General features: G+C 47.8%; 1 protein-coding gene across 1 annotated transcript; it reads right to left on the bottom strand.

Moving 5' to 3' along the window:
- Positions 1-1,506: 1,506 nt before the first annotated feature.
- Positions 1,507-17,387, bottom strand: LOC125506617 (cell number regulator 2-like). The gene is made up of 6 exons (XM_048671407.1): positions 17,198-17,387; positions 16,997-17,097; positions 5,276-5,372; positions 5,087-5,158; positions 4,748-4,960; positions 1,507-1,842 (listed from the first exon to the last, which is right to left on the bottom strand). The coding sequence occupies exons 1-6, from the start codon at positions 17,385-17,387 to the stop codon at positions 1,781-1,783; spliced, it is 735 nt and encodes a 244-aa protein (XP_048527364.1). The 3' UTR covers positions 1,507-1,780.
- Positions 17,388-52,914: the final 35,527 nt, after the last annotated feature.

Here is a 52,914-nt window from a genome sequence, read left to right as displayed (position 1 = left end):
CGCTTTCGAAGGCAGGTGGCCTCACTGCCAAAGTTAGATAGACCCACCTGGTCGCATGGTCCACTCCAGAATCCTAGATGAGGCACGGTGTTGGCTGCACGCTGGGCTAAAGCCAATGTCCAAGTTTTTTGATCCGCCTTGAGTGTGTCAAAGCTGGTCTGTATAAGTTGGTCGCCGGTGCCTAACCCTGTCTATGTAACCACCAGCTACTCTATGTTTCTTCTTCATCAATGAAAATCAGCTCTAGCTGCTTTTTTGTCAAAAAAATGCGAAAAAAATACAACAGCGGCAGAAACAAAATGTGTTTTTACCTCGAACAGCATTCTGAAGGGTATACCTAGGCAATCTTGTAAGTGCAAAATCACGGCGCAATTTGCAAAGATATGAGAATTGAAAAGCTCGTATAACCATGGAAGGAAAATGCAAAATCACCGACAACGAGGGAAAATAGATCCTGGAAGGCCGCCGCCGCCTGGGTCCCACAAAGGACACCGTCGTCGTGTCGTGGGTGCGCACAACCGGTGCCTTGCCCGCTTTATAGCCACCGTCGTCCCCCGACCCAAAAAGCAACCCTAATACGTGCTTCATGGAAGTGGAGGCCACGCTTCCCCTCCGGCTAAAGCATATCCCTTCGGTGACACTCCGATGAGCGGCTTAGCGGATATAGGTGAGATATGGGGGGAGCTAAGGCTACTCTTGCCCTTTCCACTAAAGCATATCCGTCTGGGGCTCATGGTAGCTCGATGAGCGGGTTGCTGGACATAGGAAAGACATGTCGTGGAAGTGAAGATCCACCACGGCCAGCTATAGACTAATTTTACCCTAATCTAGTATAGTTTTTTATTTTAGAATATGTCCAAAACGTAAATTTGTATGAATATCATCCAGTTTGCTTGAATTTCGTCCGGTTTGTTGAAACAGTGTTCGTTGGATGGCCGGCTCTCACATACGGGTCCGCGGACTGCCCCTCCGCCCCCTCCCTCGGGTCCGCAGACGGATGTGGTGTCCATTTTGTGGGTCAATGTTGGAGATGCTCCAAATATTTTCCCTCATATTTCATTTGGAGCTTGTGAGTGTTTTGTGAAACAGTATATTCAAGGGGTTTCGCATTGAGGCTTACACTAGTTTGTGTATCCGTACCTTTATGTATCTTTTTTCATACTATCTTCTCTTGTATACTTCTTCATGATTTCCATATCATCTTCCATAAAGAACAAGGATCTGGAAAGAAATTTGATACAGTTTTGCTAAAGCACATCTAAATGTGCTTTAAGTATTGCATATCTAAGTCCTACGTTATTGATTTTACGCTAAGATTCGTGCAAGCATATTTTTTTTGTAGTTTGATCGAATCACTTAAATGTTTATTAACAAGGACATATCTAGATGTGCACTAGACAGACCTAGTTTGATACTAGTTCAGTTGGTTTCACTCCATTTTCCACCACTAAGAATGTGTAAACATTGCAGGTAAAAGTGAAAGGCGCATGCACTCGCAGAAAGCTCGAAGCAGAAGTTGAAAGTTACATTGATCATGGATATAAACGTCTATACAGTCCACACGCTCAATAACACGCATATAGCACATAAAGAAGGCATTGATACAATTATACCGATTCGAATATCTATGGAAACAACTCATATGGTGGAAGGCGGACACACATACACTCGATCATAAACATAATCTGATGACAGGACCGGCGTAGAAGCTGGCATGCACTGCGTGCAGTAGTCGACTAATATGCATGCAGTAGTCGACTGATCGGAAGATGCGGACGCACTAACGAGTCATCCCTGGGTTCATCTGGGGCGCGGCGGTCGCAGCGCCGTTCTCCTGCCATCCTGTAGAGCCGACACGAAAGTTGATTAAAACAGGCAGTGCCGGTGATACGTACTCCCTCCATTACATTAGAGAGGCACTGTATTTTATAATACTTTGTATTATCCTGAAACTGCTGGCACGTTGCTACTTTCTATAGTTAGTTACGGGCAACTCCGAAAATTGCCTTGGGAGCTCGGTCTCCAAGGAGGCCATTAAATTCAAATTTCATCAAAATTCTTATTTTTTACATTTCAAAAAAGTCTGAAAAAAACACATATGTGTTTAAATTTTCAGGGCAAAATACGTTGAAATGAGGGCTGTGTAAAAAAGACAAATCTGGGGCTTTTTAACAAATGATACTATTCCTCCTCCCAGACCATGTATTTCATCCTGAAATTTTACACACATACACATAACATCCTTATTTACATGCACAAATGTTTTCAGATTTTTTTGAAACCGAAAAGTTTGAATTTTAAATTTTTCAAAAAAACCCTCCATAGAGGCCGAGAGCCAAACGTCCATTCTTCAGGAATCTCCAACTATGACCCTTAAATAGACCATCATATCCGTCCAAGAACCGGTGGGTATCAGTCCGCGGACAATGATGTGGGAGAACGTCATCCAATGCTTATTCACTAATGATCCAATGCTTATATATTTATTTATTTGATATTCTAGATAGTAATATGTTTTATACTCCCTCCAGTCCTTTTTTCTCTGAGTTCTTCGTCCAGCCCGCATACCAAGGAGAGAAGAGGGCAGCAAAATTTGGACGGTTTTATCCCTGGATTGCTAGGGAAGGGACATTGGGAAGTTGGCCCAGAGCAACGCATTATTCCCACGCCCATGTTCTCCTCTCTCCATTTCCCTGCATGCATACGGCTTCTCTCTCTGCATTAATGTGGCTCCTCTCTCTCTGTGCAAAAGAGAGCTAGCAGATTGGTTCGTGGAACGGTGGATAGGAATTAATGCGCGCATGTGGTACGGTCGGATAAGAAAAGGCAGGGGCACAGTCAGAAAGACCAGCCAAAAAAAAGCTACGCGCAGACCATTGCGGGAAAACTAAAATTTTCTAAGACGCAAAGAAAAAAGGACTGGAGGGAGTATATTTTTGGTCAAACATAAATAACATCTTATTAAGGGAAACTGAAACTAGAACTTCCAATATTTTGGAGCGAAGGTACGTAGTATATGTAGTACTAAAAAATAATATCACTATAGAAACTCTCTTGCGAATACGAATTCAAAAATATAATTTTTATGTCATATAATTATAATTTTCTGCTAGTGAAATCCTACTGTCAAAGTTTGGTCGAAAATACAAGGGAGATTTTAAAACCCGGACGGAGAAAGTACTGTTTAGTGCATAATCAACCGTTTTATCAAAGAAAATAATTCGAGGATTGGCGTCTTCAAAGAATTCATGAAGTATTTGTCACTTTCATGTTGTGTCTCGTATAGTGACAGGAGGGAGTCACTGCTAAACCACCTCAATATTCCTGTATTAGTATGTTTTTTGTGTGACATAAATTGTTCGTACTTACATCATATTAATTATAATATTTTTAGCAGTGACTCCCTCCTGTCACTATACGAGACACAGCATGAAAGTGACAAATACTTCATGAATTCTTTGAAGACGCCAATCCTCCATTACATTAGAGAGGCACTGTATTTTATAATACTTTGTATTATCCTAAAACTGCTGGCACGTTGCTAGTTTCTATAGTTAGTTACGGGCAACTCCGAAAATTGCCTTTGGAGCTCGATCTCCAAGGAGGCCTTTAAATTCAAATTTCAAATTTCATCAAATTCTTATTTTTTACATTTGAAAAAAGTCTGAAAAAATACAGATATACATGAAGGGATAACACACATGTGTTTAAATTTTCAGGGCAAAATACGTTGAAATGAGGGTTGTGCAAAAAAGACAAATCTGGGGCTTTTTAACACATGATACTATTCATCCTCCCAGGCCATGAATTTGCCATTTTCGTAAAGGTCGTATATATTCAATGTATTTCATCCTGAAATTTTACACACATACACATAACATCCTTATTTACATGCACAAATGTTTTCAGATCTTTTTGAAACCGAAAAGTTTAAATTTTGAATTTTTTGGAAAAAAGCCTCCATAGAGGCCGAGAGCCATACGTCCATTCTTCAGGAATCTCCAACTATGACCCTTAAATAGACCATCATATCCTTCTGAGAACCGGTGGGTATCAGTCCACGGACAATGATGTGGGAGGACGTCATCCAATGCTTATTCACTAATAATCCAATGCTTATATATTTATTTATTTGATATTCTAGATAGTAATATGTTTTATATATTTTTGGTCAAACATAAATAACATCTTATTAAGGGAAACTGAAACTAGAACTTCCAATATTTTGGAGCGAAGGTACGTAGTATATGTAGTACTAAAAAAAATAATATCACTATAGAAACTCTCTTGCGAATACGAATTCAAAAATATAATTTTTGTGTCATATAATTATAATTTTCTGCTAGTGAAATCCTACTGTCAAAGTTTGGTCGAAAATACAAAGGAGATTTTAAAACCCGGACGGAGAAAGTACTATTTAGTGCATAATCAAGCGTTTTATCAAATAAATAATTAGAGGATTGGTGTCTTCAAAAAAATCATGAAGTATTTGTCACATTCATGTTGTGTCTCGTATAGTGACAGGAGGGAGTCACTGCTAAACCACCTCAATATTCCTGTATTAGTATGTTTCTTGTGTGACATAAATTGTTCGTACTTACATCATATTAATTATAATATATTGTATGACTTACTCCGGCGATATAGTATAACGCAAATCTTATACGTTATGATATTGTAATTGTTTGTCAAAGTCTGGTCCGGCTAAGTGAAATACGTAAAGAGAGAGCAGGATGGATTGCTTCACCGGCGCTCATGTCGAAGCCGCGGCTCTTGAGCTCGCGGTACTCCTGGCAGAGGGCGCAGGCCTCGCAGAACATGTGGACGCAGCAGTCGGGGCAGGGCTTCTCCTGGAGGCCATACTGTTCCCGCAGCTTGGAGCGGTAGTAGCAGGAGTAGAGGCAGCCCAACCCTGCAAACCAGTTGAGCAGCAGATACCCGGTCCCGCTCAGGCAGCAAGCTGAGATCGTTCGTTGCCGGATCAATACCAAGACCATGTCATTCAGCAATTAACAAAGGCATACCGAAACATAAAATACTGCTAATCATCAGATCGTGGGGGTTTAATTAAGACAAATGGACTGACATGTGTCTCCCTTGTCGACGATCGCGGCGATCCTCCCGAAGGTGACGCAGGGGCAGAAGAAGGTCAGGCAACCTGCAGCACAGCACAGGTGGTAATGAGCCCGGCCGTCGATCACAGTTGAGAAACCACAACGAGGCACGCATGGGAACCGAAAGCATGACCAGTAGAACGGGAGGAGAGAGCTCTTACAGCCGCCAACGTCGTCGAAGCAGCCGCACAGGCCACTGGACCAGGAAGTGTTGGCCATGGGGGGCGCCGGTGCTGCTTGCCTGCTGTGTGAGCGGCCCTGTACGCGGGGTGTGCCTCGTATTTAAGGGCGGAGTCGCGTTATTCCGGACGACGACTGACTGGCCATTTTCCACGCGACAAAAATGCAGTCTCTCGCGTGCGCCATGCGCTCTGAAGATTCATAACCGTGAGAAGCGGGAAATGGGTACTACGAGCGTGGACTACACGCTCGGTCCACGCTCGGATGAGAAAGGTATCATACTAGACTCTATAGCCGGACTGCAAATCTGACCTCTCAAACGCCGGTCGCACCGATCAAGCCTCAAATACCTATTCAACAATGAATACCTCCAATCCACACTATTACATGCAACGTAAACCTAATATTAAGCGGAGCTCGTCCGGCTCCGTCGTGCCCATGTCCGGCGGCCGGCAACGCTCCCGAGAGTGTTGGTCCCATCGCCGGTAAGGTAGAGTAGGACATGAGACACGACATGGCTCATGGGAGTCGAGGCCACGCCGTCTTCCATGCCTTACTCTTTCTCGTCCAAGCCCGCAAGTGTCGATTGACATGAGATCGATGATGGATCCGTTCTAGGAGGAGCCGATAACGTCCACCAGGACACGGTTGCGCAAGCATTAGTGTGCACCACACGGGGTGACGGAGTGCTCGCGCTGGTTTATTGCGGACTCTGCCTGTCGTATGAGTGTGCGAGCGCATCATGGGCGCGTCCACAGCGGGCTGGACCATGCGCAGGAATGGGTGTTGGCGTGGGGGTCGTGGCCCAACGCTGGCCCGGGTATAAGATCACGGTGATCCTTGTAATGGCGTGGGGTGTGGAGTTTGAGCTTCGGAAAAGCTGTTCGAGCAGCGGGCGTTTGTGCGCCGGAAAAACCATTGTGTCCACCGTGCCATCTCTTCCTTCTTCTTCCTTTGGTTTGAACCGGCGAGAGACAGTGAGAGTGACGGGAGGGTGAGCTAGGGCAAGGTTTCGGCGCCAACACAGCTATCCTCAGAGCGATGGTACGCAAAGCTCTGCACACCGACATTATCCATCAACTCGTCATCACACGGTTAAGATGCTCAACGACATTGGACCGTGCACTCTTGTAGCCCGTAAAGTCAATTGAGAGCTACTCCCTCCGTCCTTGATATAAGAGCATTTTGACACTAAACTAGTATAAAAAACGCTGTTATATTATGGGACAGAGGGAGTACAAGAAAAGGCAACTAGCAAGGGGAGTGCTAGTGTGGCACTCCTTATCTGACTTGGTAAGAGCATCTTTAGCCACGTATCCCTAATTCGATTCCCTCAAACGTTTACGGAAGTGGCCGGGCGTGTCTATTTTGAGCCCCTGTTTGTCCATCCGCGCAGCCACAATTTTTACTTTCTTCCTCATATGTCCGATCAGTTGCATGTGATAGGTGGAGATGAAGAGAGAGAAAGAAAAAATAAAGAAAGAAAGAGAAAAGGTGGTCCGGGATGGGGCCGCGTCCTACGTGGCGGATTGACCGGGCGCGCCCAAGCATGTTCGGGAGCCCTCTTTTTTTTTAAAAAGAGGATGACCCCCGGCCTCTGCATCAATTGATGCATGCAGCCATATTATTAAATAAAAATATAACAAAGTCTTAAGGTTCAAAAAAGCTCATAAACGGAGCAGTAGCCGAAAGAAAAGAAAAAAATCTGAAAAGCGTCACCTCCAGCGATATAGAACTGAAAAGTGCCACATCCGGCAATAAAAAACAAGCTATGATGCCTACACACCTAGCCTATTATTAGCTCGCCACCTAAATCGGGTAAAGATAGCCCGTGTGACCGTCTCCCAGCGGTTGCACCTAATAACCAAAGGCTCCCTAAAGTTCGCATGTGTGAGTAAGAACCACATACGGATGCAAGTTGTAACTCTGTAGATAACCTACACAAAATTAGTGAATTTTGTCCCATTAAAAATCATATCATTCCTAGTGTTCTATATAGCCTAGAATAGTGCACATATTCCTATCCGAATATGTTTAGCTATGTATGTTCATTTCATTAAGCCACGTCCTAAATAACGTGTTTATGATCCGTGGGGTGTGAACGTTAAAAGCTATATGAATTGACCGCCATAAAAATTTTGCAAGAGGACATTCAAGAAAGAGGTCTTTAATCATTTCATTTTGATCACAAAAACTGCACCTGGAGTTACCAATCTAATAACTTTTCACCAAGTTATCTTTATATTCCAAATGTGCAAAGACCTCGACAATGGCCCGGAATCAATTAGGTCCGAATACATGAATTTCACTGAGAAGATTCCGTTCGTGGTTAACTTCCAGCGAATTGTATATGCCTGATCGGATATAGGTGAACATTCATCAACCTACAGACTACGTGCAGCCAAGCATTCCAACGTTCCCCAACTAAGGATCTCCTAAATTGGATATTAAGCGGTATCGAGTTTAATACTGTGGCAACATAATCCTCCTTACGTTGCACAATATTATATAAGAAGGGATATTGCAAAGCCAAAGGCGTCTCCCCTTGCCATGTATCCTCCCAGAGTCTAGTAGTGGTCCCATTACCAACTAGGAACTTCATCTATTGGAAGAAAGTTACTTTCATCCTCATTAATCCCTTCCAGAAGGGTGGGTGCCTTGGCCTAGCGGTGACCTGGGCCAAAGTCTTAGAGTGTAGATTCTTATTCCGCAAGATTTGTACCCACATACCATCAGTCTCAATAGATAGTCTGTATAGCAGTTTGCTAAGAAGACATCTATTCTTTACTTCTAAATTTTTTATCCCTAACCCACCCTGATCTTTTGGTCTACAAATGATATCCCATCTAGCCAATATGTACTTCTTCTTGGCCTCATCACTTTGCGAAGAGAATCGGGATCTATAGAAGTCAAGTCTTTTCCATACCCCTACCGGCACCTCAAAGAAAGATAGAAGGAACATCGGCAGACTCGTCAAAACTGAATTTATCAGAACCAACCGACCTCCGTAAGACATTATCTTGCCCTTCCACCAGCTCAGTTTCTTTTCAAATCGATCTTCTATACATTTCCAATCATTGTTTGCTAAACGTCTATGATGAATTGGGATCCCTAGATAACTAAAAGGTAAGGGTCCCATTTTAGAATCGAACAAATTTCTATAGTCATCTTGTTCCTCTTTGGCTCGCCCAAAGAAAAACAATTCACTTTTATTGAAGTTAATTTTGAGCCCATGTAGTTGCTCAAAAAGGCATAATACAAGCTTCATATTCCTAGCTTTTGCAAGATCATGTTCCATGAATATAATAGTATCATCCGCGTATTGTAGAACGAAGACACCCCCCTCTACAAGGTGGGGGACGAGTCCTCCTACTTGGCCACTCTCTTTGGCCCGACCAATAAGTATTGCCAACATATCCGCTACAATGTTAAACAACACATGAGACATGGAGTCTCCCTGTCGTAACCCCTTATGTGTCTGAAAATAATGTCATGTATCACCATTGACTTTTATTCCAACACTACCTTTCTGTATGAATGAATCCACCTGAGATCTCCAAGATTCGCTGAGCCCCTTCATACATAAAGCTTGCTATAAGAAGGGCCATTTGACCTTATCATAGTCTTTTTCAAAATCCACTTTGAAGATCACACCATCTAGTTCCTTCATATGGATTTCATGCAACGTTTCATGTAGGATCACAACCCCTTCAAGGATGTGTCGTCCTGGCATGAAAGCAGTTTGAGTTGGTTGCACAACCGAATGGGCAATCCGTGTCAACCTGTTCGTGGCATCCTTTGTAAAAATCTTAAAGCTTACATTGAAAAGACAGATCAGTCTGGATTGCTCAATACGAATAGCCTAAACCTTCTTTCGTAATAGCATTAATTTTCCAAAATTGAGGTGAAACAAGTTTAAGTGACCATCGAACAAATCATGGAACATAGGCATAAGATCTCCCTTTATGATATGCCAGCATTTCTGATAAAATTCCGCCGGAAACCCATCCGGCCTAGGGGTTTTATTATGCTTCATTTGCGTTATTGCATCAAACATCTATTTCTCAGTGAACAGGGCAGACAACACCTCATTCTCTTCTAAGTTAAGTTGAGGTATGTCCGTGATTGCACTCTCATCTAGAGCTACGAAACTTTCTTCGGGTGCTCCAAAAAGCTTCTTATAATACTCAGAGATGTACAATTTTAGGTTCTCATGTCCTACAATTGTACACTCATCTTGTTCGAGCTGAATTATCTTCTTCTTTCTATGCTTCCCATTGGCTACCATGTCGAAGAACTATCTATTATGATCTCCTTGGACGATCTTAGAAACCTTTGCTCTAAGCACCCATTTCATCTCCTCGTCTCTCACAAGGGTTTGTAACTTCTTCTCAGCCTCATTCTTAATATCTCGCTCAGACATATTAGGAAGGGTGTGGACTCCTCTTTCAAATCAAGTTCATTAATAATTTGTGTCAGTCTCTCCTTTTCAACTTTATAAATACCACTTTGGTTTTTGGCCCATCCCCTCAAGAATTGGCGCAAATGTCTAATTTTGTTTTGCCATCTTTCCACATGAGAAGTACCACCAGACTCCCTAGCCCATTCTGTCGCAATGAGCTCCATGAAGCCCTTCCTCTCAAACCATCCTAGTTGGAAAGAGAAAGTATTTATGTTGCCCACATGGGTCAATTCCCTGGAATCAACCAGTAGTGGGGCATGGTCAGAAATGGCCCTCTGTAGAGCACGAACCGTTACCCGTGGAAATTTATGTTCCCACTCAACACTAATGAGAACCCTGTCCAATTTCTCGTAAGTAGGAATTGGCGAGGAATTAGCCCACATGAATTGTCTACCAGTGAGGTCAATCTCCCTCAAGTTGAGACTTTCAATGATGGTATTAAACATGAATGACCACCTTCCATCGAAATTTTCATTATTTTTCATCTTGTCTTCTAATGATATTGAAATCTCCTCCAACCATAATGGGCAACCTTTCATCCCCACAAATTGTCACTAAATCTATGAGGAAGTCAGGCTTAAGCTCTGGTAGCGCCGCACCATATACGGCCACCAAAGCCCATCTGAAGCCATCAATTTTTGATCTTACACAAAATTTGACAGCAAATTCACCGTGAACCACATTTAGCACCTCTAAAGTTTCGCACTTCACCCCAAGTAGGATCCCTCCAGATCGCCCTCTTGGAGGTAGACAGTGGCACTCAAAATCAACCCCACCTGAAATGGTGTTGAGAAACTAGGGAGTGAAATTATCTCCACCCGTCTCTAATAAAGCCATGAAATCCAATTTTTTCTATATCGATGTATCACTAAGGAATCTTCTTTTAACCAAGTCCGCTAGACCTCTGCTATTTCAGAATATTCCTTTCATATTTCATCATGGATTTTTTTTCTTTTGTTTAACTCTCGCACTCCTACGCACAGTCGATGCAGGATAAACCTTCCTCTTCTAGGTTCTTTTTAGTTTATACTTCATCCACTGGTGCACGTCGGTCCTAAACAAACGGTTTTTAACCCCTTTCCGCGACGCCATATGGAACCGTCTCCAAGTGAGTGTGGGGATAGGGGGTCCTTCCCACACGACCCAGAAACCGTCGGGGATAGGGAGCCTTGATGCATACAATTGTCCTTGTATAACCGTTTCCGATATCTCGAATATCTCAAATGCTTCATCCTTGCCACTCGTTTGTGCTTTCATTGCCATCGCAGTCGGAGTTTTGTGGTTCTGCCTAAAACCAGGCAGATTCCAGGCATGGCAGTTTTCTAGGTAGATTCTAGGAATGGGAGATTTACGATGCCTGATATATCCCAAACAGTTCATGATTATAAACCGTGTACTATAGGTAGACAATCACGTACATTTAGTTTTCCCGCACCGTATGTGATAGTGTCTGACATCACACACGCTTTGCAAATGGCAACTGTGTGCATGCTTGCACACGTTTCCTCTCTGTGAACCGTCTCGGATTATGGTGTATATTGCAAATGTTTGTGTTTTACCAACCGTGTGTGCCGTAATGACCTACACAACGTAATTTCGCCCTAATGTAATTACTGCTATTTAAAATTGTACCCAATTTAAACTTGAAAGTAGGCTATAGCTTTATTCATATCCATCAGGTTCAAACAATCAATGCATTATTCGATTCATAGGTACATATGTTTAAGAATTACAGAAGCACCAAATAAAGAATGATGTATCAAGGTTCTATACTTGTACTATTACAGATGGTAAAGAAAGAGGCGATAGACATTCCATTTGCTGAACAAGGTGAAGCGGAATGGCCCTATTGTGCTCTCCTGGATGCAGAAGGCATGCAAGACTCTAGTCCAACCCCCTGTGATGGCCGGCCGCCAATCATGTAGTTTGAGAGGTACTCTTGAGTAAACTGCTTCAGAATCCACTGCAAAAGAAAAAAGATTCAGATATTGTCATCTAACACAACTCATTACGGGCAGTAAAAAGAAGGCTATAGGGTTCTTACTTACCATCCTGCAGTTCACTGTTGTCTTGCATAAAGCGTAAACAAATAGTTCGATTGACATCTTTGGACCCATTTTAATAACAATCTTTATCAGTTTCCTCACTTGATGTTGGTTCATGAATATCTCATTGTCCCATACGCAGAAAGGGTCGAAGTGTGGATCTTTGGCAATGATATATGTACCTAAAAGCACCAACTTAATATTAGAAGCTAAACAACAATTGAAAATGATGTAGTACAACACTCCATTCATCCCATTATATAAGATTTTATTACCTATATATCTAGACATCATCAGAACATTAAGATAACACTCTTTCTTGTTGTTATGTAGCCTGGGATTGCATATTTAGTCATTCAGTACAATGCATGTCGCTAAAAAACAATTGAAAAACGAAAAAGCATATTAACTGCAATATCCTTAACAGCAACCAAATATCGTAATTCATAGTAGTATTGTTGAAACTGTTATTGACGAAATTGAACTGCACAGCAAATAGTTGCACATATAGAGCATCACATTGTGAAGAACTGAAACAAACAAGTCATAAGGACATCTCTAGGCGATCCTTAAAAAGTTAAAGGACTAAAACCCTTAGTGGATATATATATATATATATATATATATATATATATATACTCCAGCAATTTTTGGCCTTTTTTAGTCGATCCCTTAAACTTAAGGTTGTAAACTTCAATTTGATCAAGTTCAAAGCAGGTTCAATCGAAAGTAGCATGCATTCAAATATAAATATAGATAGTTTTGCATAACCGACAATAAAACATAAATTTAAACTAAGCTAAACTACTTTCGGTCGAAGTAGAGGTCGAGCCAATCCTTCCTCATCATGTACGGTGTGCCGTGAGCCGGGTCCGAGCCAGTACCGTCGTCGGGGTCGTTGGGGAAGGCACTCCTCCACTCGTCGACGTCAATCTCCTCATCCTCGGGGCCCACCTCGACGCCCTTCGCGCCGCCGTCGCCGCCGCCCTCCGCGCCGCCGTCCTCGCCACCTTCGACCTCGTCGTCAGAGGAGAGCGCGATAATCTCGCCGCCTTCCGCATCGCCGTCCTCGCCGCCTTCGACCTTGTCATCGAAGGAGAGCGTGATAACCTCGCCGCCATCCGCGCCGACAAAGATCACCCGCTCCGCCTCCACGAGCTCCGGGTGCTGCCGGCGGAGCTCTTGCATGTTTTTTTGGAACGTAGACGCATGATGCGTCCGGCTTTAAATTAATAAAGCCACTAGGCAGCATCCAACCGATTCAAACTCCACAACCACAAAACACTCTAGTTCAGCGGGCTCGCAGTCCCGGCAAAGAAAGATATTAAAGTTCAAGAGGATGCTAAAAGCACATAACCATAAAGATAATAAATGCAAAAGCTCAGTCTGGCGGATCTTGAGGTCTTGCTCTTGCCGTGCATGCTTTGATCTGCTCCATGATCTCGTTCATGCGCCCCTCGTCACGCTGCTTCCCCAATGGCGCCCAAGCCTGTAGGAAAATATGGCATTTGAAAAGAATCTCAGCTGGGTGAGCAGGGAATTTATGTTCGATGGTAATTTTGTTCCTCACAGTCCAAATGGACCAAAACAGCGCCCCAACGCAACGCCACACCACACGCGCGTTCGCACCCCTCTGTGCGGTTAATAAAGAAAGAAGGTCCGAGCTATTTTGCGGGTTCCAATTCTGCTTAAATGTGTCCCTAACAGCGCTCCACGCAAATCTAGCAAGGCAGCACTTGAAGAAGACATGGTTAGCATCCTCCCCAAGCCCGCAGATGGCACATGTCCCGTTTGCCGGCCCGTTGCGTTTGGCCACATTGTCCGAGGTTGGGAGACGATTGCGGAACATTTGCCCTAAAAAGATCTTGATTTTGAGTGGAATGCCAGCCTTCCACAACCCCCTGGCCATGTCAATCCCATTCCCCTCCGAAAGCTTCTTGTATAAGGATTTTACCGAGAATTTACGAGAAGCCGAAAGCTTCCAATCAATCTGATCTTGATCGTGGCTGAGACTCCATCCCTCGAGCTCAGCTACCAATGCCTCCCAAGCCGTCGCCTCTCCCGCTTCCAGAGGTCTGAAGAAGGAGATCGTCGGGGGGTGCACTCTAAGAGCATCAGCGACCGTAATGTGTGTGTCCGTGGCAAGCTGGTACAGCTGTGGATAGGACTGCCACAACGGCGTTTGACCCTTCCAGGAATCCAACCAAAACCGCGTGGACTTGCCATTGTTAACTATAAACTGGGCCCCAACCACAAACGCTGGCCTAACCGCTTGAATGCCATTCCAGAAGGGCGATCCTTTGGTTTTGGCCTTAAAGAGGTTGCCATCCGGGAAATACTTGGCCCGGAGAATATCAGCCCAGAGACCCTTCTCGTTTTGGGCAAGGCGCCACCACCATTTGGTAAGGAGAGCAACGTTCACCAGCTTCGAATTCGTGATCCCCAGACCACCGAACTTCTTAGGGCGACAGACCGCAGCCCATTTAACCAGATGGTATTTGCGCTTTGTCCCAGTTCCTTCCCAAAAGAACCGGGCGCGAGGCGTGTCAAGCTTGGCATGCACTCCATCTGCTAGGAGGAACATACCCATCGTAAAGATAGGCAAGGAGGATAAGCTAGAATTGGTCAAAATCAACCTGGCAGCAGAGGACATAAACCTACCTCTCCACGGACTAACCCGGTTCACCACTTTGCCGTAAAGTGGCGCCCAGTCGGCAATCGTCAAGTTTTTGTGGTTTATCGGTAGTCCCAAGTATTTGATCGGAAACTTCCCAATCTTACAATTGAGCAAGTTTGCGATTCTCCGACCTTTGTGACCAGCCATCCCTATGGTGATCACTTCGCTTTTGAGAAAATTAATCTTTAGACCCGAAAGAATTTCAAAAGTAATCAAAAGCAACTTAATAGTTGCAATGCTATGGTCGTCTGGCTCGAAAAGCAACATCGTGTCATCCGCGTATTGCAGATGGGTCACGCCACCGGGGATGAGGTGGGAAATCAACCCTTTGATGTGCCCCGCAGCCCTGGCTTTACTGATCAAAGCCGCCAAAGCGTCCGCAACGAAATTGAAGATCAAAGGAGAGCTAGGATCTCCCTGCCTAAGGCCGCGTTTGTTGCGAAAGAATTTGCCCATTACACCATTGATGGTCACAGCCGTGTGACCACTACTCACAAGGTGCATGATACGGTGGACAAAGCCCACATCAAAACCCTTTTTGATGAGGACCTATCGCACGAACTCCCACTTCACGCGATCGTACGCTTTTTCGAAATCTAACTTAAGGAGAACACCTATAGACTTGGTACGTTTGAGCTCATGCATGATTTCGAGAAGCGCTAACGGCCCTTCAAGAATATTACGCTGCTTGAGGAAACCCGATTGGCTAGGACTAATCACTCATTGTGCGACAGGCACCAAGCGGGAGGCGTAAGCTTTTGCACAAATCTTGAAAGGGACATTAATCAGAGTGATAGGCCGAAACTGCTTAATGTCGTCGGCCCCTTTAACCTTAGGTATCAGACTTATAGCCCCGTAGTTGAGATGAGATAGGTCAACGGTACCTAGCGCAAAGCCATTCACTAAGTCGTAGAAAAGAAATTTGAGCTTAGACCAGAACTTCTTGAAGAATTCCACCGGCCACCCATCCGGTCCGGGTGCCGTGCCCGTTTTCATATCGTGCACAGCACGATCTATTTCCTTCGGAAGGAAAGAGAGGACGAGCCCATCGTTCTCCTCCTGAGAGACCCGATCAGCAGGGTCCCAAAGGTCGTCCCGGAGGCATAGAGTTTTCTCCTCGGCCGTTCCCAACAGCCCGATGAAGAAATCATAGATGTGAGCTACGATGAGCTCATTGGAGAGTAAGAGCCCTTGATCGGATTGTAATCTAAGGATCGTACTTTTACGTTTTCTACCGTTAGCGTAAGCATGGAAATAGCCGGTATTAGCGTCTCCTTTGGTGACCCACTTGATCCCGCCCCTGCGGCGCCAGTACTCCTCTTCGGCCCGGAGTATGGCAAGAACTTGGCGTTCCAAGTCGTAGCGAGCGGCCCATTCACTCTCCGAGAAGGGCCGCCGGTCAGCCTCCAAGTCTAACGCGGCAATTGCCTCAAAAATTTGGGCCTGCTCTCGCTTGGATTCGCTGCCATGGTTAGCCCCCCAACCACGCAGGAAAGCCCTGAGTTTGCTTGCCGCTAAGTTCCAGCGCTCTGCCGGTCCCCGTTGCGGCCCAAGCTGGTGGCAGATCGTGTCCCAACGATCCAACACCATCTGAGCAAACCCCTCGGACTCAAACCACGCCGTTTCGAAATAGAATCGGGGGCTACGCCTAATATATTCCTCCCCCGAAGAAAATATCAACGGAACATGGTCCGAGCCGATTCTAGTTTCAGCCACCAGATTGCATAGGGGAAATAGAACCTCCCATTCGGGGGTAAAAAATACCCTATCCAACATGCTCCGGACCGGGCACAACTGCTTGTTTGTCCAAGTATACCTCGCACCGGTCCGAGCGGCCTCACGCAACGCCGATGCCGCTATGGCCGCATTGAACATGGACACCCGAGTCCAGTCAATGTTGGCGTTGTTCTTGTCCGCACCCGAGCGAATAAGATTGAAGTCTCCACCAACAACCAGGGGCAAATTGCTAGCTCGCTTGGTCCCTACCAAGTTAGTCAGTTCCTGAAGGAAAATAGCCGAGCGCGAGTGATCTGCAGGCCCATAAACGCACACCACTACCCACGAAAGGCCCGAGACGCGGTGTCTAATAGTAGCAGAAAGAAAGAATACACCAACCTCCCATTGCAAAACATCACAAATATCATTATTAAAGCCCATTAAGATACCACCCGAGTGGCCCGTGGAGGGCAACCAGTGCCAAGAGAAACGATGTAAGGGATCGAAAGCCAGAAGATCACGAAACGAGAAGTCAGCTTTGATCGTTTCCTGAAGGGCTACGACGTCAATCCTCTCTCTGGCAATGTACTCCTTGAGTTGTGTACGCCCCCCCCCCGTGGCCACAACATGAATGTTCCAAAAAAGATAACGCATTTAAATGATACGGTTGCGCAGGCGCACCCCCTGGATGCCACCGCTTTCGCCACGCGCTTCCTAGCCGGCATCCGACTGGAAGAAGGGATAACAGAGGCCTCCCTAGCCTCTGTCTCCTCCTCGGGCACTATCTCGCTGCCATCCGCACCCGGAACGCTGGTGCGCTGGATCTGTTCGTCCCCATGAGCAGCCGCAGCCGCCAGCATGGCCTGCGCTTCTTCCCGAGCACGAACCATAGAAATAATCTCACTACAAGGGTCACTAATCGCCATGCCACTATCATCCAGAATGCTAGCAAGCTAATCATCCGTAAAAGCATTCAAGATACGGTAAGATGGTAGGGGATTACCCGTAACCTCCAGGTTCTTGTCAGCGAGCCGCAGTTTTGCACTTTCCATCGACGTCAATTCTCCCAGCTTGGCCTTGGCGCGGGCGTTGGGGACCCGCGGTGTCACCGGAGTAGCCTTGGAGCGTCTTGCCTTGCTGCCCACGTCTGCCTTGCCCAACGCCTCCCCCAGCTCGCCACCCAGCGTCGTCATCGCCACCGTCGACACTGTCTTGGGGGCCGGCTTCCGCCCAGCCGTCTTCTTAGCCTGACGTCCCGCTGAGGGAGTCCTGGATTAGGGGGTGTCCGGATGGCCGGACTATACCTTCAGTCGGACTCCTGGACTATGAAGATACAAGATTGAAGACTCCGTCCCGTGTCCGGAAGGGACTTTCCTTGGCGTGAAAGGCAAGCTTGGAGATACGGATATGTAGATCTCCTACCATTGTAACCGACTCTATGTAACCCTAACCCTACCCGGTGTCTATATAAACCGGAGGGTTTTAGTCCGTAGGACAACATACACATCAACAATCATACCATAGGCTAGCTTCTAGGGTTTAGCCTCCTCGATCTCGTGGTAGATCTACTCTTGTACTACCCATATCATCAATATTAATCAAGCAGGACGTAGGGTTTTACCTCCATCGAGAGGGCCCGAACCTGGATAAAACTTCGTGTCCGTTGCCTCCTGTTACCATTCGGCCTAGACGCACAGTTCGGGACCCCTACCCGAGATCCGCCGGTTTTGACACCGACATTGGTGCTTTCATTGAGAGTCTGTAACGCCCCGAGACCGATGTGCCAGGTGTCCTCCAGTTACTCGTTGTTGTTGTCTTGTCTTTTGCTTGCGTGTTGCATCTTGCCATGTCATCATACGCATTGCATCATCATGTTTTAAAAACTTGCATCCGTCAGGGTTCTCCGAGTTCTCTCCATTGTCCGTTCTGAGCCCAACCTCACTTGCACGCGCCCGCGGCACGTCTGAAATATTATTTTATAAGTGGCCGGAAAATGTTCTCGGAATGGGTTGAAAGTTGGCGTGTGGTCTTGTTTTAGTGTAGATAGACCGCCTGTCAAGTTTCATTGCATTCGGTGTTCATTTGATAGTCCAACCGTTATATATAGCGGCAATAGTAGCCGGTCTAACGTCAGACGTTTTCGGTCTCTGGAAATAGTTGCCGGGCTGCACTCCTCTCCTCTCATCTCAGCCCAATCTCTCTTCACAGCCCACTACCTAACCGCCAGGACCTACCTAACCTCTTTCGTCAGTCCGCGGGCCTCCTCGCACGCGCGTCCGAAAGTTGTTCTGGACACGACCCGGGCAATCGTCACCATTGTGTCTGGATCATCCCCTAACATCTACAAAATATCTCCGTTTTCTCTGTTTGGTCTCCCTAGCCTATTTATCTAGGGCCGTCCGATTTAATCGGAGGGACCAAATACCCCTACCCAAAATTCACTTGTTATTTAAAGACCAAACCCTGAAACCTAGGGGAGCTGTCCCATCCATCAATCCCCATGCCACCGCCACCTTCCTCGTTTTCCCCATCTATCCAATCCATCGATCCCTCCCGATCTCTCCACCCAACCAGTGAGCCTCCTCCCGATCCCTTCCAAATCAATTGCAGTAGCCTCGCTCCGTTCAAGAGGAGCTCGACCCCAAGACTCCAGCCTCTCCCGCTCGAGGGCTCCCGAGCTGCACCAGGCCCCAAGCCGCCTCGAGCTCCCCTCGCCTCCACCTCGTCACTGCCTCGCCTCACCGGAGCTGCCTCCCCCGCCGGCGAGCACCTTCACCAGGTCGCCTCCGTCCAGGTCGCGCCACCCCTGCCATCTCCTTCTCCCTCGTGTTCTCTCCCTCGCCTCACCTCTCTCCCTATCTGTCTCCAGGGACACGAACCAGCAAGCCGCCATGGGCTCCCGAAGCATGGACTCCCGCTGCCTCGGCCCCGATCTGGACCGGATCCCCTCTCCTCCGCCGCCCTTGACCGCTCCTGCCGGATCCCGCCGGCTGGGCCCCGTCCCCGGCCACCGGTGCCCTCGCCGGAGACCACCTGCATCGCCAGCCGCTGCCCCTGCTTCCTCTCGTTGGAGACAGACGAGCGCCATGACCGCTTCAGCCGCTGCTCTGCTTCCGTTGACCACAACCACCCAAGGCCCAGCTCGCGCGCCTCCTCACCCCGACGGCCTCCTCCCCACCGAACCGGGCCATAGCCCATGGGTGAGCTGCCCCCAGCGCCTGCTCCTGTTGGCCCGTTTGCACCAGATTCGGCCCGATGCGTGTTTATTTCCTCTGTTGCGATTTTAGCTATTATCCGCAGGATTGCTGTTTTACAGAAAAGTCCCTGCTGTTCATGCATATAGTAACTTAATAACCGTGCATCGGATTAAAATGAATTATACATGAAACTTGCTTAGAATTTTGTCTAGTTTCATAATATCCAACTTTCATCCATGTTTAAAATGTTTAAAATGTTGTTTGATTAATTTTGCCCCTATGTCATGTTAAAATGCTTTAATTCATAACTAAATAACAGTAACTCAGAATTTAATAAATTTTATATGTAAATGGGGTAGAAAAATGCCTAGTTTAACATGATGCACTCACCTAGTATGTTTAACAACTCTAAAATTGTGTTTAGGGCAGAACAGTACCAAATCTATAATATGCTCATGAGGGGGTTTTCGGAATTGTTGTTCGTTGCTTCTGGCCTCATTTAACCTTGACTAGATAGGTAGTTTTCTTTTGCTTCACCTCTTTCCATGCTAACAACATTTAATCTTGTTGGTTACATAAACGAGAGAGAACTAAATAAGTCATGTGGTGTTTCGTCAATATGCAACGGAGTTGCATATTGAGCTCCACTTAATCTGTAGGATTGTTTGTGCACTTTGCCATGCCATGCCATGTATCATTAAACCGGACATGCATCATACTTGTTTGCGCATCGTGCCATGCTTATGTGGTGGTTGTTTACTATGTTGTTTGCTTCTTTCCGGTGTTGCTTCTTCGGGTTGGTTCCGATAACGTCGTGTTTGTGAGGACCCGTTCGACTACGCCTGTTTGTCTTCTTCATGGACTCGTTCTTCTTCCTTGCGGGATCTCAGGCAAGATGACCATACCCTCGAAATCACTTCTATCTTTGCTTGCTTGTTGCTCGCTCTTTTGCTATGCCTGTGTTGCGATACCTACCACTTGCTTGTCATGCCTCCCATATTGTTGAACCAAGCCTCTAACCCACCTTGTCCTAGCAAACCGTTGATTGGCTATGTTACCGCTTTGCTCAGCCCCTATTATAGCGTTGTTAGTTGCAGGTGAAGATTGAAGTTTGTTCCTTGTTGGAACATGGAGATGTTGTTCCTTGTTGGAACATGTTTACTTGTTGGGATATCACAATATATCTTATTTAATTAATGCATCTATATACTTGGTAAAGGGTGGAAGGCTCGGCCTTATGCCTGGTGTTTTGTTCCACTCTTGCCGCCCTAGTTTCCGTCATATCGGTGTTATGCTCCTGGATTTTTGCGTTCCTTACGCGGTTGAGCTATAATGGGAACCCCTTGACAGTTCGCCTTGAGTAAAACTCCTCCAGCAATGCCCAACATTGGTTTTACCATTCGCCACCTAGCCTCTTTTTCCCTTGGGTTTCACGGACTCAAGGGTCATCATTATTTTACCCCCCCGGGCCAGTGCTCCTCTGAGTGTTGGTCCAACCTGTCAGCTGCCGGTGGCCACCAGGGGCAACTCTGGGCTGGCTTACCCGTACCTAGGACAATCTGAGTGTGCCCTGAGAAAGAGATATGTGCAGCTCCTATCGGGATTTGTTGGCACATTCGGGCGGTGTTGCTGGTTTAGTTTTACCCTATCGAAATGTCTTGTTGTACCGGGATACCGAGTCTGATCGGAATGTCTCGGGAGGAGGTCTATTCCTTCGTTGATCGTGAGAGCTTGTGATGGGCTAAGTTGGGACACCCCTGCAGGGATTTGAACTTTCGAAAGTCGTGCCCGCGGTTATGGGCAGATGGGAATTTGTTAATGTCCGGTTGTAGATAACTTGAACCTTAACTTAATTAAAATACATCAACCGCGTGTGTTACCGTGATGGTCTCTTCTCGGCGGAGTCCGGGAAGTGAACACGGTGTTGGAGTTATGCTTGACGTAGGTTGCTCTAGGATCACTTCTTGATCATAGATTTTCGACCGTGCTTTTGCCTTCTCTTCTCGCTCTCATTTGCGTATGTTAGCCACCCTATATGCTACTCGCTTGCTGCAGCTCCACCTCATACCTTTACCTTTCCCATAAGCTTAAATAGTCTTGATCGCGAGGGTGCGAGATTGCTGAGTCCCCGTGGCTCACAGATACTTCCAAAACCAGCTTGCAGGTGCCGATGAGTCCGTGCAGATGACGCAACCAAGCTCAGGAGGAGCTCGATGAAGATCTTATCCTTTGTGTTGTTTCGTTCTAGTTGATCAGTAGTGGAGCCCAGTTGGGGTCGATCGGGGACCTTTTGTCGCATTTGGGGTTCTTCTTTTATTTTGGCTTCGTAGTCGGGCCTTGTTTGTATCTGATTGATGTAATGCTTTATTCATGTAATTGGGTGAAGTGGCGATTGTAAGCCAACTATGTATCTCTTTCCCTTATTATATTACATGGGTTGTGTGAAGATTACCTCACTTGCGACATATGCCTTCAATGCGATTATGCCTCTAAGTCGTGCCTCGACACGTGGGAGATATAGTCGCATCGAGGGTGTTACAGAGTCCCTCTGTGTCGTCGCCGTCAGGCTCGATGGCTCCTACGATCATCAATAGCGATGCAGTCCAGGGTGAGACCTTCCTCCCCGGACAGATCTTCGTCTTCGGCGGCTTCGCACTGCGGGCCAATTCTCTTGGCCGTCTGGAGCAGATCGAAAGCTACGCCCCTGGACGTCAGGTCAGATTGGGAAGTTTAAACTACACAGCTGACATCCGCGGAGACTTGATCTTCGACGGATTCGAGCCACTGCCGAGCGCGCCGCTCTGTCACGACGAGCATGATTTAGCTCTGCCGCTGAACAGTGCCCTGGAGGCCGCACCCGCGTCAGCTCCGATCCCTAATTCGGAGTCGACTGCGCCGATCGAGGATGGGCGGTTGGACGCCACCTCGGGGGCTGCGACCCTAACGGCGATTGAGCCGAACACCAGCCCCGCACTCCGCGAGACTCGTGACTCCAGGGAGCCGGACTCCTCTCCGGACTCCGAACCCTCCGCGCCCCTGCCGATTGAATCCGATTGGGCGCCGATCATGGAGTTCACTGCCGCGGACATCTTTCAGCACTCGCCTCTCGGCGATATCCTGAAGTCACTAAAGTCTCTCTCTTTATCAGGAGAGCCCTGGCCGGACTATGGTCAGCAAGGTTGGGGTATGGACGATAAAGAAATTCAAAGCCCACCCACCACCCACTTTATAGCCACTGTCGACGACTTAACCGACATGCTCGACTTCGACTCCGAAGACATCGACGGTATGGACGCCGATGAAGGAGATGATGAAGAACCAGCGCCTACTAGGCCCTAAAAAGCCACCTCATCGTATGACATATACATGGTGGACACCCCAAAAGAGGGAGATGTCGATGGAACAGCAGAGGATGACCCCTCCAAGAAACAGCCTAAGCGCCGCGTCAGCGGCGCCGCTCAAAATCCCGCCAAAACAAACACGGTGATTCCAGCACGGGAGATAATAATACTCCAGAAAGCGCCGAAGAAAACCCCCTCCAGCAAGATTTAGCATAGGAGGATGGAGAAACCAGCCCTCATGAGAGAGCAGCAGACAGAGAGGTCGAGGACGATAATTATATGCCTCCCTTCGAAGACGAGGCAAGCCTCGACGACGACGAATTCATCGTGCCAGAGGATCCCGTCGAGCAAGAGCATTTTCAACGCAGACTTATGGCCACAGCAAGAAGCCTCAAGAAAAAATAGCAACAGCTTAGAACTGATCAAGATTTGCTAGTCGATAGATGGACTGAAGTCCTTGCGGCCAAAGAGCATAAACTCGAACGCCCCTCCAAGAGCTACCCAAAGCGCAGGTTGCTACCCCGATTAGAGGAGGAAGTACTTGATGCGGCCGACCGACCACCTCGTGGCCGCGACAGAGAGGCCTCTCGGCCCTCCACTCAAGCCGCACCCCGTACCAAGGCACGGGAATATGCGCCGGACTTACAAGACATGTTGGAGGACAAGGCAAGGCAAACAAGATCGATCTACGGATCGCGTGGGCGCCCCACGGCTCGAGAAGGCAACCGTCACGCCGGCCACAAGTTCGGCAGGGTCGAACACAGTAGACAAGGCTCACTGGAGCTACGTCATGATATAGCCCAGTATAGAGGCGCCGCACACCCACTCTGCTTTACAGACGAAATAATGGATCATCGAATCCCCGAGGGTTTCAAACCCGTAAACATCGAATCATATGATGGCACAACAGATCCTGCGGTATGGATCGAGGATTATCTCCTTCATATCCACATGACCCGCGGCGATGATTTCCACGCCATCAAATACCTCCCACTCAAGCTTAAAGGACCAACTCGGCATTGGCTTAACAGCTTGCCAACAGGATCAATCAGTTGTTGGGAGGACCTGGAAGCCGCATTCCTCGACAATTTTCAGGGCACTTATGTGCGACCCCCAGACGCCGATGACCTAAGTCACGTAATTCAGCAGCCAGAGGAATCGGCCAGGCAATTCTGGACACGGTTCCTAATAAAGAAAAATCAAATACTCGACTGTCCGGACACTGAGGCCCTAGCAGCCTTCAAGCACAATTTCCGTGACGAGTGGCAGGCCCGGCACCTTGGTCAGGAAAAGCCGAAATCTATGGCAGCACTCACGACACTCATGACCCGCTTTTGCACGGGAGAAGACAGCTGGCTTGCTCGTAGCAACAATATGACCAAGAACCCTGGTAATTCAGATACCAGGGACAGTAGTGGCAGGTCGCGTCGCAACAAGCAGAAGCGCCGCATTAACGGTGACAATGCTGAGGATACGGCAGTTAATGCCGGATTCAGAGGCTCTAAATCCAGTCAGCGGAAAAAGCCATTCAAATGAAATCCTAGGGGCCCGTCCAGTTTGGACCGAATACTCGACCGCTTGTGCCAGATACATGGCACCCCTGAAAAGCTGGCCAATCACACCAACAGGGATTGTTGGGTGTTCAAGTAGGCAGGCAAGTTAAACGACGAAAACGAAGACAAGGGGCTGCATAGCGATGACGACGAGGAGCCCCGGCCGCCGAACAACAGTGGACAGAAGGGTTTTCCCCCACAAGTGCGGACGGTGAACATGATATACGCAACCCACGTCCCCAAAAGGGAGCGGAAGCGCGCGTTACGGGACGTATACGCGGTAGAGCCAGTCGCCCCAAAGTTCAACCCATGGTCCTCCTGCCCGATCACCTTTGATCGAAGGGACCATCCCACTAGCATCCGTCATGGCGGATTCGCCGCATTGGTTCTAGACCCAATTATTGACGGATTTCATATCACTAGAGTCCTTATGGACGGCGGCAGCAGCCTGAACCTGCTTTACCAGGATACAGTGCGGAAAATGGGCATAGATCCCTCGCGGATTAAGCCCACCAAAACGACCTTTAAAGGTGTAATACCAGGCGTAGAGGCCAACTGTACAGGCTCAGTCACACTTGAAGTGGTCTTCGAATCTCCGGATAATTTCCGAAGCGAGGAGTTAATCTTTGACATAGTCCCGTTTCGCAGTGGTTATCACGCACTGCTTGGGCGAACCGCATTCACTAAGTTCAATGCGGTACCGCATTACGCATACCTTAAGCTCAAGATGCCAGGCCCTCGAGGAGTAATTACGGTCAATGGAAACACCGAACGCTCCCTCCGAACGGAGGAGCACACGGCGGCCCTTGCAGCGGAAGTACAAAGCAGCCTCTCCAGGCAGTTCTCTAGTCCGGCCACTAAACGACCGGACACCGTCAAGCGCGCCCGGAGTAACCTACAACAAGACCGCCTGGCACGATTCGAGCAGGCGTAGCAATGCGGCCCCAACCCCAACCCTCGCAAAAAGGCGACGCCAGTACTTCGTGTAAATAACTACGCTCTAAAGATACCATGGGCACAGGGGGAGGGGCACCATCACGGCACGCCCAAAACACGGCTTAAACCGTACCAGGGGCTGCTGATTTTTTAATTTTTTCTTACTTTCAGGACTCCATCCTTCGGAAGGCCTGTTCGGTAGCTCAATTGCTGCACAAATGATGCAGGAACCAGGGAAGCAGACAAGCCGTGCCACAGTACGGAACTCCCAGGTGGTCTCTATCACGAGCAGTATACCTGTTCCGCATAATATTCCACAGCTTGCCCCTGGAACGGACATGTTAACTAGTCCAACCTTCCACTTATTGCATTATTTGTATCGTTCTGCTTTGATCGCAGCCCTTTTTAAACAATGCATAGCTTTCGTCTATTTTCACATTACCTTTTTTCTTTATATATGTTCCTTAACGACATGTTGCACCCGTACACGTTGGTACGGCCAAAATACGCCAGGGGCTTTAGTACCCCTCAATATGGTGTGAGAAGTCCGAACACTTTAACAAGTGCTGCACCCCAAACTTATAGCATTATATGCATCGGCTCCGAATCATGTCTTGGGTCAATAGTTGGGTTTTCCCGGCTCCTATGTTTTGGTGCCTTACGTTCCGCTATATCGGCTAAGGTAGCACTAGGAGAATCACTGCGATTATGCCCCAGTTGAGCTGGGTCGAGCACCTCAGTGGAGAAAGCTAAAACTGACTGTCATGATGAAGCGAGAGCTGATCGCTGTTCGAGAGGTTTTTTCGAGTCCCTAAAGACGTATGCCGCTTAGGGCGAGGAGCCGGCTCTGTCCGGCCAAGGCGTGGATAGCGCCCCGAACTCGGTCTTCCGAATACCAGGGGCTTCGACGAAATTTAAAATTATATAATTCTATGGCTAAGTGAGAGTGTTCACGCATTATAGTCTGATTGCCTTGTTCGTTGGGCTGAGCGCCTCCCTCGAAGGACCCAAACATGGGAAAAAGAGCGCTCAGGTTTATCCCCGAACACCCCAACACTAGCGGCACGGGGGCAGAAGCCGACGACTCGCCATCTCTCAGAATTGACAAACAGCCGCACAGAAGGTAATATTTTAAATTCCAACAGCATTGCTTAGCGCATATAAACAAGTTTTCAGCGCACAGGACAAAACGAGCAAGTTTCACTCAAAAATTACATCCCTAGAACATTCATCCGCCACAAGGCAGGCACCCTTCAGAACATCCTTATAGTAATTCTCGGGCTTGCGATGCTCTTTCCCCGGCGGTGGCCCGTCCTTCACAAGCTTCTCAGCATCCAGCTTGCCCCAGTGCACCTTAGCACGGGCAAGGGCCCTACGGGCACCCTCAATGCAGACGGAGCGCTTGATGACTTTGAGCCTTGGACAGGCCTCCACCAGCCGCCGCACCAGCCCGAAATAGCTCCCAGGCAGAGCCCCTCCAGGCCACAGCCGAACAATGAGGCCCTTCATGGCCTGTTCGGCCGCCTTGTGGAGCTCGACCAGTTGCTTCAGCTGGTCGCTTAGGGGCACGGGGTGTCCGGCCTCAGCGTACTTAGACCAGAACACCTTCTCCGTCGAGCTGCCCTCCTCGGCTCGATAGAATGCGGCGGCATCGGACACACTCCGGGGAAGATCTGCGAACGCTCCTGGAGAGCTCCGGATTCGGGTAAGTAACAAGTAACTCACATTTATGTGTTTGCTTTGCATAAAGAATGCCTTACCCGCCACTATCTTATTCACCTCATCCAACTCCCGGAGGGTCTTCTGGGATTCGACCTTGGCAGACTTGGCATTTTCAATAGCCACCGCGAGCTCGGACGCTTGCGTCTTTGAGTCAAGCTCCAAACTCTCATATTTTTCCATGAGAGCCTCGAGCTCTTGCCGCACCTTGCCAACCTCGGCCTCACACTTCTCCCGCTCGGTGCGCTCCGTGGCCGCCCTCTTCTCGGCCTCGTCCAGCGCTTGCTTAAGGGTCGCCACCTTAGACGTGGCCCCTACAATAGCCATGATAACCCTGTCATTTTTTGAAATTGCATCTTATATATATATATATATTTAAACAAGGTATTTCTTACCTTCATTGTCCTCGAGCTGCTTCTTGGCACGCCCGAGCTCTTGCTCGGACCGCTCGAGGTTCTGCTTTAGCGTGTCCACTTCCGCAGTCAGTGCGGCGGACGCAAGCAGAGAAGCCTACATACACATATTGACTCCTTTTTGTTAGACTCCTGTGAATTTTATTTGATCCTCTATTCGGATTTTCTTCCCGAATGCCAAACAGAGCATCAGGGGCTACTGTCTATGCGGTAATATTATTTACACATTTTTTTACTTACCTCAAAGCCTGTTAAAAGGCTAGTACAAGCTTCAGTAAGTCCGCTCTTGGAGTCAGTCCGTTCTTGGCGGACTGAACCTTCTGGATCACCGCACTCATAATAGTGCGGTGCCCCTCGTCGATGAAGGCGCCTTGGAGCGCCTCCAACAGATTGTCCGGCGCCTCCGGTTGGATGGGGGTCGCCGGCACAGTGGGCTGGCTCCTCTTGGAAGGAGGTCGCCCACCGGACTCTAGAACCTTTGAAGGTTCCAGAGCAGTGTCCGGCCTAGATCCGGACTTGGAGCCTAGGGGGGTTTCATCCCCTTTGCTCCTGGAGTCCGGGAGGTCGCCTTGCGGCGCCTCCAGGACCACCTCCTCCCGGCTTGGAACCTGTTGGGACAACACTTCGGTGTCATCCGTAGGGCGGGGGGAGGAAGCTGTCGGAAGCGAGTTCACATCCGACGAGTCCAGTGAGCCGCTCGACGACGCGTCGAGCCGGTCTTTGGGTGGGCTGCATAAACATATTTGACGTAAGGGAAAGCTGTGCAATAAACAAATACTATGAATTACTCTGGTATCCGGATACTTACGATTTGGCCAGGGGCTTGGCCCTGGGCGCCCACTCCTCTCCGCCGTCGTCGGCGTCGGTGGAATAGTCCGGAGGAAGGGTTTTCCCCTTCTTGGACCCTTTGGCCTCCCCAGCTGGGGCGGCCTTCCTTTTCTTCCCTTCCCCCGTTGGAGGGGGAGGGGTCTCTTCTCCCTCCTTCTTGTCTTCGCGGGAGGAGTGCGTCTTGGATTCGTCGGATGATGAATCCGACACCTCTGGGCGGCGGGCACTCTTTTGAGTCCCCGTGGCCTTCTTCTTGACCTTCTTCTCCGGCAGCACATAGGGTGCCGGAACCAACAGCTTCGCCAAGTGAGCGTCCGCTGGGGCTTCGGGCAAAGGAGCCGGACAGTTGATCTGACCCGACGTCACCTGCCAATCCTGTCAAAAGTAAGGGAGCTTAGATCCCACATGGAGTCAAACTATGAAAAACTGATACCCTGTGAAAGGAAAAAACAGCTTACCGCAAGAGCGTGACGCTGCGCACTGAATCCGCGATCCTTGGTAGCGGATGCGGGAGCCTCGGCGCCTTTGAAAAGAACCTTCCAGGCATCTTCGTACGTCGTGTTGAAGAGCCTGCTCAGGGTTTGGTGCCGCGCCGGGTCGAACTCCCACAGGTTGAAAGCCCGTCGTTGACACGGGAGAATCAAGCGGATGAGCATAACCTGGACTACGTTGACAAGTTTGAGCTTCTTGTCCACCAGGGTTTGGATGCATGTTTGGAGTCCGGTCAGCTCTCATTTTTTACCCCACGACAGGCCCGTCTCCTTCCAGGAAGTGAGCCACGTAGGGGGTCTGGATCGAAACTCGGGGGGTGCGACCCATTCGGCGTCGCGCGGCTCGGTGATGTAAAACCACCCCGATTGCCACCCCTTTAGGGTCTCCACAAAGGAGCCCTCGAGCCATAGGACATTGGCCATCTTGCCCACCATGGCGCCTCCGCACTCCGCCTGGTTGCCGTGCACCACCTTCGGCTTGACATTGAAAGTCTTGAGCCATAGGCCGAAATGGGGGCGGATGCGGAGGAAAGCCTCGCACACGACGATAAACGCCGAGATGTTGAGGACAAAGTTCGGGGCCAGATCATGGAAATCCAGGCCGTAGTAGAACATGAGCCCCCGGACAACTGGGTGGAGAGGGAAGCTCAGTCCGCGGAGGAAATGGGGGAGAAACACCACCCTCTCATGGGTCCTGGGGTGGGGATGAGCTGCCCCTTTTCAGGAAGCCGGTACGCGATGTCGTTAAACAGGTATCCGGCCTTCCTCAGCTTTTTGATGTGTCCCTCCGTGACGGAGGAGACCATCCACTTGCCTCCCGCTCCGGACATGGCTGGAGAAGGTTGAGGTGGGGAGTACGGACTTGGGCGTTGGAGCTCGAGTGCGCGAAAATGGATAGGCAAAGGAGGAAGAATGCGTAGGTGAAAAGATGGATCCTTATCCCCTTATATGGGTGGATGCGACTACGCATCCCCACCAGCCCGGTAAAACTCGCTTATCTCCCAAGAGCCGTAATCAATGGCGCGGTTGGGTTACCCATGCCCGTATTGATGAGAATCCCGGAATAAGGGGACACGATCTCTGCTTTAACAAGACGTGCCAAGGAAACCGCCTTGCATAACGCGCTAAGATGGGACAGTAAAACGGTTCGAATAAAAGCTTGGCCGTGGTGTGATGTCACACTACGGAATACGTCAGCAGATTAGATTTGTGTAAATATTATTCTCTCTATGGCAATATGTGGAAACTTATTTTGCAGAGCCGGACACTATCTTTGTGTTCAAAATCTTCTATGAAGTACTTGGAGGAGGAACCCGCCTTGCAATGCCGAAGACAATATGCGCGCCGGACTTGTCGTCATTGAAGCCTGGTTCAGGGGCTACTGAGGGAGTCCTGGATTAGGGGGTGTCTGGATGGCCGGACTATACCTTTAGCCGGGCTCCTGGACTATGAAGATACAAGATTGAAGACTCCGTCCCGTGTCCGGAAGGGACTTTCCTTGGCGTGGAAGGCAAGCTTGGCGATACGGATATGTAGATCTCCTACCATTGTAACCGACTCTATGTAACCCTAACCCTACCCGGTGTCTATATAAACCGGAGGGTTTTAGTCCGTAGGACAACATACACATCAACAATCATACCATAGGCTAGCTTCTAGGGTTTAGCCTCCTCGATCTCGTGGTAGATCTACTCTTGTACTACCCATATCATCAATATTAATCAAGCAGGATGTAGGGTTTTACCTCCATCGAGAGGGCCCGAACCTGGGTAAAACTTCGTGTCCCTTGCCTCCTGTTACCATCCGGCCTGGACGCACAGTTCGGGACCCCTTACCCGAGATCCGCCGGTTTTGACACCGACACCCGCACTGTTGGAACCACGCTTGTTGGCAGGGGTAAAGTCGATGTCGGACCCCGGCGCCACAGAAGACAGTGGGTCCGCCACCACAATGGCCCCAGCCACCTCTTGAGTTTCCGTCTGCGCCCTTGCCAGGGCCGGGATGTTGGATCCGTACTCGTCAAAGGAAAGCGTCAGGGATCTGGCCAGGGGTGGCACACTCACCGCCGTGTCCTGGGTCGCCACACCCAAGGCTCCCGAGTCAGTGGACGCCGCTCCCAGCTTGTCCCAAGTCTCCGTGTCAATAGAGTAGTCCTGTTGGCTGTCGTCCCCTTCTTCGCCCGTATCCTACATCTTGGTGTCGCCGTCAGGGGCCTTGGCGAGCGCCCGGTCCTCTCCCTGAGGTTCATTACCAGGGGCCGCCCCTTTAGGCGGAGCGCTACCCGATGGCTGAGCTCCACCGTGACCCGCAGAGTCTATTGGCGGGGGGTTGGGAGGTTCAGAACCATTCATCACATGTTCTCCCCCACGCTTGGGCAGAACCTCACGCTCCACCTTGATCTGGTACCCTTCTTGATTGAACCACACTTCCACAAATCCATTCAGTTTCTCCGGAGCCTTGCAAGCTAACTTCATCCTCACAGGCCCCAACCTGATAAGGGACAATTCATCCACCACAATCGGGCGGCCAAGCATCTGGAACCCTTCCCTTATGCGGTCCTCACGCCTGTGCTTCTTTGGAATGCCGTGCAACCGAACCCACATCTCGGGCATGGCCATTGGCTGCACCTCCTCGTGGAGCATATCCCGAACCGATGCCGTGATGTCATTGATTGACAGAAAGAGTTTCCCACTCGTCTTTGCCATGTGAAGAAGATCTGCAGAAGGGAAAACCACCAAGAAATCATTGTCGCCCACCTGTGTCACTTGCCAATCCCAAGATCCGGTCACCATGTGTTGTAGTTCCTGCTTGAGGATGCGGAGATTGAGCCGCCCTGGCTCAGCCAATAAGATGGCCACATTCTCAATCCGTGCATCCACTGGCAGCTCACCCTCGGCCTCCTCGTCGAACTCCAAGCAGAACAAGCCCTCACCGGCGATAGCGCTCCCCATGATCTGCAATTGCAGCTGCCGACCCCTCGTCGGGCAGTGCGCAGACGCATGGCCCTCCTCCTTACATAGCACATAGAGGGGAGGGAACTTGCACTTGGACTGATAGTGCCCGAGGCGGCCGCATTTGAAGCACTCCACATCGGGCACTTCCTCCACTGGAATGGGTTCCTCCGCCGTGCCCTTGGAGGAGGAGGGAAAGGTAACTGCCGATGGATCTGCAGCCGTCCGCTGCTTCTGAGCCAGCGGATCACCATGGCCCCCACCACAGAAAGGGTGCGCCTCCGGCTTCTTCTCGAGCTCTCGCCGTCGTTGGTTGACCTTCTTCTTCTTCCTTCTTTCCTGCTGCTGAATCCACCACGGGGAGGACCCCAATCCCCCTCGCGCCCGCCCTGGTCGCGGGATCCGCCGCGCTCGGCCCTGGCCTCCCGACCATCCGACCGCTCCCGCATCGCCCGCTTAGCCTTGTCTCGCAGCTCGCGCTCACGACACCGCTCCACCTCCGGATCTGAGACCTCCATGGGGCGCTTGTCCGCTCGCCGATCTCCCATCACCACCGCCGCGAAGGATCTGTGGAGAGGGGGAGGGGGGAGTGAGATCTGGAGTGTGCGGGCGGAGTGAGCGAGGCGCCGCACCTCACTTGCAGTGGCTGGATACCCTAAATTAGGGTCCAAGCAACCGCGTCTCAGCCATATATAGCTAGAGACCGGGCGCAAGGCAGGCCGCGGCGAAACGGGCCTTGGGGGCCCATGCGGAAACGGAATTGGGGCCAAATCCTGTCCCGACCCGGCAGACACGCCCGACCCACTGTCAGACGCGCCCACCGGCCCAGGCCCAACAGCGCCCGGCCCACCCACACCAACCCTAGGAAACGACGGGGACCGCGGTCTTGCCCGACCCAACGACGCCGCCGCCGCCGGTGCTGGGGACGAGGGGGCAGGCAGGCACGGCCAGTCCTCCCTGGACGGCGCCGCCTTGTCCACCACCAAGCTCTCCGCCGCCATGGATCTGATGAGACGAGCCGCGTCGGTCGCATCCCCCTCGCCGGCGTCCACACACCGAGCTGACAAGGGTTGCCAAATGCGCAGCGCCGTGGACCTGGGTTCCCGGCGCAAATCGCCGCCTGCGTTCGGCGCCCAGGCCTCGCGCATCCGCCGCGAAGACCACGAAGTCCCCAATCGACGGGCCCGCCGGCACCATCTGCTCCACGAGCTCGTCTTCGTCTTCGTCATCTTCAAAAGCCTCCGCCGACAGCGCCCAAAAGCGATTGTGGCAGGTCTCAACCCTCGTCGGCGACGCCCCAGCACGCGCCACCGACGAGCGCACCTGGGGAGACCCCGCCCCGCGGCTCACCAAGGTCCACCCCGCCGGGGCAGCCCCGCCCGCAGCCCTCACCGGCGAGATCACGCGGTCGCCAGCGCAGTCGCCAGTCCGTACACCTAACGGTTCACTCATTTCCTCTGCTCGCTGTAAGTGATCCCCTCGGCCTCGAGACGCTCCCACGCCTCGCGGTCCTCCCGCGCCATAGCCGAGCTCACCACCTCTGGCTCCGGCGAAACGAGGTGGACAAGGAAAACCAACAGAGGAGCAGGGACAAAATAGTGGAACTTAGCTCTTCAAATCGTGTAATTAGATCTGTAGGCACATGCGACGTGTGAACATCCGTCAAACGCATTTATAGGGTCACGCTATGTTCCAATCGAGGAGATTGTTTGAAGTGAAATGGAAACTTCTATTCAATGGAGTTACAGATACAATTTATATGGTCTGAACAGGCGCGACGCTAGAGAGAGTTGCGTCAGTTCCTAAGAGAGAGAGAGAGAGAGAGAGAGAACAGAGGGATGTGTCGTTTGCGAAGGTAACCGCACGACGGTTCGGGCAATGGGTGATTTCCTCTAATTACACGTGTTAATTAATCATAACAAAGACCACCTCAAAAGAGAGTGGTTGGGCGGGGGCGATGTCCTCCTTCCCTCCTACAAAACTTACACATTGTATCCAAGCGCCTTGGGTTCTAATTTTGTCCCAACTGCAGCGAGTGTCAGCTAGCAATCTTAATGATGCCATACAATCTGCACACACGCATGAACGCATATATCAGCGACAATTTCACTAGAATAACAACTAGAATTTGATGGCACGGCACGTTCAGCTCTCGGACAGTCCAAAACATGATTATTTTTTACACAACACGAATCGGGACCGGTATTTCTCGGCGCAATTATGTTCTCTTGTTCACCTATGTTTGCCGTTACAGGCATCCGAAGACACGCTTGCCGTCCAGGACTAGTGACGGAAAGAGCCTGGAGTCGCAAACCTCTTCCGTATTCAAACAAGGCCAGACGGTGAAAGTGCCTCACATCGCAAACACTCACACCTTCACCCGGCGGCCAGCAGGATGACTGACCTTACACGGCGCATGTGGACAAACAATCCGCACCCAGGGGGATGTCGGCGGGCAGCAGATGAGACGACCCCGGGAGCGTGGCCACCCCACGCACCAGTTAGGAGGTCGATGTTGACTTTCGGTTTGTTTGGGTTGGAGTCATATTGCACCATTCATCTGGTTTGGTGTTACCTTGGTGGGCATGCGGTCATCTGATGCTCCTTAATGGACTATCCCAATAATGAATGAGGGTAAAGTAGCACAACATGAGCATAGCATTGACACCGCATTTTACGGATAATTTTGAATTAAAAGAAACTCCTTCAGATGGTTCATCTGACCTTTTGATTGCATTTCTTGGTTGCAATTGGTCTTTGCGTTAAGGGCTGGTGGTGTTTGTACAAACTACCTAAGATTTGCAATGTTTATGCGTGGATACGTCTGCCCGATCAAACGGCCGAAAACATCCTTGGCAGGCGCCGTCGGAGGACACGCGCAAATTGGGCGGTGTGGAAGCCACGCACGAATGAGAATATTTCCAGTCAATGGGCACCCCAACATCATGCCAGAAAACTATAAGCTCACAAGGAGTAGCAGTCCAACATCTCTATAAAAGGCACAACAAAAGGACAACAACACAAAAATATAAGAAAACTGCAATACAGCCAAAACATCACATTGATGTTCGTTATCATCACAGATGCAACATCTAAAGTAGCTTGGAGCTTAGCGGTAGTCACTCGGCCGTGGATCCGCAGGGAAGAAGTGTAAATACCGAGCATGTCTCCAGCAAACCCAACAATGGAGTGGGCTCGGATAGGAAGGACCAGCGCGCCACCCTTTCCGGGATCGAAGATCTGCCTTCCAGAAGAGCCCAATGAAGAACCACCGTCGTGCTGGGTATAGGCCTTGATCCATCTGCCCGCATCTCGTTGATCTTCTGGGCGGTTGACTCCATGCACGTTCCAAGCTAATTGAGTTCCCTCTCTTGTGCCTTCCAAGACCTCATCCCGACCAGCATTAACAGCATACATCCAAGAGGATGTCGCCTTCCTCAGCCACTCCGTCCACTTTACGGATCGCCTTCCTCAGCCGCTCCGCCCACTGTACCGCCTTCGCATGCTGGCAGACCCGTTCCTTTTCCACTGCAGAGACCCCCTAACAAATCTTGCTCCGTCATCTACATAGCACATATCAAAAATCAATATACCACACACGCATATACATGCACACATCACAGCGCATTATTAATGAAAAACATATATTCTCAAAAACAAATGGAAAAAAACATAGGTCATGAACCCTAGCCCGACATAACACTCAATGACGTGCAAACCCCACACAAAACGCACTATAGCCCGACAAACACTCAATGACGTGCAAACCCCACACAAAACAAACTTGATAACTCAGTCTAGCAGCCCACTCATCCGACCAGACGCGTCCGTACATCTACCACGGTAGTCGATGGAATGCGGCACATCTGCAAGCCGCACCGCTACACGCCATTGTCTGAACAATCAGATTTTTACGTCTCAGCAACCTAGGCACCTGTCGAAATCGATACGGCATTTAATGCAACAAACGACGGGACGCGATACAAGAGTTTTTTTTAAGACAATCACACAAAACTTTATTATATCGTCACCACATTTACAGAGTACAACATGCGCCGCCTTTTGGGCCAACTAAGCCTCCGAACTCAAGATTTGCACCCCGTGCCAAGTCTGGCGGCCCTAACCCGGGCATGCCAAACAACAACAACGGCCTGCTAACATCACACCTTTATGAATCGGCATGGATCAACTTTTACCGCTCCTTTGTCGTCGTAGAGACCAAACGTAGTCGCTGTCACGAAGGGGCAATGTCTGTCATTGAGATGAACCCAGCATAGGCCATCGTCTATGTTTAGCCAACAAGACCACCGGACGGCCAAAGTTGACCAGCCAGCTATAGTTCGCGGAGACCGACATTAACGATCCGTCAACTCGCCATCACACGGCCAAGATGCTCAACGACATTGGAGCATGCACCCTTGTAGCCCGTAAGTCAATTGATAGCTGCAAGGAAAGGTATTCCCTCCGTCCCATAATATAAGAACGTTTTTTACACTAGTATAGTGTCAGAAACGTTCTTATATTATGGGACAGAGGGAGTAACTCGCAAGGGGGCCGCTAGCATAGCACGCCTTATCATACCAATCGGGTAAGAATAAAGCGAGTATGAGTCCATGCGACCGTCAGACTGATTGGCGGGAAGGAAGCGTACCCAAATTGGCAAACTGCTAGCCCGCGCATTCGAGCCAAGCACACCCAGAGGCCAAAACCATTAACGGCATACACGGCGTCACCTCGTCAAGACATTATTATATGTAAAAAAATCTAACAGATGCCTGCCGTGATACACACCAAACCCTCACCGCCGTTGAAAAACTCACCTTCACAGTTCCCCTTGAAGAGCAGGGCACTACGGTCTACGGCAGCAACATCCTCTCGGACCTTTCCCAGAGGAGACTGGAGACAGTCGTAAGCCGCCCTCGGCCACCAGTCATCCTCGCCTAGTTTGAGCGTGTGATGGAAATGGAAACAGTCGAAGGCTACACTTAGAAGCGAAGCGGGTTTCTGACATTATTCGTAACTTAGCAGCCGTTAGACCTATGAATGAGGTATATGTGAAACATCTAGGAATGTCAGCCCTTGAAAACTTATGTAATGATCTTATGCCAACTTCGGAGACTGGAGGTGAAATAGAAGGGTCGGAAATTGAGGACAGTGTAGAGACATTACCAGTGGACGGTATTGATTCTCGTAACCATAGTAATACAGTTGAGTCAGGTTCGGGGGACAAGCCCAAGCGAACCTGGAAAAGAAAGGAGTATCCTACTTCGGCTATCCGGAGGAGTGCTAGGGTTAGGCTTAAAAAGAAATTCCACGATGATCTATGAAAGGAATCTTTTGGAATAGCAGAGGTCTAGCTGACTTGGCTAAAAGAAGGTTCCTTGCAGAGACATCGGTCGAACAAAAGTTAGATTTTATCGCACTCCTAGAAACAGGCAGAGATAATTTCACCTCACAGTTTCTCAGAACTTTGACAGGTGGGATTGATTTTGATTGGCATTGTCTACCCCCTAGAGGAAGATACAGTGGGATATCGCTGGGGGTTAGATGTGAAACGCTAGAGTTCATTAATGTAGTGAGGGGTGACTATACGGTCAAGTTCGGGTGAGATCAAAGTTAGATGGTTTCCGTTGGTCTCTCGTAGCTGTCTATGGAGCAGCCCAACCCAAACTCAAACCCGACTTTCTAGCTGACTTAGTACATATATGTGGAGATTAAACACTTTCAATCTTAGTTGGCACTATTAGGGAAAAGCCTATACACAGAATCTTACCAGCAGCGCGCTTTAAAATCAGGCGCTGCTGCTAAGTAGCAGTAGCGTGGGTTTTTAACCCTCGCTACTACTAAGTTGATAGCAGTAGCGCTGGTTTTTTACCCTCGCTACTACTAAGCGGTCTCTACCGTGCCCCCGGGGACATGCCATAGTAGTAGCGCGGGTTTTTAACCCTCGCTACTACTAAGTTGATAGCAGTAGCGCTGGTTTTTACCCCTCGCTACTACTAAGCGGTCTCTACCATGCCCCTGGGCCATGCCATAGTAGTAGCGAGGGTTATAAACCCGCGCTACTACTAAGTTTTTACCCCTCGCTACTACTAAGAGGTCTCAATCGTGCCCCTCCGGGACATGCCATAATAGTAGCGAGGGGTAAAATCCCTCGCTACTACTAAAGGTCCCATTTTGAGAAACTCTACCCCCCCTGGATCGCCTTTTCGGTTTTGTAAAAAGCCAAAGAAAATGATAAAAACTTCAAAAATTAAAATCCTTCGAGATGTAGTTATGTTACTACATCGACTAGTTAGGAAAATTTAAAAACTTAAATTTGGACATGTTTTGCAAAAAGTGTAGGGAAAATGTAAAACGGCTATAACTTTTGCATACGATGTCAGAAAAAAACGTATAATATATCAAAATGTTCAGCACGAAAATCCGCATACGATGGAGACCGCCTATGGCCTGTTTGTAAATTTTTAGAATCCTCAAATTCTAAAAGGAAAAAAAGTTATGCTCAAATTTCAGTTTTTTTAATTTTGGTCAAATCTAGTCAAACTGTGGTCAAACTACTTATTCAAGAAGTATTGGTGTTACTAAATAATTATTCAAGAATATTAGTGTTACTAAATAATTATTTCAGTTTTTTGGAATTTTGGTCAAATCTGGTCAAACTGTGGTCAAACTTTGGTCAAAATGTGGTCAAACTCCTTATTCAAGAAATATTAGTGTTACTAAATAATTATTGTTTTTTAGAACAATAGTTTTAAACTCAAACAACGAAATGTGTGACTTCATGCTCAAGCTAAACTCCCGAGGGTTAATAGGATTGACATCTTACTATTGTCAGGAAAACAACAAGTGCAGACTTGGAATCGAGGGAGAATAGAACCCGGAAGTTAAGCGTGCTCAGGCTGGAATAGTGAGAGGATGGGTGACCGTCTGAGAAGTTAGATAATTTGGAATGATGAGGGGTGATTAGAGATTAAATTGAGCAGCGATGAGGGTGATTAGAGATTAGAGGTTAAAATAATTCAGAAATTTGAAATTCGAAAAAAATTCGAAAAAAAATTCCGCGGGTTAGTAGTAGCGCGGGTTTTTACCCACGCTACTACTAACGGACGTAGTAGTAGCGCGGGTGACACCCGCGCTGCTGCTATACGTTAGCTGTAGCGCCTTATTAATAGCGCCGGCCCCCGCGCTGCTAATAGGCCCAAAACCTGCGCTGCTGCTAGGCTTTTCCCTAATAGTGTGGAGGGGATTTTGGTATTATAAGGAGACAAGATGAGAAGAATAACGACAATTTCGATGGACGGTGGTCGCTCATGTTTAACATTATTATCGAGAGTCTCAATCTGAGGGAGATTGAGCTCACAGATAGACAATTTACATGGGCTAACTCGTTACCTACTCCGACTCATGAGAAGTTGGATAGGGTGCTTGCTAGTGTGGAATGGGAACAAAAGTACCTACTGGTGCCAGTTCATGCGATGCAGAGATCTATCTCAGACCACACACCATTACTAGTAGACTCGGGAGACGCGACACATATTGGTAACAGAAATACTTTCTCATTCGAACTGAGTTGGTTCGAGAAAGAGAATTTTTTGGACATTATAGCACGCGAATGGGCAAAGCCTGTTACTGGGCGAACAAGCGTGGAGAGGTGGCAAAACAAGATTAGACATTCAAGACAATTTTTACGGGGTTGGGCCAGAAACGAGAGCGGGATATACAAACAAGAAAAAGAAAGACTTAGCCAATTAATAGATGCTCTGGACCTCAAAGCAGAAGTGACCCTGCTGGATGTGGCCGAGCAGTCCACGAAGTCCAAAGCGGAGCAATGCCTACAGGCTCTTCTTAGAGAGGAAGAGCTCAAATGGGCATTGCGGGCTAAGGTTCTCAAAGTTGTCCAAGGGGATGACAATACACAATTCTTTCATATGATTGCGAATGGCAAACATAGAAAGAAGAAAATTATAAAGCTTGAGCAGGACGAAGGGACCATAGTGGGCCATGAGAACCTTAAATCGTATATCTCCAACTACTATAAACAACTTTTCGATCCTCCGGTAGACAACACAGTCTCCTTGAATGAGTCTGTTATTGGGATATCCCTCAACTTAGGTCAGAGGAAAATGAGATCCTAACTGCACCTTTTACTGAGAAGGAGGTTCTAGATGCAATATCACAAATGAAACCGAACAAAGCACCGGGACCAGATGGGTTCCCTGCGGAGTTCTATAGGAAATGTTGGTATATTATTAAGGATGACCTTATGCCTATATTTCATGATTTCTTTAACGGGCATCTAGAATTATTTCATCTTAACTTTGGTATGATTACGTTATTGTCAAATAAAGAAGGAGTGGTTCGTATCGAGCAGTTTAGGCCGATTTGTCTTCTGAACGTGAGTTCCAAAATATTCACAAAAGTTGGGACTAATAGACTGACAGGGATCGCCCATTCGGTGGTGCAACCTAGTCAGACGGCCTTCATGCCTGGGAGACACATCCTAAAAGGGGTGGTTTTCCTCCATGAAACGCTCCATGAAATACATTCGAAGAAGCTAGATGGGTTTATCTTCAAAGTGGATTTCAAGAAGGCATACGATAAAGTTAAGTTGCCTTTTCTTCAGCAGGCAATGCGGATGAAAGGTTTTAATGAGACATGGCGGAACCAAGTGGGTTATCTAGTCCAAAAAGGCCAGACTCATAAAGGCTTGAGACAAGGGGATTCGATGTCGCCCCTATATAATGGCGGATATGTTGACCGTTCTTATTGGCGGGGCAAAGGAAAATGGCCTAGTAGATGGACTCGTCCCTCATCTAGTTGATGGGGGAGTATCCATTTTACAATATGTGGACGACACTATTCTTTTCATGGAGCATGACATTGCAAAAGCTCGGAGCATGGAATTAGTCTTATGTCTCTTCGAACAATTGTCGGGGCTTAAAATCAACTTTAATAAGAGTGAATTGTTCTGCTTTGGTCGGGCCAAAGAGGAGCAAGACACTTATAGACAATTATTCGGGTGTGAATTAGGTTCTTTGCCTTTAGTTATTTGGGTATACCGATTCACCATCGCAAACTTTTCAATAAAGAGTGGAAATGCATTGAAGATCGAATTGAAAAGAAGCTTAGCTATTGGAAGGGCAAGTTAATGTCGTACGGCGGTAGGCTGATGCTTATTAACTCATTACTTACTAGTATGCCAATGTTCCTGCTATCCTTCTTTGAGGTACCCAAGGGGGTACGGAAGAGGCTAGACTTCTTTCGACCTCGATTCTTCTGGCTGTAAGATGAGGCCAAGAAGAAATATCAGCTAGCACGATGGGATATATTATGCCGACCTAAGGATCAGGGAGGGCTCGGTATTGAGAACCTGGAAATTAAGAATAAATGTCTTATGACTAAATGGCTTTATAGGTTATCAGTAGAGAATGATGGTATGTGGGCACAGATATTACACAACAAATACTTGCAATCGAAAACTCTTGCCCAATTCACTGTGAGGCCGAACGATTCGCCTTTTTGGAAGGGACTTATGAGAACGAAAGACTTGTTCTTTCGTAGGACCAAATTCCTTGTTGGCAATGGGATGACAACAAAATTTTGTGATGATACGTGGCTAGAGGAGACGCCATTAGCCACACAATATCCAAGCCTTTATAATATTATGCAACGTAAGAAAGATTATGTAGGGACATTATACAATCGGCTCCCTTGAATATTCAGTTTAGGCGATCTTTAGTAGGGGAGCAATGGAATGCTTGTATACATTTGGTTCGGAGATTGATGGATGTTCAATTATCGGACCAACCAGACTCCGTACACTGGAAGTTGGCTCGTAACGGAGTGCTCACGGTAAAATCCTTTTATATGGACCTTATTAACTCTGGCCTAATCCCGGGATCTATTCATATCTGAAAGGTTAAGGTGCCCTTACGTATTAAAATCTTTATGTGGTTTGTTCACAAGCAAGTGATACTCACTAAAGATAATTTGTTAAATCAAAGAAGGGCAAGCAGTTCACGATGTTGTTTTTGTGATCATGATGAAACAATTCAACATCTCTTTATAGATTGGCCTCTCGTAAAATTACTTTGGCGCACGATCCACATAGCCTTCAACATCGTCCCTCCAGTTAGTATTGAATCGTTATTTGGGACGTGGTTAGCTGGGGTGGAACTTTTTACTGCGGCTCGTATTCGAATTGAAATGTGTGCACTTATGTGGGCTATATGGAACTGCGGGAATGATATGATTTTTAACAGACAACACATTTTAAACTTCTTGCAGGTCATCTTCAGAGCTACGGTATGGACCCGTACGTGGTCCTTACTCACTCCTACGAACTCCAGGGGGCCACTGGTTACTGGGTGCAACCAATGGAAGATGGTAGCACAGTCTATATTCATCCGGTTTGGTTGGCGGTCGCATAACATGATAGGAGTCTAGGGCCCTAGTCCTTTAATTCATACCTGTTGTGGCCTTGCGGTTTTTTATTTTTCTTTGCTCCTTTTGCAAGCTATAATACTTTGAAAACCTTGTGATATTTTGAGACTTTTTTAGTAGTAATATGGCTGCATGCATCATTCAGATGCAGAGGCTGGGGGCAAACCTTCTTTTCCAAAATAAATAAATAATAACAGCTGCGAAGCTACTTCCAAACCGTGGAACAGCCCATAGCTCATACCCACCCAGAATACCGTAGCAGTTGGGAAAAGGCGAAAAGAGTACAGGAGCGGGGGAAACAAAAAGTGTCTTACCTCGAACAGCAACAGACCTAGGTACTTCTGAAGAGTATACCTAGGCAATCTTGTAAGTGCAAAATAACGGTGCGATTTGCAAGGATCTGAGAATTCAAAAACTCGTATTTTGATGCGTCAATCAATGAACTTGATTTTGTCCTGAGAGATTATCAGGTTAGTACTACATGAACGTATGAAGGATTGGTAAACGCGAGTCATCAGCTCGCATTGACTACGTTCCTACCCTTTGTACACACCTCCCGTCATTTGGCCGTACGGTGCGTGGGATGGGCCCGGAATCCTAACAGTAGCACTTTGACGTGTAAGATGATATTCGTAAATTCCTACGATTAATATACAAAAGCTTTGCACAATTGTACTTGATGCTTACAACTCAGCTAGCTCGTGTATCATATTTGGTTTTTCATTTCCTGTCCAATATAAATTTCATGTCATCCTTAGTTTTGCAAGCTTCATCGAATCCCAAGTATTTGTTTGGGGCTTCTTCGTGATTGGCACCTTGTCGTGCGCGTGGGAGAGGGTTGTGGTGGCTGCGCGTCTGTTGCCATGTCAGTTGCTCCGGTGGTGCCATCATCTTCAAACCGTGTTTATGTGCAGGTCCTCACGTATGTGCTGGGGGTGGTGATGTGGATGCTTCCATTCCATGCTTGGTAAGCTGCATTTTTGTCGCTCTATGATATCCTAATTTGTTTTATGTTCTTCTTTTCAATTATTATATTTCTGTATCTACTCAATTTTCCATAGGATTGCTTCTGATCCCAGTGAGGCACGCCATCGCTGCTGAGAGATTCGATGAAGACAACCGAGGAGTTGCAATGGATACTGCTGAAAACATTGTGTACAAAGAAATCATCGATGCCCTGTAGTATAGAATATGTTATTCAGCACACAAAAGTGATTTTTTTTCTCTTCCTCTCTTCCAACTTGCCTCTGGTTTACCTTATTTGGTTAATTAATTGATATTTTCATTTGTTCTGAAAAGCACTACTGTCCATGGCTTCATTCTACTCCTGCGGTCGCTCTGTTTTGGCTTTCTTCAGTAAATAAAGGTGTTCTTATTTTTTACGGCTTACCTCTTTTTTATCCTACTTCATCATTAATTGGTATCCTGATGTGTTGCAAAGAAGACTGCTCTAAATGGAATACATATTTTGGAAGATTCAGTGCAGTTGCATTTTTCTTTTGAGGGCTCAGTGCAGTTGCATTCAAGCTGTGCAACCACCACCCTTGGTATTTTCTGTAAATGGCAACGACTATCAGAAGAAGCAAATGAGTAACCAATAACTATATAAAGATGATTATTATATAACACTAAAAAAAATCGCAAAAAATAACACTAAAATTGAGAACAGAGCGTAACTCAGTTGGCAAGGCACGGGAGTTCGCAGCCAGCCCACCTAGGTTCGAGTCTCGGCTTGGACGCTTGGTGTTCGTGGAGTTTTCTTTTATAAAAGAATGCCAACAGGCTAATTTAACCCGGGTTGGTCTCGTTTTATATAACACTAAAAACATTCCGTAGGTCGTTCAGCCATGTGATGTGTTTCTACGAACAAATGTTTAATACAATGTATTTCCTCAACCCTGTCTACCTACATCGCCCCTCTTCTAGGCTATCTCTATTCGAGTTTTCAAATAAAAACAACCAAAAAATTAACAACAAACTTAAGCACGGGCGTGGCCTCGGCATGCTAGTTCATTATTACTATAGACTAAATAACTTGGTTGGTTGCCTTGTACAGCAACAAGAGGATGGTAATGGTGTAGGAACTCAGGTACCGATGGATGTTTCTCATAAGGATAGCAATACCTTCATTAGCTTCATAAATCTGCTGATGGTGTTTTCATATTTCTCTATTTCATCTTTTCTGAACTAGTTTTAATGTTGCCATGTTTTAAATATGTCTTTGCAGGGTCCTAGTGAAACGGATAACATGTCCTTTCACTACGAAGAAAAAGCCTAGCAGTAGTGCGGGTTAAATGCTTATCAGTAGCGCGGGTGGCCGCGCTACTGATACGGCACTATAGCTAATGCTTATCAGTAGCGTGGTTTGACCGGCGCTACTGCTACCTAGGGATAGCAGCAGTGTTGGTTTGCAACCAGCGTTGCTGCTAATAAGATGCAGCGCCCTTGAACAAAGAGCGCTACTGCTAAGAACTCGCTGCTGCTAAAGCTATACCCCGCGCTACTGTTATTAGTTTTTGAATATATTTTTCTGCTGCTGAATTTTGTTTAGGGCTTTATACAATAATCTCTAGCATATCATACACATACAAATGTAATCATAGCATATACATACAAATAGTCTCATCAAATCATGTCATCATTGTAATCATCATCCAACACAAAGTGGTCTCTCGTCATCATCTCGAAAATAGCGATACAAGTCTCGAAAACTTGCAACTACATCGCCATCCATCTAAACAATGATATATGCGAGAAGAGCTATCACTATGAGTGAGAGCGGAACTATGCAGTACATGAGGCGGCGGTTACAAGTCCTCTCTCACGCTAGCGTGAACCTCAAGTAACTAGCTTCGGCTTCTTGTCTGCTTTTGAATCCTTTCTGGTTGGCGCCCGAGACCCCATCCACTTGCGCCTGATACTCAGGCCACTCGTCGTACACTCCCGGAACCTTCCCTTTGTACACGACATAGCACTGCTTCTTCGCCATCAAGAATCTAGGTACCTGTTAGAGATGCATCTTCAACAAGAGAATGTACAATCATATGCAACAAAATGTACTAGAGCAACACGAAAAAGAAAGGGTTAGCAACTAGATGCAACATATAGTACGCAAACTAATTAACTAGAGGTATGCAGGTCATCGTACCCAAACTAACAAAGTAGCGTTACGCAAGTTCAGTAGGGACCGTGAACATCACAAAGTTTCATCGCTACAGAAAGTATACAAGTTCAATCGACACATATCATCATCATCGGCATCGTAAATCACTAGAAGTTCCATCCTTCCATATCATCAAGGATGGACCCTAGCTTCTTGAACGGCGTGAGGTCATGGCGTTGCATGCCTATGCGAGTTCGGACGTCAGCTCGCGGTATAGGGCCGTGGTGGAACATCCCCTTCTCATCGATGACTTCTTTCATGATGATCGTCGCAATGTCTCTCTGGATGCGAAAGAAGTCATCTCTAAGTTGATAATCCGCTTCTCCATGAGATTCTACCCACTTGCGGATATGATCATCGTTTCTGCTTGTCATGCGAAGCTTTTGGTGATCCATGATGAACTCAATCATGAGATGGAGGAGGTAGAATCCATCTTTCTTGCTTGGTTTTGGGGCATGGATGCAGCAGAAGTTAGTTTTATGCGAGAAACCCAACTTCTTGTTCCTTTGTTTCCTGATCTGCTAGTGGCCACCCCTAATGATGAAGCCTTGGAGAGCATCATCTAGAATATTCATTATGTGGGTGTAGTCCTTCTCGTAGTTTCTGGTAGGGTCGAAATACACGGTGTGGGAGACTCGCGGGTAAAGAATGATAAGGACGGCGCGCCCATTGCTGCGGGAAAAAACAACTCAAATTATTCTCCATATGAGCAAGAAGGAATGATTGAAATGTACCAAAGGGTTGTCCGGAATTGACTTACTTTGGATGATAAGGCAGGAGGACAATTTCCTAGTCCTTATTTTGTACCATGAAGTTTTGGAGGTACTCCCTAACAGTTTCACGCTCAAAGTCGCCGAGACTCAAGAAGGACTCGTGCATGTAGTACGGATCCGCCACACACATTTGCGAGACTTCTTCTCTCTTCATGACGGAGCTCATATGTAGTAAAAAAAGGCGAACAATTGTAAAATCGAGCCGCCTTGTCAGAAACATCTCGAAGATATGGTCAAACCACAGGAAGAACACCTCCGTGGGCCGTGTGTCGACGTAGCACTTCCCCTCAGGCACACGAGCCGCGTATGTCGGATATCCTGGATCCTTCGAGGCTAGTAGGCTTTTCTCAGTCGACAACACATGGTCGTGCAGTCTCCTGAGATCCACTGATAGTGCCTCCAGCGGTTTCGGCGGTAGCATCGGCTTGCACGTGACATGGAACATGGCCGCACCTTTGACGGGTACACGCTCTTCAAAATCCATCGTCTAGCTGCTATGTGCTCTGGCTTGTTTGTAGGAAGCTGAGCCTATCTTCCCCAGTCTCTTCCTCTCCTTTTTCTTGGGCACACCTTCCAAACCCTTCCTTAACCCCTGCCCCATTGTTGTCGGGCTAAGCACTGTACGACCCCCGGCTAGTTGAGCATGTGTTGAGTCGGCATCTTCAGGCGTGTCCTATGAGGATTTCATGAAGAGAGATTTCTTGTAATCCCTACTAGAACGTTCCTACTCGGGCAGATCATCCATATCCTCATCAGCATGCTAATAGCCCGATTCATCATATGGCTGACTCATCATATCTAAGTCACCGTTGTAGGCTCGTGTATTGAGGAAACTCATTGGGTCCTCCATATCCTCCATCTCATCATCCATTCTTTGTTCTACGGGGCCGATTACATCATCCACTATTAGACCCCCTTCATCACGTCATCCGCCGCTCTCACTCGGCACTACAGGAGTTGGTAATTGTGTAGGCGGGGTGGTGATATCCATACATGCTTGTTGGTGTGTGGTTATTGGTGTGCTCTCGGCCGGCTCCAGACGAAGAAGATTCTTTGGCCATAGTAGCACCCAACCCTTGCAACTTCCAATCCGCAACGGGGTCTCATCGTCCTCTCCCCCTAGCCGTACTAGAGGAGGCAAATCCTAGTGCCCCGATTTCACACTCGACAAGGTAACCCTGAAGTGCCCAGCTAGCATCGGTTGGCTGTGGAACGTGAGTTCCAAGGGCTTCATTATCACCCCATTTCCTACGTCCACCTTCTGGCCTTTGATCAAGTAGAGTACGGTGCACGGGATTTCGTCGGCCTGCAAACACATGTCTGTGGCGTAAAACATCCGAAAGGAAACGAAAATGAAATATTCTAGATATATATGTTGGTGCGGCATGTAATTACTGTGAGGACGTCGAGGTCAACCAAAGACGAAGGCCCGCCTAGTGCGCCAGAGACTGAGGATGGGCTGTTATGAGCGGGTGCGGGTGCTGGTGCGAGAGCAGGCCCGGTTGCGTGAGCAGGTGATGGTGCGGTGGTGTTGTTCACGGAGTTGCTCGCGACGAAACTGGGCATGGGGAAATCATGTACCGTATTGTCTGGATTTTCCTTCGTCCAGTTGATGATAGCCCGGACCAAGTTAGTAGCGAAATCATTTCTGCAGGCATTTACAACTGCATTGACTGCCTGCTGTACCAGCTCATTTTTCTCCTCGGCTGTTTTTTCGCGTCCTCAGCTTCTTTTTTCTTGAACGCAAGTTTCACCTTCTCGTTGATGTCTGCCTGACTAAACTTCTTTTTCTACTTCTTGGCCTCCAGGCCCTCATTGTAAAACACCTTCCACGTGGCGCCGTCTCCGGTGTCGTGCACACGTCCATATTGCGGCCGCTAGCCCAAAGGGAGTCCCTTAAGTTCGTTCAAGGCCCGGTTGAGAGGGGTGTCCCACTTGGGCCTCATCGGCGAAGTAGGGCTTTCGGCTGCAAGCTGGTGTTGCTTCTCTTGCAGAAGGAACGTGAACCGTTTACGAATGTGTAGTCGACTTGATCAGGAGCTAAATGTAAGGTGGTAAAAGAATAATTACCAGTATTCTGATCAATCTCCTCGTGACCTGGTCCGTGTAAAAAACCTTCTTTTCTTTGTCCCACTTGTAGCGGGCCCTGATGAAGTCACGCTCCAAGGGGTTGGTGAACTTCGCGAAGGGGTTTGGAAGACCCGCGGCTTCATGTTCCGCGGCCTCCTTATCCCATATGGGCCTTTTACCGAGGTAGCCACGGCTTCCGAGGCGATGCTTCCCCGTGTTCCTTTGCTGAAGGCTCTTCAATATTGCAGCCTTAGCCTTGGCTGTCTCGGTAGCGCAAGTGTCCTTAAAATTTTCGAACTCCTCTTCCGTAAGTGTCGGATTTTCCTCCGGAATCTTGGACAGGGGTTCCTCAGCCTCAATAGCTCGTTTCACCCTCCCTTTCCAGGAGGCCAAATCGTTGCCGAACGTGCCCATGGCGTGATTGTTAATCTTTTTCATCTTCGGATCATCCCACAGTTGTTCTATGCTATCATCCCGGTCGGGGAACTTGAATCTCTTGTGCAACTTCGTCAGGAGCAACTGCCTCAAATGCTCTTTACTCCTCAAGTCATCGTCGTTGATGCTCGCGCATTCCCATAGGATGCATCTGCTACGTCTTGATCTTGCGTTGGTTTTCCCCGAAGAGGAGGGATGATGTAGCAGAGTAGCGTAAGTGTTTCCCTCAGTTTTTGAGAACCAAGGTATCAATCCAGTAGGAGGCCACGCTCAAGTCCCTCGTACCTGCACAAAGCGATAGCTACTCGCAACCAACGCGATTAGGGGTTGTCAATCCCTTCACGGTCACTTACGAGAGCGAGATCTGATAGATATAATATTTTTGGTATTTTTGGTATAAAGATGCAAAGTAAAAAGTAAAAACAAAGTAAAAACAAAGCAAGATTAAAGTGATGGAGGTTGATATGATGAGAATAGACCCGGGGCCATAGGTTTCACTAGTGGCTTCTCTCAAGAGCATAAGTATTCTACGGTGGGTGAACAAATTACTATTGAGCAATTGACAGAATTGAGCATAGTTATGAGAATATCTAGGCATGATCATGTATATAGGCATCACGTCCGTGACAAGTAGACCGAAACGATTCTCCATCTACTACTATTACTCCACTCATCGACCGCTATCCAGCATGCATCTAGAGTATTAAGTTAAAAACAGAGTAACGCCTTAAGCAAGATGACATGATGTAGAGAGATAAATTCATGCAATATGAAATAAACCCCATCTTGTTATCCTCGATGGCAACGATGCAATACGTGCCTTGTTGCCCCTTCTGTCACTGGGAAAGGAGACCGCAAGATCGAACCCAAAGCTAAGCACTTCTCCCACGGCAAGAACTACCAATCTAGTTGGCCGAACCAAACAGATAATTTGAAGAGACTTGCAAAGATAACCAATCATACATAAAAGAATTCAGAGAAGATTCAAATATTATTCATAGATAGACTTGATCATAAACCCACAATTCATCGGTCTCAACAAACACACCGCAAAAAGAAGATTCCATCGAATATATCTCCACAAGAGAGGGGGAGAACTTTGTATTGAGATCCAAAAAGAGAGAAGAAGCCATCTAGCTACTAACTATGGACCCGAAGGTCTGAGGTAAACTACTCACACTTCATCGGAGAGGCTATGATGATGTAGAAGCCCTCCGTGATGACGGCCCTCTTCCGGCGGAGCTCCGGAACAGGCCCCAAGATGGGATCTCATGGATACAGAAAGTTGCGGCGGTGGAATTAGGTTTTTGGCTCCTCTTCTGATCGTTTGGGGGTACGTATGTATATATAGGAGGAAGGAGTACGTCGGTGGAGCACCGAGGGGCCCACGAGGCAGGGGGCGCGCCCTAGGGGTCCAAGTCTCCTGGATCACGTTCAGTGAGAAAATCACGTTCCCGAAGATTTTATTCCGTTTGGACTCCGTTTGATATTCTGTTTCTTCGAAACACTGAAATAGGCAAAAAACAGCAATTCTGGGATGGGCCTCCGGTTAATAGGTTAGTCCCAAAAAATAATATAAAAGTGGAAAATAAAGCCCAATATAGTCCAAAACAGTAGATAATATAGCATGGAGCAATCAAAAATTATAGATACGTTGGAGACGTATCAGGCATCCCCAAGCTTAATTCCTGCTCGTCCTCGAGTAGGTAAATGATAAAAAGAGAATTTTTGATGCGGAGTGCTACTTGGCATAATTTCAATGCAAATCTTCTTAATTGTGATGTGAATATTCAGATTCGAAAGATTCAAGACAAAAGTTTATATTGACATAAAAATAATAATACTTCAAGCATACTAACAAAGCAATTATGTCTTCTCAAAATAACATGGCCAAAGAAAGTTATCCCTACAAAATCATATAGTCTGGCTATGCTCTATCTTCACCACACAAAGTATTTAACTCATGCACAACCCCGATGACAAGCCAAGCAATTGTTTCATACTCTTAACTTTTTCAAAACTTTTTCAATCTTCACGCAATACATGAGCGTGAGCCATGGATATTGCACTATAGGTGGAATAGAATGGTGGTTGTGGAGAAGACAAAAAGGATTCATCTTAAGGGGGGTAGGTTTCATGTATATACCGACCTGACAAAACTGAAAACTGAAAACTGAAAACACAATATTATAAGGATCACAGTACAAGCCACGTATATACCGACCTGACAAAACTGAAAACACAACAGAACGATACACTTTGCACACAGGAACACCAGCCAAGAAGTAAAATTACAAATAAGACCGAAGAATCCTCTGAACTTGACAGTTGACACCAACGCCCATCACCTGTCTCTGGCACCACCACAACAGGCACAAAAAAAGAAATGACGGATCACCTCCACACCCGAGCTCGAAGCGGCTCCATCGCTGATATGCATCTTTGCGGACCTCCAAGGTGGCTCGCCAATAAAGACGAAGCCATTGCCGTTGAACGAATCAGATCGGGGCAACACCCCGGGCACACCATCAAACTCCAGATCTGGTACCCCACACAACTAAGACATCGAAGGAGGAAACCATACCTACCCGCCACAAACCACGAAGCCATCACACGATCCACCATCTTTCAGATGCCGCCAATGCAGACCACAATCTGCATTTGCTCCTGGACTACCTCCCAAGCTCCACGCCGGTGCTGGACCAAACACCGTCGCAACGACGGAGCCCGAGGACATAGATCCACCACGAGGATGCTGCCGCCGCTACATCATCCTTGCTTGAACACACTGGTTTCCAAATCCACCCCAAAAGCGGATCGCCTCGTTGGGAAAGGATCTAAAGATTTATTAGTCGGCGCCGCCATCGCTACCGCCGAAGACAAGACGATGAACATCCCAAAACCCTAAGCTACTAATGCCTAAAACAATCCACACGCGTGATCCGACGACCCCCCTCACGCCAAAGGACGGCGGCAGAGGAAAGAGCCCTGGCGGCTGTAGGCGCGATCACGTTTCTTTCTTCAGCACGTGCATGGTTGAGCCTATAAGGAAAGAAAAGATAGTATGAGATACGTATAACAACAGTATCTCATGTGTATCAAACATTATTTTATTTATTTTAAATAAAAATCGAGGGATACGTATGGGATACATATCGAGCCGTATCGGGGCAGTATCAGGCTGGATACGCGAGCTTTCTGAAGTATCCGCGCAACATAGCATGCGGCTGGAGGGAAGGATATTTTAATCTTTTGCGATAAATTCGGTGACAAAGAAGTGTACTGATTGATGGCTTTTGTGTATGTTCAGACCCATCTAAAAATTATATGTTAAAATGTACCTTTGCACTAGTAGGGTCTTTTGGTGGAAATATTTTGGTTATTTTGAGATTAAGTAATTTTTGAATTCAATCAGTGTGTAGCATCTCTTTTACTGAACTGAACAGGGTTTTTTTCTTTGCCTGCTCACTTCCCCGTCCCAAACCGGGATTGTTTTCCTGCCAAACTGTCCGTCCATGAGGAAAATTGATCACAAAGCAGCAGTGGGATGTAAATTAATGGACAAAATCCACGAGGGGCAAGGCATCCTTTTCATTCGCCTCAGCAAATTGGAGAATCTGTGCCGGCCGGCTTCACCCACATCTCCACCGAAACAGGCCCAGATCCCCTTACACCCACGCCAGAATCCCTCTCGCCGCCACCTACCGGACCAGCGTCGACTGCAGGTCCGTCCAATATGGATCCCTCGAACTATGCTGCTGACGAACCCTAGCCTGCTCTAGTCGTACCGACCCCTTTCTCTCCTTCAATTCCGTCTAGTTTGGTGGAGGAGCGCCGCCATGTTTGAGCTAACCCCCGCCCCTGGGAAGGGCTTTTGGGCGCAGCACCGGTGGAAGATGCTGCTCTCACTAGGCGTCGTTGGCGCCTGCTATGTGGCTTCTATGACGCGCACCAGAAGCAGTTCGTCCCGGTCGAGCAGTGTGCCACCGACGGGATCATCAAGAATCAGTGAGATACACTATGTTTGGAAAATCTGTAAGAAACCCTAACCGCTTTCATAATAAAACATCAAGTTGCAACCGCAACATCCACATGAGGAGTGAAAACTTCATAACTATGTTTTTCCGTCGCAACCATTTTACCGGCACAATAGTGAGCTGGATATTTACTCATCTATGTATTTATACTAAACATTTTCATCTCTTCCTAATTATGTAGCCGTTAATATATCTTTATTGTTAAATATTTGACATGTTATATAAACTGCTACGGTTTGGTACTAGAAACGTTAATAAACTAAAAATTGTTGTTTTATATTTAGGTACAATTCAATATTTATCATTAGAAAAGAAATTCTAATAATAAAAGTGAACATGTACTCCCCCCCCCCCCCCCCCCGTCCCA

The sequence above is a fragment of the Triticum urartu genome, chromosome 5 (assembly GCF_003073215.2).
Source record: "Triticum urartu cultivar G1812 chromosome 5, Tu2.1, whole genome shotgun sequence".
Taxonomy (NCBI): Eukaryota; Viridiplantae; Streptophyta; class Magnoliopsida; order Poales; family Poaceae; genus Triticum; species Triticum urartu.
This window is presented reverse-complemented; position numbering and strand designations above follow the sequence as displayed.

Bases quoted from the DNA above. Each gene is read 5' to 3' on its own strand.
- LOC125506617 (XM_048671407.1), bottom strand. From the start codon at position 17,387: ATGACGACGCTGGGTGGCGAGCTGGGGGAGGCGTTGGGCAAGGCAGAC. The intron at 17,098-17,197 runs GTAATCCCCTAC...TGACCCTTGTAG, and splicing joins CAAGAACCTGGAGGTTACGG to TGAGATTATTTCTATGGTTC. The intron at 5,373-16,996 runs GTGCGGATGGCA...CCCCGCGTACAG, and splicing joins CCAGCGCACCAGCGTTCCGG to GGCCGCTCACACAGCAGGCA.